Source organism: Aythya ferina (genome assembly GCF_964211825.1).
Source record: "Aythya ferina genome assembly, chromosome: 2".
Classification (NCBI taxonomy): Eukaryota; Metazoa; Chordata; class Aves; order Anseriformes; family Anatidae; genus Aythya; species Aythya ferina.
In genome coordinates, this window is record NC_140297.1 from 142,422,235 (window position 1) to 142,494,323 (window position 72,089).

Consider the following 72,089-nt stretch of genomic DNA (forward strand, 5'->3'; position numbering starts at 1 on the left):
CTCCAGCACTCCCCATCCTTCAGGTACAGACAGTACTTTTCTAACCACCAGCTTCGAGTGTGACAACAATGGGTTGGACCAGTAAAGCACCAACTAACTGGTGGCGTGGAAACTCATAAAGGTTGCCCAAACAGCCTGGTACACGTTGTTAGGAAAATAAGGGGTTGAATGATGAATAACAAGATGTGTGTTGCCACTAAGCTTCTAAGAAGTCAAGGGAGGATAAGATCTGAAACATCTAGAAAAATTAACATTGATGTTTTACACCCCACAAACCTTACCTAATCACTGACCAATGACCTGGCACTGAGCAGCAGCACATAAGACAAACATGCCTCAATACTGAACAGCCTTTACAATGATATGGTTAGAAACAGGGAAAAAGGACCTTCAAATTGGACAATTAGGTGGTTTCTGCACGAATAAGAGATGTGTTCTTCGTTCCACTTATGAGTTTAAGTAAGTTACAGCAGTGTTTTTTATTATTATTTTAATTTTCTCATCTCGGTGTAGCATGCCTTTCCAATGTGTTCTGAAACAGACAGAAAATTATAATTTCTCTTGGAGTGAGGAGATGCCTCTCTCATGGCATGGCATGGATTTCATTTCTGCTTCTGCTGAAGTGAGAAAGGATTAGTTATTGCTGACAGGCTCTCCCCATCATTTTGTCTTGCCAGATATGATAATCAGCCCTTGTTTCCACTCTGGTTTACTTTTTTTTTTTTTTTTTTTTTTTTTAAGGGTAGAAACAGAAACCATTGTATCCATGAATAAAACATGCTGCCCTACAGACAGATTGTTTCCCCTCCAAGGATAAAGATTGCCCTTACAAAAGTATCTTATAAATATAGTGGAAATAATGAGACATAGCTGGATACAAGGAGAGAACTGGAAAAAAAAAAAAAAAAAAAAAAAAAAAAAAAGGAACAAAATTAATAAAAAAGGATTGGGGGAAAGCATGGGAGAATTCCTTGTGAGACAGACAAGGTTCAGAAATGAGAAGATGTTTTAAATGGTCAGGATGTCAGGAGGGTGTTAAAAAAAACATTCAGAGAGCAGACTCATTCCAAGAGCCCAGGGAGAGTGCTGCAATTCCCTTAACTTCAGTACAATTTATTTCAAGTCAGACAAGAAAGACCCCAAACGTCTGTGACACACTATTGCAGCTATGAGGAGATGAGTAACTGGGCTGGGAGCTGGAGAGACGAAGGCAGGAGGGAACATCCGACCCTCCTCAGCCTCAGGCCTACAGGCATACAGCTGCCTGCAGGCCCCACCACCGTGGATGGAGGTCCCTGGGCCCCGCTCAGCTGCAGACCCTGACCCTGAGCCCCCCTTTGGCTCTTTCCCACCTGCTTCTACCACAGCCAGCAGCCCTGGAGCACTGCAGTGTTCCCTGCCCTGGGAGAGGCACTCTCACAAAGCAGACAAGGCATCAGGTTTATACAGGATATCCAGCCTGCTTCCCACATTCCCCACCTCCCCGATGGCATTAGGTTCTCCAGTCACCACAGCACATCCCTCCCTCCCGCACCCAGCACCTTTGGTGGGGAGAACCCCATCGGGCTGGCCCCATTCTTCGTGTTCGTTAGGACCAAAACTAGGGCAGCAGCCTCATGGGGCCCAGGCACCAGCCCTGCCCTCCCGAGAACTCCCGCCGGCGGCCACTCGTTACTGCCGATTTTTTAATTCTAGCCATAGGAGTTAACAGCTCCCAACACTTCCCACCCAATTTAAGCTTCCGCAACTTATTACTATTAATGGATTCTTATACTTAATTAATGCCCACAGGATCTAGTTAAGACTATACAAAAATTCTTAATTAAGCATGCAGAGAGTTGTCTTTGGGACGGCAATTTCAAGCTTGTGTATACTGAGCTAGTAAATTCTAAAAATTAAGCTCATGTTACCTTATCATATGAACTCAGAAACTTGGATCTGCAATGTTCACTGCCAAAGTTAAAACCAGTCTCAGGAGGCTCTCAGGATATAGCTTAGAGAACCATGTTGTGGAGGAAATACTCTTTGACTTGCTTAAGGTTTGCTAGTGTTGTCAATTCATCAAGTTGATTTATATTTCTTGTTTTCCTCAGCTTTCCCAAACTGTCTCCTTTTTGTCTTTTTTCATGGCGTGCTGAATGATGTAATTCTGGGAGTGTTCTCTATTTGTGAGTGTCAATAGCTAGGAAGATTGATCTCTTAAGCATAAAAACCTCCTGTGGTTATGGTCTCTTCTTGCACTTTACTTTGGTAGTCAGAAAGAATAAGGCTGAACTAGAAATTCACAATGTTACAGTTCTTATATATATATTCCAAATATGTAATAATAGTTCATTCTAGTCAAAACAAAGAAAAATAAATAAAATTTTCAAGATGACCTACAACATTTTTATTTGAATTTCTCATTCACGGTGATGCTGCGATAAAACTAAAAAGCATGCTAAAATGTCCTTTTCTCTATATTGCCTTGTATAGTAATCCACTTGCAGAAAGTTTGTTAATTTATTTTCTTACCTATTTTTCTTTCATGCTGGGAAATTTTAAACAAGATGTATGGTACTGTCTAAAGTTCCAAATTTAATAAATAAGTGTCAGGTAGGATCAGGTTCAAAGGCAGCTGTATTAAATACAGAGTCCTTAATTCATACGATCCAAATGGCTTGAATTTCCTATATTATTCATCCAATATTTTCTGGGACTCATCTTTACCATCCCTACACAATTTAATATCTGTAAGTTCTCTCTTTGAGAAGCCTGTCCACACTCTTGAACTACTGTTCAAACAAATGAATCTTTTGGTTGGCATCAAAGACAAAGTAATATATGTACTTTATCAATCCTCAGCTTCCATGGATCCTATACACGTACATTTTTCCATGTGCCACAGATGTCCCAGAGTTGTCTTCTCTTACCTGTCATCTACTTGAAGGATGCCACCATTGTTACAATACAGAATTAACCTTGATATTACTAACTAAAATAGGTTCTAGATCCTTTAGGTACTGAGCCCAAGTATCTCTATATGCCTTGTATCTCATACAGAAGACGGAGACTTCCATGCTTTTCTACATTGGTAAACTCTAAATTCAATTACTATGTTCTTCTTCCTTGGTATGTGTCAACTCTCCAAACTGTAAGTCTGACTGACTCATGATTGATCTGACTGGTAGATTTCAAAATAAAAGAGACTTTTTTTTTTTAATAAGAAGTTTAGAAAAAAAAGGATGCATTTTTGATTTTTAAATTGGTAATATTTAACATTAGCTGTGATTTATACAACAAGCTTATTGTGAGCTTTGCGCAGTTTTTAATCAGTCACTTCAAAACACCTTTAACATTATTATGTGAAATTTGGATCACTGCTTTTCCTGTTGTTTCCTGCAGAAGTGGCACAAGATCAGAACACGTCAGATCCAGAAAACAGATTTCACATGACTATTGCCTTTTTAGAGCATTTTAAGCTTTATTAGCAAAATGCTTTCAACTTTGAATTAAGTGATGGAGCTTATTGGCATTACAAAAGTTTTCAAAACCACTGTTTTCATTTCCAAGAAGAAAAATCTTAATACCAAAAACATTTCTGTTTCCAACTACAACACTATCTGGCATAAATGGATATCATAACCATAATTCCCTGCTCTTAGTGAGTGTGAAAGGTTCTCTCTTCCTCTCTTCCACAGTAAGAAGAGAGGAATGCAGTGGAAGGGTCAGTTTTATACTCAGCAGAACACAAAGTATGTGTTTTTAGGCAAGTTGCTCAAGACTACATCCGAAAAAGGCAGTAGGCAACACTTATAGTGCATAACAACAGGATCCAGTCTCCTCTTACATGTATAATGCAGGTGGAGGGCTTCATGTCCTAGGAGGCAATCCAAAATAAGTGGAGAGCTGTCTAAATCTAGCTAACAGAGAGGTCTGAATTATCGCTGAGAACAGTAACTGGACCAAGCGCTTGTGAGGCACAATTTCCTACGTCCTGCTGAGACAGAAAGCTTTGGGCAGGTGCAGAAGCACAAAGCTCAATGTCCAGGGAAGTGAGTCAGAACCCCTCCCAAACACTTCAAACACACATTTCTCAAATTTCAGTACATTCAGCATCAGGTGGCAGCTGACAAGGCTTTTAAAAGGACCAAAATTTTTGATTTGTATGCTTAAAGGTTTTGTCTGTCTCCCACGTTATGCATTACAGCTAGCTCAGCAATCCTGAAGCACTGCCCTCTACAAGCTAATTTCTCAGTTTACCTCAGTTATGTCTGCGTTACGCTGTAATGTGCAGAGCAGGTGTGTGCTAAATCCTTTATGGACCTGGCACTAAACCTTTCTGTATTCAATTCCTCTATCTGTAAAACAGGAGCAAGATTTATCTACCCTACAGGAATATTATGGGAATAAATACATATATGTTTTCTGACATCTTCACAGACACAGGCATTGTAGAACTAGTTGGAAGGACAGCACTGCTGTACAAGGACTAAACGGTGGTCCTTCCAATTCAGTGATTTATAAGAAAATTAAGAAACACCTCTGAGGGAAGAAAAATAATCAGGTATATGCAGTCTTTCTAGACATCATTTGAATTCCAGTTTAGATCTTTCAGCTGTCAAAGGCATTACACATAATTACGCTGTAGCTGGTATTAAGAATTAGTAGTTTATTGTAGCTCAAAGTAAGCAACATAATAAATACAGAAACACTTTTAACATTTTTTTTTCTTTTTTTTTTTTTTAATTATTTTTCAGATAGTAGGGCACATTTACTGATGGAGCTAGAGGATTGATTTGATCATGGAGTCTGATGCCTTTCCTAGAAGAGCTCTTGTCAGAGCTGAAAGTGAACAAGAAACAAGTAAGTTTCTAGTGATACTTTCTGAAACAAACAAACAAACAAACAAATAAATCCTTTTGACATATCTAAGGTTAAAACATTTTTGAACACCCTTTTACTTTATATTGCTCTGGAAGTGGAGTTCCAATTATTTCTTATGCTGTGCTGAAATCAAGAGCTTACTTTACTGCAAAACCCTCCATCCACATAGTCAGTGGCCTGCACAAGTTACAGAGCCGAAGGATAAAGAGGAGAGAGAGGTGGCCTAATGCAGTATAACACAGCCTGTGGGTCACCAGCAGAGCTCTGCCTGCAACCTATCTCAGGGCTTCTCTGACTCAGCACCTGAGATTTGTCATCTTGGTGGTTTTTAAAACAGCAAGTGGTTTGAGGAATGAACAGAAGTCCACCATTCATTGTCTTCTCCAAAACCAGCCCAGGGAGCATGAAACAAACTAGTAGCTAATAAGCTTAAAGCAAACAAAAGCGGGTGCCTCCTCCTGAGGCGTGTGTTTAAATTGTAAAGCTTTGTGACACCTGAACTGGTTGTTGAAAGCATCTATAGATTAAAAAATAAGGCAAATTTATTTACAGAAAGTAATGGCATCTGATTCAGGATGTCCCAGGCTAACATTTGCTGAGACCAGGGAAGCACTGCTTTACATTTGCCCTGTCCTGTATTTTTCCATAGCATCAGCCTTGGACATTGCAGGAAACAAGACACCGGGCAGAGTGGGCCTTCAATCTAGCTCAGTATGGCTTTGTATTTGAGCTTGTGGGACATTAGGATTGGTAACATCTAGGGCTGACCCATGGATTTTGGTGCCTTGATGAGGAGGCCTCGGTGAGCTGCTCACTGCATTCGCCTGGCGGGCCTGCATGGAAGCCGTGTTAACAGTGGTCAGGGCGAGCAGAGCTGTTCGCTGTGTTTCTGTGAAATACAGCAGCTCTGCTAGACACAGGGGGACACACGGCCCTGGGGGTACACGCGGCCAAATGGCGGAGGGGAAGAAAAAAAAACAACACCAAAACCACAAGAGGCCAAGCGCCAGCTTTTTATTAACTCTCTGCCGAGAGATCCTCTTCGGGGGATCGCCCTACAACCTCCTCCCGACCCTTGGTGCTAGGCTCGGGCACGCAGCAACCCCTCAGCGCCGTCCCTCAGGCGGGGTCCCGCCGGCGGCCGCCCCTTCGCCCCACCCGGCCTCGCCCCGCCGCCGCCATCGCCGCCAATGAGGGCCGGGGCCGTCACGGCGCCGCGTCACGGGGCGGCCGCCAAGATGGCGAAGGTCTCGGAGATGTACGACGTGACCTGGGAAGGTACCGCCGCGGACCGGGAGCCGGGGGCGGGCGGCTCGGGAGGCCGGGGCGGCTCTGGCAGGGGGCCTTGCGGCCGGAGGAGGATCCCGGCAGAACCCGGGGGGGAGCCGCGAGGGGCCGGGTTGTCGCCACGGGACGTGCTGGCCCCGGTGGCCGGGGACGCCTGAGGGGGTCGCGGGTCCCCCCTGTGCTTGAAGGATCCCCCGCTCCCCTGGGGGCATCGCTGCTGCTCCCCCCTTGTGCTCCTGTGAGAAAATAAACAGCAACTGAACCGGGTCAGCAGTTCGTGTCAGCTCGCTTTTTTTTTTTTTTTTTTTTTTTTTTTGAGCTCTAACCAAGTTTAATTACTCGCTCAGGTCTGTGTTTAAGCTCTGCTGGCCCAGGGCGCTGCAGAGCCCAGCAGGATACCGGCCGGGCTGTTGGTGGTGCCAGCAGAGGCACAGGTCGCTGGATCCAGGCCCTGCTGGCTGCTGCCACCATCTCGTCCCAAGATATGTTCCTCACCACTCATGTTATTCAGAAATTATATAAACACCAGCTGAACTTTATGTCCCTACCACATTTTAAGCTATGCGTCATGGCCATTATCAGTTTGGTAAGAGCAGTTCAGGAAAAATTAATTTTCTTGCTGGTAGTCAAGCTACACACGGGCTTTTGATGGTGCTTTGTCCAAAGCCCCTCCACAAGAAGCTGCAGCTCTGAACCACTGCAGCATCAGCTTAGGTTGTTCTTGCAAGGTTCCTGGTGGATGTGGCCACTGTTGGCCAGAAACTGTTTTTTTTTTTTTTTTTTTTTTTTTTTTTTTTTTTTTTTTTCATTTGCTCTGCCCTTGTATGTGCATGTGGAAAGCCCAGGGTTCAGTTTGAAAGAAAAGGCTTCTCTGTTTCTTCCACTGCCCCAAACACGTTGGGATAAAGTATGTCAATACTTGATCAATTTGCTGTTGTACCTATGGTCGACCCTTTTTCTTTTAGTCAAAGCCTCAAAAGTGATAAATTAGTTTAGGTCAAGGTTTAGGATAAAAAAGCAAGTATCTTCCAATCTAAGAAAACCACTATTGGCTTGAATGCCTGAAAATTATCTCATATTTTGCTAGATCTTGAAGACGAACATCAAGGTTTTGAAAAGCCTGCTTTACAGATTTTGATATCCATTTGATCACAATGATTTTTTATAGCAGTAGTTAACTATGGTTTACCTTAAATTGTGAGTGGCTCATCTCATAAGCAGCACATGTTCAAATGCAAGTCCATATAGCACTGGAGCCCATTAGTCTCCCATCAGGAACAAGTTAATCAGTTTTGTCCATAAAGGAATAACCTTTAGCTAAATAGTCCAATGAGTCGCAAATATTCTATGGTAGAGAAGATAACGTGTTGTTAGGGAGAAGCAGTGTGGTCTTTTGTTGTTGTTGTTGATGTTTGTTTATTGTTTATGAAAAAATAATTAAGCAGTTGGGGGAAAAAGTTAACAACGATGCTCAGCATAGATTGTTGGTTTGGTTTTGTAGAATGGGGAAAGAGGAGGAACACTGCATGGGATATATTTTAGCAGATGTCGGTAGCCAGCACCTTTTTCTAAAAGACTACAAAGCAAAACAGAACGGAATTTAAAATGTTTAGTTTTCAGGTCAAATTGCATTAATCTCAGAAAATATTTTGTCTGGTATAGAAAAGAAATGCTTAAGGATGAAAAAGAGGGCTTCCTTTCCACTGTGCATGGTGGTTTGTTTGTAGCTAACTTTCTCTTTGATGCTCACTTGCATTACCTTGATGTCCTTAGGCTAGTTAGCACTTTGGAAAAAGATGGCTTGCCAATGCTTTTATGTGTCCTGTGAGAAGGTAATAACAGTTGTGAAGCTCAACCGAAATAGAGACTCGTGGGGAGGCTGCTGCATGGGAAGGAAAGTTGTGTGGAGTATTACTAGCTTTATTGTTAGGCTTTCCCAAAAGTTGCTCTGAAAACAGCTCGTGAAAATAACTTTTTCCATTTTTCCTTTGCCTGAATATAAACTGTTTCAAATATAAAATCAGATGTTTATATTTTTTCCCCTCATTTCTGAAGTGTCAGTGATTGGGAAGAGAAGTAGGATGTTTTGCGGACCAGTAATGTGCAGTGGCTGTACACATGTTCTCTGTAATTAGCCTTGCCTTGTTTTGGCTGAGAGTATTGCAGAGGCAACGTGGCTTTAATGTAAAGGTCACAGAATGGCCGAGGTAGTCAGGGACCTCTGAAGATCATCTAGTCCAACTCCCCTGCCGAGACTGATCACCTAGAGCACATTGCGCAGGATGGCCTCCAGGCGGGTTTTGGATATCTCCAGAGAAGGAGACTCCAAGTCTCCTTCCAAGTATCACAAGACTGCAAATCGGGGGTGTAGGGTGCTCAAGCCATTTGAGCATCTTGACCTTGAAGACCCGTGTTGGTACAGGGGTCTACATCTGTTTCAGAAGCACATGTTTGAAAAATTGTGGTGTTTTTTTTTCTCTTTCTTACTTGGTCTTGCATCTCTTAACAAGCGAATAAATTCTTGCAACAGGCAGCACAAAGACTCTTCTCAGAGAAGAAGGCTTTTCTTTCTACTCCCTGTGTTTTTCAATGGATCCCCAGTACAAAGAGGCTTTTAATTCATGGGATGATCCAGTAGCATTGTGACCTAGTCCCTAAGAAAGAACCTGAACAGAACGGTTGATTTTGCAACCAGGTTTATGGTTGATATTTATCTGAAAAGTGTCCTTCATGTCTTAAGTCCTTTCTAAACAGGGTGGTTTTTAATTACATGTTGCTCAAAGATGAAACAGGGATTAGGGGGTTAGGGAAGAAGAATGAATGTGAGGTAGATACTGAGGACTTGAAACCTATGGTCCAACTAAAGAATCAAAGTAAGAATCCTTATAGAAGGAGTACTTAGTATCTGCTTGCTCTGGCCAAATTAGCTGACACCTTAACAGAAAGAAAAATAAAATATGGGTTATTTCCTTTGGCCTCCTGTGGACTGCATGCACGTTTTTAGGGAACATCAGATTTCATGGCATGTGTGCGTGTTCCTTCGAACTTAAAATGTTTTGGGACGTATAGGCAGAGAATCTAAACCAGGTTCATTAGTTGCTCAAGACCAACCTGCATACACAACTGAGGAGTAATTGTAATTAAAACTAGACATTTCTTAATCCCAGGGTGCTATTGTCCAACCTTGTGTTACATAACCTTTGTACACTCGCCTCTAAGACTTCAGTTATTAGAGGCTGACTCTTTTGATAGCTTTCATAGTAAAAAAATTGACAACACTGTAAAAAGCCCTGGTAAGTTTTATTACAGTTTTTAGCATTTTCTTCTACCTTTTGTTTAGAATTCAGTGCTTCTGAAACTAATGAGCCTTTTGATGGATTCACATGACTGAGAACATCGAGTTTTACTTTGTTTTTTTCAGTCGTCGTCTGACACGCTGTGCTCTGTTTTTTTCCACTGCGGTAAATTTCAGTAACTGGTTGATGAATGGTAGATGTACGTTCTATTAGTACATAATTTAGAAACTGTTCCATTTGGAATTGGACTGCAAAGGAGGCATTGATAATTTCCCAGTACATTCAGATGACTGATTTGCTTTTATGCGTGTGGCTTGTAAAGTTTTGTGACTGTTCATGTTCTCTCACATTCTTGCTGTCTAACTTTGAATTTCCAGGGACCATCATGTGTCTAGAGCCGTTTAACTTTGCTCATGCGTATGAAACGTAACCCTGTGGTGGTTTTGGTCAAGTTTCAAAACGCAAAATGTAGCACAATAACAGTGTTATGAGTGATCCGAGATGACTTCAGGTGGAGGGAAGAAAAGTCAGTGCTGAATTTTTAGCTGTCAGTTACATTAACTGTGTGTTTTGAAGTGCAAGAAAAGCTGACAGTGTTTAGATCTGTCATTGTGTTTGTTTTTCCAGCTGTTGTAAAGTTAAATAAAATACTGGCAGTGGTTTTCATGGCACCTTCCTAGGAGTAAAACCACTACTTAATAGTAAAACTGTTTTCCTTGAGTACAACCAAAATGTGTTCTTTTGTATGGGACACGTGCATGTATAGTATAGTATAGAAGTGTAAGTATGTGCACAAAGTCATTCTTAGCAATTTTCTAATCCAAAGGATGCATAAAACCTAGGCTGGGTGATGCTGGGTGCATGACCTTGAGTATGCCCGCAGACTCAGAGATACAGTTCCTAGTTAATGTACTCTTGGAACTGGAAGCAAACAAAAATCCTAAAGCTAAAGGAAACTGCCTTTATCTTATCTAGGTGAGCAATGAGAGTTTTCACCTCTGAGCACTTCCCTGACATAGAAACACTTCGTTTCCACGTCTGTCTGTCTTGCAGCTCCCATTGGTATGAGTGTGCAGATTCTTTGGAACAGAATTTTATAACATTTTTCCTACACTGATAAAAATGAGCAGTGAGTGAGTTCTCATTGTTTTTCTAATACTTTCTTTCTTCAAGTGAAAGAGTATTCATATGGAGCAGAAATGCAATTTTGGTTATGGTGTGTAAATGTAAGTGTAATACTACTTGGAAGAAAACTCCTGAAGCTTGTGTTTCCTAACACTGGGTAACGTTCATGAAATTGTATTACTTATTGGGTAACCATGTGTCAGTTTTGAGTGTGTGCTGTTTTGTTGTTTTTTTTTTTTTTTTTTTTTTTAACTGCATATTAACTAAATAGCCTGCAAACTCAGAAGTTGAATTGATTATTTATATTACAGCATAAGCAAGGTTCGAGGTACAATTCCAGAGGTCTACCTCTTCTCTAGTAGTTTTCTTCTATTGATGGAAGTCACCTTTTCAGATCTGTTGCTTTCTAAATCATTCTTCGTATGCATAATTTAAAGAAATAAATTTCAAATCCCATTACTAACTGGAAATCGCAATATTTTAGTCTGATTTCTTTTCCTCTTTACCCTCAGATATGCGTGATAAAATGAGGAAATGGAGGGAAGAAAACTACCGAAACAGTGAACAGATAGTGGATGTTGGAGAAGAGTTAATTAATGAATATGCCTCTAAGCTTGGAGATGACAGTAAGGAAACATTTTTTACGGCATTCATTGCTTTTAGATTTTATGCATTTGTCTGCTTTTGTTTTTCTTTTTTCAAACTCTGTGTTATACCTCTATGTTGCCTTTGTGTATCTGCTGGTGTTGCTAGAATATATATTAACTTTTTATTATATCAGGCTGCCAAAATTCCCAGATTTTGTTTCCCAAATATGGGGTGCAGTGAAAACAGATGGAAAAATTACCTGCTAGAACACTTAGTTTGCTATACTATGAGTTAGATGATTATATGAAGTTGTTAGTCTTTTATGTAGCTGTCATTTGACTGATTTTCTGTTCTTCAACAGCACAGCAAACATCTAAAAGGATAATTTTATAATAGAGAAAGCTGTTCCTTAATCAAATCATACATGCTGCAGAAATTAATATTAAGGCCATTTTTATTATATCATTACATTTGTGATATTACAGATGAAGATTAGCTCTACATCTCCACTATCCATGCAATTATTATTTTTACATTATTTTAACTGCCTTATACTAACTTCATAGACAGGAGGAGACAGAAACTTGGCGTGTGATGTTTCGTACTGCAAAAGAATTGTTTGGAAACATGTCACAACTGTATAATAGCACTCTGTACTGTAAGCATAATAGAAAACAAAGTATAACAAAGTGTCACACAGGCAGGTTTTTTATTTTAATGCTCATTCTTTTTTCTGTATTTTCCATTCTTTATAGTTCAGATAACTTTATATAGACTTCATTTCAATACATTTTTATTTTAGTTCTTGAATTTTTCTTAATTGCTGTTGTGTAGAACCTAGTGGATTTTTGCAGCCACAATAATGCAATGTATTTACTAATATAAGCTATAATATACTAATAACTTTGTTGAGCTTTAGTAAGTTAACTTTAATTTTGAATAGCTAACTGCATCCAGTGTTCCAGAATTCACATAGTTACTTCAGGAAAACATTTTGCTTCATTAATTTATCAGGTGAGGCATTTTTTCGTGCTGGCTTTGTGGTCTACAGGTAGACTTTGTGGTTCTACAAGTAGACCTTGATGTCAGTACTTTGCTCTGGTTCTGCCTTGCAGAACCTCTGGGCAGTAATTCTGTTGTGAAGCTCGCTCACTTCTCAGAAACTTAGTCACCAATGTTATACTTTTTCAGGTATAAACGTGTGGATAATCTACCCAAAGAATTAATCATGTATTCATGTGTTACATGTATCATGTAAAAGACTTCATAGCAGTGAAGCATGAAGTGTTTGGAGATTCAGTACCTGAAGACAATGTTCTGTGCTTGTCTTACACTGTAACTGATGAATGCACTTGCTGGTAGGCTGCAGGATGGGCTTAATACAGTGATACAGTGACCTGCAAAAGAATTGTTATCATGTCCCTCTGCTATAGAAAAAAAAAAAACAGTTTGATTTTACTTTCTCATTACAATGTTGTTAATAATCTATGGGAATTGTAGTTTATTGAGCCATTATTGAAGATCTTGGTATTCCTCTAGGATCGTGGCATTCCTCTCAGATCTTAACAGTGTCCTTCTGAAACACTGTCCTAAGTAACACAAGCAAAGTCAGTACTTGTCATTCCTTTCTTGTCAGTGTCAAATACGACCTTTTCATGATGTATGTATCTTATTGCTTCATAAACCTGACATTCAGAATTTGTTAGATTAAGTAGCTTCATTTTCTAAGTTCCTTAGCAAATGGATAAAAGTATTTAAAATTTATGTACGTAATTGGGTTCCCTTTTTTTAAAAGTACTGTCAGAATGGCAACTTTGTGCAGTTTAAAAAACAAAACAGCAGCAGCAATGAGACCTATAGCTCACATAGAATTCTTTATTGGATAGCTATGAAAGGTAAATGAGTTGTATACAATGGATGTCTTGTTGCTTAATGTATTTTCAAAAAAAAAAAAAACAACTGGATATTACAATGTTTAATTCCAGAATGCGTACAGAAGGCAAAATAGTGAATGCAGTGGGATACATTTATTTGGATATCCATGTAACTTGGGTCCCCAGGCAGAAGGCATCCAATATAATTGGAAAAAAAAAAAAATGAGGATTTTATCATTACTGAAGTTTTAAAAATAAAAATAGCTAACTGAATTTTGAGCCTAAAGGGTGAGGGTATAATTATCCACTTCATAATTTTCATGAAAACTAGGGATTCATTTGGACACTCAGTAGACCAAATTTACAGAATTAGATTTCAAAGTAGAAGAGTAAGACCCTTGGCTTTGTGTTATTTTTTACTAAGCTTAAGTAAGAAAGTTTTAATACAAGTTAGAAAAACTCATACCTACCCCTGAAATGGTTATTTCAGGCTCTTGCTGCAAATGTTCTTTTGTGAAATATCTGACATTGACATGTATTAGGGATAGAGCATCAAAGTAGAGGTTTGTTCTAATGAGGAGAGCTGTGCATAAGCTATAAAATTGATTTTTTTTTTTAACTTACATACAGCATTTAAATTGTGTGTTATGTTATCTGTATTTTGTATGTAAAAAACGTATTTTTACATTCATAAAAAGATCATGTATGTTATATGGTAAAAAGAGAATATATGCCCTACAGATGGTTCCAATGGGGAAGAAGGGTTACGGACAACTTAATGCAGTCAGTACTTGCAGCATTACATGTTTCCTTCTGCCATAGCATGACTTTCTGTCACTTGTGTAGCTGTATTGTTAAGTTCTGTACATTCAAGAACTCGGTAGGCCTAAAACAGAACTATTATAATCTGTCATTGATTTAGAGACATTGTTCAGCTCCAGGAAGAAGACGGTATTTATAGGACTTTTGGCAGTGAAACAGTTAAGGAAAATTTGTTTTCATTCTAGCCCAAATGGCTGTTCTCCAGGTCTGATCAGAGAGCATGTCCTAATGGGGATCTGTTTAAAAGATTGCAGCTATAATGTTAGGAATAGCAGAGGATTAGAGCTTTTTGCCTTTCAAGATGTCAAAAGGTACTTTATGTTACTGAAAGCAATAAAACTGCTTTAATGCGTTTTTAATTAATTCCAGCAGTTTCTTTAAATGTCCCTGTTTCAGTAGTGATCCACAGGAGTAGTAGGGGAAAGATAAACAGACAGAATTCATTAACCTTGTTTACACTGTAGGTGTTTCCCATAATCTTAAAAAACAAAAACAAACAACAAAACACAACAACAATTATCTAAATTTGATGTCTCTTTTATGTCCAGTTTGGATAATATATGAACAGGTGATGATTGCTGCCCTGGACTGCAGTCGAGACGATTTGGCAATGGTAAGTTTTCATGTTGACTTTTCTCTCAAACCTTCGGTTTTCTTCCTGGGTATTTCTTCCAGATAGCTCTTTGGACAGTTATAGGATATTCTGAAGTTCATAGCTTAGACTTATAGAATATCGAGAAAAAGACTGCTGGGAAGAAACCATCTCCACCCACCTTCTCTCATGTGTGACTTTTGTTTAGACAGATCGTGTCTCTTCCAATAGCCCTGAAAATATTTACAGCTACTCTGGTATGGGCTAAATGTCAAGAATAATACTGAAGTTGCCATATTGCACAGAGTGTGTTTGTTTATTAAAAACCTCTCCGATTATATTGTTTCTTGAATGTTTTGAGGTAAAATGCCCTGCCACATACATCATATTACATGTTGTGCTGGCTATTCTTGCTGACAAAGTCACTGCCTTATTGGAGCAATCCCAGCAGATGGCCACCAAGATGAATAAGGAGCTGGACTTCATAATGTATACAGAAAGGCTGAGAGATATGTGTTCAAGTCCTTAGAAAGTGAAGAGGAGATCTTATTGTGATCTTCAAATCTCTGCATATATAATATGTAGTGGGAAGTTACAAAGAAAGTAGAGACAGACTTGTAGAGGTGTATCAGCAGACAGCTGTGATAGACATATGCAGCAACAGAGGAAATTCCAATTTCCAGCATCAGGAAAAAGCTTGTAACAATGAGGATGGTGAACACTTCAGGACACATGGCACAGAGAAGCAGTATTTTTTCCTTCTTTGGAGGTACTCAGAAACATTGTGATGTGGCCTGAACCACCTTCTGTCTCTGTTATGACTGGGGATTTAGCACAGGTGACCTCCAAAGGCCCTTTCTAATTCAAATTATTCAGTGGTTTTAATATAAATATTGGTAATGGGTATTTGGTTTTAGTAATTTTGTATGCAAATTTATTTGAATTATACAAGTAGCAATTCAGATAAAATGAGCTTGTTTAGAAATCTTAACTAATGAAATTTGATGCCACCACCCCTAAAAAAAACTAATACCATGACTTTAGCGGCTCCTCTAAAGGCAGGAACTGAAAAAGGAAAAAAAACTGCTTTGCAGTCAAATTTTAATAACATTTTCATACGTCCTTCACAAATGACTGAGAAAAAATCATGGGCTTGTCTTGTGCCTTGAAAGCCAACAACCTTGAGCTCATTCAAAGTAAAAAGAAAGATCCTTTCAAAAGTTCAGGTCCTTCATGGGAATTACTCTTCCAGTGCCTTATTCTCCGTCAGACAGCAAGACACCACATAAAGTCTTTGAGCTTCATGTGGTGTCATTTGGGTGAAATTTAATGGCCTGTGATATACAAGGGGTCAGACTAGAGGATGTAACTGGGAGAAGGGCAATTTGAAAGTAGGCAGAACTAGACAAGTTTGTCTCATCTTTCATATGTGTATGGTAAAATGGAGTACACTGGAAAACACAGCACAACTCATTGAACTTGTTGTGAACCCACTGAACTTCCCTTTCTTTTGTGTCCCAAAAGAAAACATTTGTAGTATATAACTGTCTGTTTAAACAAAAACAAACAGACTTACTGTTTAAATAAATGTATTTCTGTGTTCTGATTTATATCTAAAACAGTTTTGGTCTTTATTTCCAGGGTCTTTTTAGGAAGACTTTCATGAAATTGTTGAGGCAGACAGTGTTGAAAGATCGGTTTTGAAACACTGTTTGTTTTTACTCACCCTGGAAGGGATTTTGAATTTCAGTTTCTATGCCCTCTAAGGTATATTGCTCAAGATCACGGAGTGCAGCATTTTATATGCAGCTCAGAAAGGAGGTTAAAAGCTTAGAGGGAAACTGAGATACTTTTTTTCTTTGATTGATTTATAATAAGTAGTTAATTCAATCAAGTCAACCTCATATGTGGCTTTCTGCTACAGCTGTAGCCCCACCGTAGACAAGCAGCTTTGGAACTTCTGTTTTTTAGAAAAGCTTTGGACAGCTGTGATGCATTTTGCTTAGGGGAATGGGTCTCATCTGCTCCAAATGAGGAGGCTGAGATGGATTGCACAAAATCACTTATCTGGCTTTTGTTTTGTTTTGTTTTCTTTTTATTATTGTTGTCTTCTTTGTCATGCGTGTGTGCGTGTGATGACAATGTATAATGCATGCAGCTACTGCAATTACCTGCTTCTTTTTCAAGCATGTGCTTTAGGGAAAATTACTTACTGCTGGCAGACACCTGCACTAGCCATGTTTTACATGCTGAAGTTCAGGTTTATATTTCTTTACTTTTGAAATTTATTCAGATAGAGGGCTTTTTTGTTTTGCTTTCAAAAGTATTGCAGCAAGTTCTTTGAGATTGTCTCACAGCTTTTCATGTCATATTATTGCTTTTGATGTCTTTTTTAATCTACACGAGTTTATTTTGGCCTTGTGGCTGCTGTATTTAGTTGAAATAAATACAGCTGAAATAAATACAGTTGTCAGTTCTAATATGAACAGTTCTAGTTTCACAGTACTCCTGTGCTCCACTGCTACTTTATCAGCATTTCTTACGCTGTTGATGTCTTTCTTCTAGATGCTAGTTTATCTGCTGATTGTGGGGCACAATCTGCTAATTTTTACCAATTTGCTTGACTGTCTGTATTTTTTCCTTTAACCAGTGGATGTGATGATGGAACAGATTATGTGGATAGGCCTTAGCCAGAACCTTAGGTCTCAGGAACAGGTTGATAAGCTCAGTTGCATAAATTAAATGCTTTGAAAAGAAGGTTTGTGTGTAAGCTTTTTATGTAATTCAAACCACTGGACTTTTGAAGAGCTTGGGGTCTATTCTGTCTTTTACCAAAGAGTAATGAGTCACCTACAAACTTTGCACTGCTATCTAGCCACATTTCTAATATGGTTATAGTCAGTTTGCTCTGGGGAAGTTGTGACTCAGTCCCTCTACCAAACATCCTTTTATCCTTTTTTTTTTTTTTTTTTTTCTCCCCTAATCAAGAAGAGTCTGCTTGTGATTAATTTTATCTAGCCCGGGTGTCTCATTGATTTCAGGAGTTAGAAGTTATGCCTCCTCTGCCAGTGGGCTCAGTCCAACCCAGTGACAAACATTTTCTTTGGATTTCAAAGTTTTATTTAAAAAATAAACACAGAGCATAGTATTAGCATAGTTTGTTCCATTATGAGGTATTCTTTTATTAAAGAATTATCACATGAGCTCTTACCATTTATCTTTTTTCTTTTTCTTTTTTAATTTCTTGTGGTATTATGAAGCAACTAAGTAGACTGCAGTGTTTAATAGTATCAGAACAGTTTTAGTAGATGAGTTTAATTTTCTGGGCAAATAACTATTTCCATGGAGTCTTGATGATTTAACAAACTATATGGAAAATATTTTTTAGAATTAGCCTTCTTACAGACAAAGTTTCGGTTACTGAACTTCCCTTTATCAATAATTTTTTTAACGTATTTCAAAAATTGGTATTTGCTTTTAATCATTGCAGGCAGTCAAGGACTTTTTTCCTTTCCTGCTTCAGTATAGATAACTATGTTCACAATAGTATTTTTGTTTTTCTTTGTACAGTTTTGTCTTCAGGAACTAAGGAGGCAGTTTCCTGGGAGCCACAGAGTTAAGCGATTAACTGGAATGAGATTTGAAGCTATGGAAAGGTAAAACCTAGACTAAAAAAATATAATTTCTGTATGGAAAGGTGCATGCTATTTCTTAAAAAGGAATTCAGGCATCGTAAGCACATGGCAAAGCAATACTGACCATTTTCTTTAAAGAAAATAATGGTGTGCATGATCATATTATGTTTAGACATTTTTATTGCATTTTTGCCTGTACTATACGATGTTACATTTTTGCAATCTTTCATCAGATTTCATAGATAAAAAGATCTATTACTTGACAGTTTAAGCTATTATACACTTAAACACTAGGCATTTTTTTTGGCAAGGCCTGTGAGGTATACATTTCATTTTACAGGTTTGGAGCAGCATGTGAAAATGAGTGACAGCTCTTTATTTATTTATTTTTGCTTTGTTGTACTCACAATTACTGCAAAATAGGGGTTTTGTTGTTTATTTGTTTTGAGTGTGAATAAATCCAGTGGAATTTAATAAGAATTAAATCTATAGACTTAATTAGAATTCGAAGCAATTCAAAAAACCTCCACCAAACCTGGAATAGAATGGCAGAAACCTAAAGTTAGAGTGACCTTTTTGAAATATCCTATAGAATGGTTATAACATGCAAAATTTAATAGGAATTACTAAAATAATGAACAGCTGAGAAGTTAGTTTTCCGAGATGAATGACCTCAAGGCTTGAGGTTGACCACTTTTGTCTGCCTTTCGCCTTTGATTATTTCCTTAATACCAACATGTTGTTCTCAGGCACTTGTTTTGGGTTTTGCAGAGTGCTGCTAAAAGTATGCGCAGGAGTTTTAGCTTCCTGTGCCTTTGAACTCCAGCAAATCTATTCCATGCCACATTCTGCATACGGAATTAATGAGATTTTGAGCTTTTGGCCCATCTTGGTAAGAGAGAATTAGAATTTAAAAGTAAACTCCTAAATGCTTTATTATAGTTTATTTATTTAGCAGATGTTCCTTACAAAATGAACTTTGAAAATGCAATTTGATATGAACCAGTAGTGAAGGTCCATTGCTTGCAACAAAAAGAGAGGATAACTGGGCTCCACTGCCATAGGAACAGTCATAGTGCAACTAAATGTTCCACATTTCATACTCTACATAACTTCCTGAAGAATGTCCATTAAAACTTAGTTTTCTTTCTGCCTACAAGGGGGATGGCTGGACCAGATGATCTTGGAGGTCTTTACAAACTTATGTTTGAAACAATCTGTTTCTATGAATACAGTGAGAGATTAGCAGCCCATTTCTCCCCATTCCCAAAACCTCTCCAAAAGTGCAAAAGATCGTAATTCTGTTCAGGCTTATGTGATTATGTTGAAGATGTTACTGTGTGGGAGTACGTCTTTGTAAGAGATGGTAACTACAAAACATCGACTGTTGTTTCAGCTGTGAAGTGGGATTGAGCTACAGTTTTCCAAAAATGCCTGTAAAAATTCTTGACAGAATGTTGCTGTCAGTTTAGATCATTGAGACTGGACTATCAGGGCAAAGTATTAACAGAAGTCAAGGTTTCATCTCCATGGGTTTTCTCTAGAACTCAGGGGAGAAAGAGGGGCTTTAGCTCTAGGTTGTCTTGTACAGGTACCCATTTTTAGGTATTCTGAGCTGTGCCTGGGACTGGAAGGGAAGCCTAGGGAGGCCTAAACAGCAGTGACCTTGCACTCTATAGGAGGAGTGCACTTAATTCTCAGTGACTCCAGGTCTGTGTATTTAAACGACTTATTTTTTTGTTTGTTTTTTTGGTTTAAGATCCTGCCTTCCTCAGCAGAAAGAAGAGAAAGTGAGGAGTGTCCTTGTAGGCGTTGATCAAGAGAATACCGTTCTGTATGGAGCTAGCTCAACAAGCAAATTAAAGCTTAGATTTTTAAAATCATAACAGAAAAGACTTGTATGAAGTTTTAAATTATAATAATGAGATGAAAAGTCATTATTTTGGATGGCCTTTGAAGTTTTGGGGTTTCTACTTCTTACGAAATGACAAGTAATAGTTGCAATGTGGTGATTGGACCTATCGGGTACAGAAGAAGAGAACAGACAAGAAAGTAAGACAGCTTTGGTGTAGAGCCTATAAGCTGTTGGTGAAACAGTATTCCATGAATGAATTGCCATTTATTTTGTTTTTAACTCAGTGACATAAAATAATGCAGTTCATATTCAGCATTCACTTAAGAGAAATTCTGCATGATTATAGTTTGCATAAAGATAGGATAGTCAGAAAGTCAAAGAGTTCTGTTCTGTCTTAACAGAAATAAATGTGAATGATTTCTTTGAATAGGTATGATGATGCCATACAGTTATATGATCGAATTTTACAAGAAGATTCAACTAATACAGTAAGTTCAAAAGATTTTTCTGAATTGCAGTGGTTTGTTTGATAACATTTTGATGGTTTCGCTGTGGAGATTAGTTTGTCTGTATTACTGTATTTGTTTCCCTTAGTTTCCTAGTGTAATCACCTGGTATGTTATGTTTGTTAGAACAAATGAGATTCTCTTCAAGAACAGAAGGTATGATTTAATCTTTTCTTTAACACTGAATTTTGAAGACATAGGATTATAACTGTTAACCTTTCCAGAAAGCTTAATAGGTCTTATATTAGGCCTTTTAGCTTTTCCATTTTCCCTGAATATTTAGTATTTAAAGAACCAATATAGTCTACCATGTGTCCTCTGTCTTCCTAAAGCTTAATCTTACTTGAAGATTAAGTATGAATGCACTCAGGTAGTGCTTGAATACTAGAATTACTTTGATTTATTATTTGGAATGCCTCATTAGCTTTTGAAACAAAATGCCATAAAGCTGGCCAGGTATATAAAGCAAAATCTGAGACAGACTATATTTTTTTTAAGGATTTTTTCAGTATTGGTTGTGTAAGCTACCTTGAGTTATTACATGCCATAATGAAAGTCTAACTTGTAGCTGTGTATTTAAACGACTTATTTTTTTGTTTGTTTTTTTGGTTTTCCCAGCAAGGATAAAATTAGAAATATGAAGAAAACACAGAGTTTCATAATTTTTATGTCACATGGTGCAATGTCAGTTAACAACTGTTACTATTCATTGTCCATTTGAGGTATATGTTTGTCGATGTTACATGGTTTTGAGGAACTGGACCTATGTTTGATAGACTTCTATGTAAATATAATAATTTATCTACTGTCGATGCTTTGTCAGTCTCATCTAAACCTTCACTGGTGCTTTTTGCACCTCAGCCTGTCTGCGCTTGGTTTATTTGATGTGGTCGTCCAGATGGGCATTGCTCCTTTGAAGAAATCATTAAGACATGGCAATTTGTGGGAATCTAGGCTAGAATGTGCTCTCACATGGAGCACTGATGCAGGGCAGAAAGCTGAAACAATCATTCTCCATGCTTGTAAGTGAAGGGAGGGAAGAAGCTTTGGAAAAGATTGTATAATCATTTAAGTTGCTACTTCATGGAACTCGAATATAAGGCACTTAAAACACTGTGAGAACAAGGAGTGTTGTGGTCTTGCACCCAATACTCTAGTGTTGATATATAAAATACTTCCCTGACATATCTGAGTTCTCCTTTCAGATGACTTTTGAGGGAGGATTTTGGAACAAATGTTATATCTGATGTTATATGCGTATAATTTCCAGGCTAGCTTATGGCAGGTTTATAAACGCTTGTATTTTTGCTTTCCCTTTAGAGAGTTCTGCAAATGTTTGATAAATCCAGATGACTGGTGCAGGTTTTAGGGAATATGTATTTTGGCAAGGTGCTGGTCACTACCTCTGCTCTTAGAGGAGATGGCAGATTTCCTAAATGCAGCTAGCTAAAATGATGTCTGACAGGCTGTTCTGGGTTGTGTGAAAGGGTCACTCATCTCCTTGGGTTCCTGTAAATCACTGGAGTTCCGGATCAGGGTAAAGTTTTCAAAGTCGACAAAAGTACCTTAAAGCTACTAACTTCTTAATTTTAAAAGTGATTTAGGTAGGGGCTTACACTGTTGAAAACTATAACCATCTTTGCAACGTCTGCCTTCCTTGAAAGAATATAAAGCTATTTATTGAGGAAAAATTGAAAAGGCTAACTTTGGCTATTTCTGATTGCAACCTCACTGAAATGTTATCTATGAGGAGTAAAATTTGGAAGTGAGTTACTGAACTGAGAAGATTGTCAGGGATAGTAATGGGTAAATGTTTTGACCTTCATCATATAAATGATTAAGTTCAAAACAAGTGCTTTTTTCCTCCATGCTTTGTCTTAGGAAAGAAATAATGAAGCCTGAGTTATTTTTACTTCTCCAGAATCCATATCAGGAAGGGGAATTTCCTCAAGCAACTCCATCACAACAGATGATGATTTTCCATTAAATGTTCCCAGGCTGCAACCAGACCTCATTGCTTGTGCCCTTGTTGACAAGGGTTGCCCTCAAAGATTAATTGAAACCCGAAAAGATTTACCCCACTTCTTCCCCTCTTCTGCAACAGAGGGCTCTGTCTGGGCAGCAGGAGGGAGATGTGATCTATGAAACCACAGCAGTTTTATTTTCAAGTTTATGTCGTTTGTTCTCTTCAATGCTTGGGGGTCACACTTTCCATCAGGATGTCTGAAGTGCCCCGATGGCCCCACAAGGATGGTGCTTTGTGCCTGAGAGCGCAGGTACCAAGCATGAGCCAGGCAAGCTGGTGCTCTATACAGACAGACACCGCAGGAGCTTGCAGCAACACAAGGACTGAGCTGCAAGGAAGGGAGCGTGCCTTGTAAGCAAGCTCCTTTCGCCGGAGTAATGAGCGGTGCTGCTGCTCCTCTGACAGCAGCAGTCCCACTAGATGGTGGGACAAAAAGAAATTCAGTCTAAGCACTGTAGAGCCCTGTCAGAGTGTTTTGTGGTCAAAGAAGGAACAAAGTGCTGAAAGAGGGAGCAAACTGGTTTCCAGACCCACTCCTGCAGACTCTGGTCTCAGATTAGGACACTTAATCTCCTTTGAAATTCTCTTCGTGCCAGCACCTGAAGAAGCAGAGGCTGGTGCACTCGCTCCTTGTGCAAAAGGCAGAGCCCCCCGAGGTTTCCCCAAGAAGGACAGAAAAAAGCAGCCGATGAGGTTGTGAATCAGAAGCTTTATTTGAGCAAGGTTTGAGAGACGTGGGGTAGGGTGGGGTGACGCAGAGGTGTGCTGAGCTCTCTTCGTCCACAGCTGCGGGGCCCGTTGGTGTGCTTGTAGGACCATGGCCGGGTAGGGATGGGATCCTTGTGTGCTTCCTGCTCCTTTGGTGGCTGTGGTTGTAGAACGCTGCCCCAGCCTTCAGGTCAGTGGCCGCGGAGGGAGAGGACAGTGGCAAACGTTGGTGTGCTCAGGGCTCTGTGAGAAAGGAAAATGATCAAAAAGAGCAGCCCCAGCCTGTTGCCAGGGTTAGCCCCCGTGTCCCTGGGAGAGGCTCTGTGAGCCTGACAGCAAGGCTGTCCATCCCGGGTCTCCCTCATGGCCAGGAGTCAGCCGTGTTGGGCCAGGCCCGTCACCTTCCTGCAGGCAGTGAGACCGTGGTGGGGAAAGGGCTGGGGCGATCTTATCTGTCCTGGAGAGCAGGGTGAGTTCTCCGTCAGAGTGCTGGAAGAGAGAGCCCAGGGGTGTGCCATGGCTTCATTCCCTCACTGTCAGCGTGTCCAGCTGTAACAGAGGAGGTGACAAACAGAGCAGCCACCCCCCACCAGCACTGGAACCCGTCCCTTCCTCCCTGTGCGAGGCTCTCCCAGCCTCACAACAGTGCTGTCCATCTCACGTCTCTGTGACAGCCAGGAGATGTCCTTCATAGCCCAACCACGTCATCGTCTGGCATGCTGTGAGACTGTGGTGGGGTGTGGGTGGGGGGTCGCTTATCTGTCCTGTAGAGCATTGGCAGCTCTCCCTTCCAGCTGAGTTCTCGAGCTGTGTTTCTGGCTGAAAGAGAAGCACCAAAGGGAGCAGCATCCCCTGTGACCACGGGCAGCCCCTGCCTCTATGCCCAAGAGTCTCTAGCGTCTCACCGAGGCTGGCCATGTCCCGTCGTCCTGATGGAGCGGTCACTGCCGTCCTGGCCCGAGCGTGTCACTGTCCTGCTTACTATGAGACTGTGGTGGGTGTGGGTTGGGGCAATTTTACCTGTCCTGGAGAACGTTGACGCATTTCCAGCTGACATCTCAAAGGGAGAGGCCAGGAGTCTGCCGTGGTCTGGTCCCATCGCCATCTGTGTCTGGCTTTAATAAGAGAAGGAACAAACAGAGCGGCATCCCCCTGTGAACACGGGCTGCCCCTGCCTCTGTGCCCGAGGGTCTCAAGCATCTCACCACGTCCTTCTGTCTCCCGTCATCCTGATGGAGCCGTCACTCCTGTCTTGGCCCAATTCTGTCACCTTCCTGCTTGCTGTTAGAGCCTGGTGGGTGTGGGTTGGGGTGATCTTACCTGTCCTGGAGTGCGTTGGCAACTCTTCCTTCCAGCTGAGTGGTTGAGGGCAGTGAGGCCAGGTTGTGCCGTGGTCTGGTCCCATTGCTGTGTGTGTTTCCAGCTCTAAGAGAGAAAGCCAAAGGGCAGCAGCCTTCCCCTGTGGCCAGGAGCAGCCCCTGTCTCCCATCCTAAGGCTCTTCCAGCCTCACAACAGTACCGTCCATCCAATTTCTCCCTGTGGGCCAAGAATTATCCATGTTTTACCAACTCCACAGGCCTTGTGATCATGGTGGGGAATAGGCTGGGGGTAGCTTATCTGTCCTGTAGAGCGTTGACACATTTTCCAGCTGAGGTCTCAAGGGGAGAGAGGCCAGGAGTGTGCCGTGGTCTGGTCCCATCGCTGTGTGTTTCTGGCTTTAAGAAAAGAAGGAACAAACGGAGCAGCATCCCCCTGTGACCACAGGCAGCACCTGCCTCTGTGCACAAGGGTCTCTAGCGACTCACCGAGTCTGGCCGTGTCCTGTCCTCCTGATGGAGCCGTCGCTCCCATCCTGGCCTGATTCTGTCACCTTCCTGCTTGCTGTGGACTGTGGTGGGGCATGGGTTGGGGCGATCTTACCTGTCCTGTAGGGCATGGAGAAATGCCCAGCACAGTGCTGGAAAGGAGCAGCCAGGAGCGTGCCATGGTTTAGTTCGGTCAGTGTGCTGTAGGGACCTGCGAGCCATTTGAGGTGAGGGCCTGAAGAGAGAGGAGCTGAATTCCTCTGGTGGAGTTTGTGTCCAGAGCTGAGGCTGAAGCAGGAGCTGGCAGCCGAGCAGCCTCCCCGTCAGCACAGGCAGCCATCGCAGGCCTGTGTGCCTGTTGGGGCCAGTGTTCTGGGGCCGTCCCCACCCCTTTGTGACATGGGGCACCCCCTGCCTGCTGTGACATGGGCACTGCACCGGGGGGTGGCAGCAGGTGATGTGGAGCCCAGGCCCAGGCTGGGTGGTGGAAAAGGTGCCCAGGTGTTTGGGCAGGGCTGCGGGGCCGTGCCAGTTGGCTGTGCAAGCGTGCTGGGGTCCAGCTGGGGCTGTGCTGCCTGCCCTGCAGGGCTCTGAGAGCTCCCTGCTGGGGGGGCCAGGAGCGTGCCCCAGTTTGGTCCCATCGCTGCCTGTGTCTGTGGTTGGGAGAGGAGCCCCTAAGCTGCCCTCATGTCTGCGCAGGGTGACGTGTCTGTTCCTGCCCACTGTGGAAGCATGAAGGAAGAACTAAATGAATAATAAACATTGAAAAGCCCAAAGCCACGGGTTGTGATTCTGGGGAGGGGAATCAAGCAGTTGTAGCAGCAATTGCAAGAGCTCTCAGCAAAGGGGATTAAAATGAGCTTTTTTCAGCTAAAGAGTAAAGTTGAGGAAAGACTAGGGAGAGTTCTTTAAAGGAAGCGTTTTGCATAGGTTGGGAAAATATCACTGAAGAGTAGGTCTACTTACATGATTTGAGGCGAGATCAAGTCGTCTTAAAATTGTGCAGTTAGTTCCATTGATTTCATAGCAGAATGTTATTTTTTCCTGGTTGTGAATCTTTAGTTCATTGCTGCTTTTTCTGTTGTTTTTTTTTTTCTTTTTTCTTTTTCTAGTCCCTCTTCCTTTCCTCGAGCAGAAACCAGGAGAGCACCTCTGTGAATACCTCTAGCTGTGCAGAGCTGAGTTTCAGTGCGTGGGGCATTTCTGGATGTGCCTCCTACAAGAGTCGGGAGCATGACTGTGCAAAAGTAGCACCGTCCCCTGGGCTTTTGTTTTTAATCAGTCCCAGTTTGTTTCTGGCAGTCAGGTTTGTAAGCAGGAGGTAGCCAAGCTGACTAGGAAGAAGTTGGCCTAAAGTGAGCTGTGATGGCCAGCCACGGCAAGGCTGGTACGTGTGAGAAATGTGCAGGAAAGCTATGAGAGGCATTTAATCTCCCAGGTAGAAAGCATGGTTCTCTTTGATTTCCAGCGGTGGGGCAGCCCCCACAGCAGCTCCACCTTGGGTCCAGCCCTCAGGTGTTATCCAAAGGCCCGGCTTTTGGGCCTGAGGTGTTTGTAGCAGCCTACGCTCTTCCTGGACAGTGGCAACACTTTTATTTGGCTTTTAAAAAAAGGGGCAGCTTCTGAGTATAGGGAGAGTTTGGCACGTTTCTTTTTCCTGTAAAAAATTCAAAGGGAATTCTCTGGTTTAGAAAGTCGGAAGTTGACTCTCTTGATTGAAGAATGACAACTAATAGCATTGTTGGTGTGCTGTTCATCACAGAACTGAGCGATGTTAAGGCATAAGCTGCCTCTAACAGGTTGCTGGCTGGTCTCGGCCCCAGTTCACTGAGAGTGGAGCACATACTCAAGTATTTTCAAAGAAGGTAGCATTCCTGATCCCCCGTCCAGTATCTTCTTCTTGCGTCCCCCCAGGGGTAAACTGCACCTGCTGCTTCCCTAAAGTGCCTGTCCACCAATGCACGGAGCATGGGAAATAAACAGGATGAGCTTGAGATCTGCTTTCGGTTGCAGGGCCACGATCTCGTTGTGATCATTGAGACATGGTGGGACAGCTCGCATGACTGGAATGCACACCAGAAGGCTGTGCTGCCATTCAGCGAGACCTGGACCGGCTGGAGAGATGGGCAGGAAGAAACCAAATGAGATTTAATGAGAGCAAGTGTAGAGTCCTGCACCTGGGAAGGAACAACCACATGTATCAGCACGGGCTGGGGGATGACCTGCTGGAGAGGAGCTCTGAGGAGAAGGACCTGGGGGTCCTGTTGGACGACAGGTTGGCCATGAGCCGCCACTGTGCCCTTGTGGCCAAGAGGGCCAATGGGATCCTGGCATGCATTAAAAGGAGCGTGGCCAGCAGGTCAAGGGAGGTGATCCTGCCCCTCTACTCTGCCCTGGTCAGGCCTCACCTGGAGTACTGTGTCCAGTTCTGGGCTCCCCGGTACAAGAAAGACAGGGATCTCCTGGAAGGAGTCCAGCGGAGGGCCACAAAGATGATACAGGGCCTGGAGCATCTTCACTGTGAGGAAAGGCTGAGACAGCTGAGCCTGTTCAGCCCAGAGAAAAGAAGACTGAGAGGGGATCTCCTCAGTGTATGTAAATATCTGAGGGGTGGGGGACAGAAGGATGTAGCCAACCTCTTCTTAAGGCTTTATGGGGATAGGACAAGGGGCAATGGCTGCAAGTTAAAGCACAGGAAGTTCCGCACTGACATGCGAAGGAACTTCCTTCGCGGTGAGGGTGACGGAGCACTGGAACAGGCTGCCCAGGGAGGTTGTGGAGTCTCCTTCTCTGGAGATATTCAAGGCCTGTGTGGATGCATACCTGGGCAGCCTGCTCTAAGGAACCTGCTTTGGCAGGGGGTTGGACCCAATGATCTTTCAAGGTCCCTTCCAACCCCTACAGTTCTGTGATTCTGTGATCTGTTACTGAGGAATAGAAATGTGTAACTGGGGTAGCTAAGGTATGCCAGAACCGGATATAAAGTGTCAGCACTTAGATGAAGTAAACTATTTAAAGTAAATAACTAAATAATTTTTAAGAAAACACATCTTGAAATGTTAATACCAAGTTGAACACTCAGACAACAGTAGTAGGTTTTATTATTTTTTTTTTGTCAGTGATTTAGCCATTTTTGGTGTGCAGATGAAATGAACTATTGCAGCTCTTCACTCTTACTTTTTCTTTCCCTAAAGCAGTTTTTCTTGAACTTTGCTTTGGAAGACAAATATAGGTGATCTGCAGTTGTTCTGTGAAAGTCTGTAGTGATTTTGAGTAGAAGTTTGAGCACAAGCAGTGTAGTTGACTGCTGAAAATTTTGACATGTTTTAGAAGTGTATGACCAAAGGCTTTCAGAGACACAAAGTCTTCAAAGTTTTGTTAAAATAAGATGAAAACCATCTACAGCGAAGCCACAAGAATAGGTCACCTACGTGCACATCTTCTGCTGAAGCCAATGGAAAATGGAGCACCATCTTACAATGACATCTGTAGACCACAGAAGGGTGCATTTTTGGCACTTTTCAGCAGACTCGACATGGCTAATGTAATCTGAGTAAGTGGCTTGTAGGATATTTTTATAAAACAAAATAATTTATTTAAAGAAGTAAAATGCCTGATTTGGATTTCCTCCATAAGAAAATCATAAAGACCCATAAAACATAAATATTTAGAAGCATGAGGGGAAAATATTCGAACAGTTGCATCATTTCTTAGATTTCTGAAAATCTTAGACCAGAAGCAAAGAGTGTTAAATTCATTGCAAAAGTTCCTTGCTATATAACTATAGGATATGTTGGCTCAGGCTTGCATGTCAAAAGTGAAAATTAAGTAGAAAATTTTGATAAATTGACATGTGTAGATTTCTCTGTGTCTTTTACCTGTTAATTATTTCCATGCACACATCTGGCTGCTGTAGGAAAATAAGTATTTCAAGATTTTGAAAAAGAAGCTGTTGCTCAGTTTGTCTTGGCAGTCACCTTACTGTATAGAAATTTCTTCTGGTGTGCTGACACATGGAGTTGCTTATATATATTAAACATTCTGGCAAGTGCTGTGAGTGAAACATAGACATTTGTTCACACGAATCATGTAAAAATCATACTTTGCATCAACTGACAATTTCAACTACAGAGAAGAATGGTAGAAGCTTTTTCAGAAAATCTTTTATTTTAAACATTTAGCAGGCTTTTCTGTTACGTTAAGTGAACCTTGAACTTCAATTATATAATAGATGCTTACGCTTTCAGATGAAGTTTTGTTACATGAAACTGTGAAATTAAGAGTAGTTATTCTATTTCATTTCTCAGGATAGAATTGGAAGTAGTCTTTGTTTTTTAAAAGACGGTCAGCTCTCTGTGCTTTACCTCATTCCAGCCTTACTTGCTGAAAAAGATGACTCATTTGACAATGGAGCAATGTTAATGCTGTCATTTCAGAGATCACATTTCATTCATCAAAACTTGTAGGCATTGAGTAACAGTCTGTCCCTTCTAAAGAGGTTAACATTCGTGAATGAAACGTGACTTTGTGAAAACCACAAGTTGCATGCATTTTAATAAAATAGGAATGGCAACCTTTTCCTTTCCTGTCCATTTGCGTTGAAATGCAAGCATATTTAAGCTGTAGCTGTTTTTAAGGCTGCTTAACATTTTCCATTGTAGGTCCATTTTTATTAATTAAAATTTAATTTAGTATCCAATTGAAAATCTTTATACTGATGCCAAACAGTGACTGAGTTGTTTGTAGACAAACATACTTAGGCTGTTTCTCAGAACAAAATAAGGGGTGCATTATTTTTTTAGCAGAAAGGAAGGTCTTCTGTATGTTTGTTTTTGCTGTTCATTTATTTCATTGAGAAGACCTCATCCTGCTTTGGAGTAAAACGTTGGATACCAACAGGAAAAGAGCGCTTGGTAGAATGCGACTTGTACTGTACTATGAGAAAAACACCCAAATTGGCTTAGTTACAGGCATTTGAAAGTCTTCATTTCACGTACTCAGTAGAGACTGATGGAATTTTTATTAAATACATATTCTAAAAATCCCATTTGTATTGAGCGTGATCTATCCCAGGCTATGGAAACTAAGCAGGACTTCTAGCAGTTGTTCCTCGTGGCTGTAGCACTGTGGGAAAGGGGCAGAAAGTAGGGAGAAGTGGGGAGGCTCCTTTCTTTCCTGAGTTGGACCCAAGCAGTGAGTAAAGGAAAAACATTCAGAAGGAACTGAATAAAAAGTGAGGAAAGCAAAATTGTGAGGGCTAAAGAGAGAGGGACAGGCTAGGTGGTTAGTTAAGAAGAGAGGTCATGTGGGATGTAGGGGAACAGATGGTTTGAAGGGTGTGTAGAAGATAAGAACAGAGGGATTTGTATTGGCATTTGTGTCTTGGACCACCCCCCCCCACCCCCCCCCTTTTTTTTTTTTTTTAATAAAAATCACATTTTGCCTCGAGGTACCATATTTTCTGCTGTCAATAAACAGCTTTGAGACCTACTGGTGCAAGTTATCTTTATTCCCTATAGTAACTGGTGTGTATTAGTTCTGTCAGTAACTGTTTTGGCTCTAATCATGAAGCCATATACCATTTGAACATTGCAAGTAACAAAGCTTGCAGTTCTGCAGGATGGAATTTCTGTTATTTCACTAAAGGGAATACAGGTATACTTCATACCTCCTGAAGATAATGCTGAATGGTGAGCATGCTGTTTAAGAAATGACAAAATCTGCACACCCTTGAAATGACCAGTAGTCCTCTGAAGTGAGTAGTGAAGTTGAGCTGTATTGGTTAAGATCATAAAGGCTAAAATTTGACACGATTTAATAATAGGAAATTTAAAGCCAGATTCAATCTCTAGGTGTTTTTAATTTGTAACTTCATTTTCACAATGTTCTCAATATTTTTATTAGTGTTATGGATACTACATTAGCATTTATGTTCTGGATAAATTGCTTTTGTAAAATTTGATAGGAAATTTGCTTGCAATTGATACATCCATATTTTCTAATTGATGCTTAAGTCGTAATTTCTTGGGACGAGGCTCTTACAGAAGAAGTAGTGTCTTGAGTGTTTTTTTCCTCTCATTTGTCCCACAGCATCCATGTGAGATGAAACAGTGCTGTCATTTTACATGTGGAGAGCAGATGAAAGCACAGCTCTGCAAAATTTTTTAGGGCTCAGTTTCAAAGTAGACAGCTCTCCGATTTTGCCATTAATTTCAATTCTGTAATGGATATTAAATGAGTAATTTTTAAACTATGTGTATATGTCTGCATCAGATTAAGTTGAATGCCTTTTTGCATTACTTTACCCTAGCAAAGATTTCTCCTTTTGGGGAGCAATTTAAATGAAGACCCATCTATTTGTAACTAAATAGCTAAATATTTTTGTGAATTGGGCCTTTCTTGTAGTGGCCTGTCCAGGAGCACAAAGAAGGCTGATAATAAGAAACGAAATGGAGTTCATATGTCCAAGCATTGGGTCGGTGCCTAAACCACTCCACTGTCATCCTCGTACAGCTGCAGTTTGTCCCGATTCTTCAACTCACCCATCAAGAAGATTGCAGAGCACTTAGTCAGCAAAAGGGGAAAGTGAGATAAGACACAGTTCTGTTTTCTAATCCACAGAAAATCTGAAGTCTGTATTGATGTCATTCTTCTGCTGTTTCTCTTGACGCTTTTTCAGCTAAGGTTTTAATACAAGAAGACACTGTATATGCTTGCTTAGCTTAGGGCATGTGAATAATCTCATTAACTTCATGGGTCTAGTAATTGCGTCTCACTGAACGAAGAACTAAAAACGGAATTTTCATAACATGATAGTGAAGTACTTTAAGAACCCAGAAAGACCCTGGTTTCACCCAGAACAGCTCTGTTTTTCAGAATGAACAAGAACAAGTTATGTGCATAGAGTTATATGAATTAACACTTTTCTATACTATTTTGAGATTATTTTTCCAGTCAAGCCATCTAGAGATGGGAATCCACACACTAGAAAAAAAAAAAAGTGAAATCTTAGGAATGTGTATCATGTAAATAGGCAAGAATTATGTATCATTAAATCTGAGCTTGTTCTTCCTAGCTTTTTTTTTTTAATCATTGCATATTACTGCTACCTTGACTTGATAGGGAAGGGGGGAATGGCTAAACTAAAAGAAGGGAGAGTTAGATTAGATGTTAGGAAGAAAGAAGATGGTGAGGCAGTGGCACAGGCTGCCCAGAGAAGCTGTGAATGCCCCATCCCTGGAGGTGCTCAAGACCAGGCTGGATGGGGCTTTGGGCAGCCTGGGCTGGTGGGTGCTGTCCCTGCCCATGGCAGGGAGCTGGAACTGGATGGACTTTAAGGTCCCTTCCAACCCAAGCTGTTCTGTGATTCTGTAATATAGGTAAGTTATTTGTTCTCCAGTTCCGTATCTTTATCAAGCAAGATGTGAATAACAAGCACTGTTTGAGCACTATCTATTTATCACCTGAATAGTGGTAATTCTTTTCAACTCCGTCAGTAGCCGTACATTCATTTTGAACAGACAGAGACCTCTCTGAAGCTCTTGCAGATTTGTACATTGATCTACTGGAAGCTTTTTAAGTTTCAAAAAAGCAGAATTGCTTACTAAATGAAATACCTACTAATAGAGGGAATTTTGTGAAGTGATGTGAACGTTTCATTAAATATGTTGCTAGCCCTGCCAGGAAAGATTCCACTAGTCCTACACTTAGGTTTGTATGGTGGTAGGTTTAAGGGGAATTGACAAAGAAAGTTTGGCACTGTGCCTGACACAGGATGGAGTTAGTGAGAGATATGAAGAGCTGCAGCTGCTTCTTCGGATAGTCCCTGAGGAGATCTGGTGATTAAGCTGGGGATGCACTATATGGATCCTAAAAAAATGTGTTCATCTACTGACGCTTCTGACATGCATCATCCACCTTTGTGAGACTTATTTTGCTTCTTGATGAATCATATCAACGAAGTGAGATAGCAGCAAAGTATTTTCTAACATTTTTCCTGTGTTTTGCTTTTGTGGGTGTAGCATTTTTTTTAAATGTTGGTGGGGGATTTTGTCCCTTGAAATTAAGTATTTGACAACAGAAGAAGGGCTATACTGAAATTGTGCCAAATGTGCATTTAGCTTGTCATGTTCTGACAGTGACCAATAGCAGATACTGGAAGAAGTGTATAAGAACAGGGCAGTCATGCAGTGTGCTCTAGTCTGCCCTGCCAGTTTCTATTAATCTTCTTGCTATGGTTTTCCTGTGCCAGAAGTGGTAACTGTATATTTTATAGCTCTTCATTGCATTGATTTATTTTTTTTTGAGATGCTTTGTTGAACTGGTATAAATTTGTAATAAATATAGTGTCTACAGTATCACTCAGTGATGAAGCCTCATCATTTACTTGTGGATTGGGCACATCTTCAATTATTTATTTATTTTTGAACCTTCAACCTAACAATTTCAGTTAATACCCCTAATTTTTCTGTTATGGTAAACACAGTTGTTTAGTTGTTCACTTTATTAATTCTTTATGATTTTATGGATCTTTTGCGTTTTTCTTCCCTCTAAGCTGAGGGAAGAGAAAGTCCTAACCTAACCTGTCTAGCAGTTCTTGTTTCCATTTTGTACCCTGAAACCCTGCTGCTGTTCCCAGCATCCTTTCTGATTTTCTTCTGTATTTAGATGAGGAAGGAGAGCACAGATCTGCAGTGAGTATTCAAAAAACAAGATCATTATGGAATAGTGCAATGACAAAATGATACCACTGATGTGTGCTGCTCTGTAGTCTTTTCTGATAATTCTAGCATTGCTGTTGATGGGGGTTTGGGCAGGTTTATTTAAGACCTTTTCTCAACATTGAACTGACATTTTATAGAGCTGTTCATTGCAATTCCAGCATCTCTTTTCTGACTAGACAAATTCAGGGAACTTTGCTGTGTACATTAAATTAGTATTGTTTTACCCTGTATATATCCCTTTATATGGATTGAGATTCAAGGGCCGTTTTTTCACACTGGCATTCTCTGTTGTGAATGTTATTCTTTGCAGTTGACTTCTATACTTGAATAACTCATTATCGTCAATTAACTTGAGCACATCTCTGTTAATTCCCCTGTTAGATCACTTATGACAATGCTGAGCAATAACTCTTAGTACAGGTGACTCTGGGATTCTCAGTGAAGAGAACTGACTAGTAGGCAATTCTTTTTTTTGTTTTATATATTCTATTTTTAGAATAAATTTATCCACACAAAGACCTTCCCTTCTTACTCCATGGCACTTCAGTTTCCTCCAGAGCTTCCAGTGAGAGATCCTTTTGAAATTCTTGTTGAAGTCAAAGTTGACTTTTAAATGGATCTTTATTCATGCACACTATTAGTAACTCTCTCAAAGAGAGACTCCAGTAGATCTGGGAAGCTTTACTTTCGTTTGTCTAAACTGCTGAGTTTTCCTTGATACATAATATTTTTCGTGTTTTCCAATTCCAGGCATGAGTTTTTAGCCTTTATAGCTTCTACCAATTTTCTGTGTGCTGGTGGTAGACATTATGGGTTTGTTGGATTCCTCTCTGGAACCCTGTAAAAAATTGTGTTGACCATTGCTACTTATGCTTGACGTTACCCATAAAGCAGCAGTTTCAAGTCAGTAGCTCTGTGCCTGCATAGATTCATTTGCAAGATTTGGCCTGATTTAATTGTCTTCCTTGGTTAACTTAAAAATAAATAAATAAATAATAAATAAAAAATCTGGTAACAGTATATTTGTTGTGGTGGTTGTATTCAAATGATGTGGTATTTTTTGACGTCCACATAATTCCTTCCCTTTATCTTTGTTGTAGCTGTTCACGCTTTTAATTTGCATACTCCAATTTGAAGGAAATTATTTTAATGTGTCAAAATCTTAGGCCAAATGACCCTTTTCTAAGTTGTTGTATCCTTAACAAAAAACAAACTATGAATTTATTTTAAGTTACAATATTAACATTGCAGCAGTGAAACAAATAGGAAATTGTTCCTTTCTTAGACATGTCAGTTCTTGACAATTCTCCTCCTAGTACCTTATTTGCAACCATGAAATTAGACAGATCGTAGACTCTCTGTTGGTATATTGTACTAATCGAGTGCAGAAGTTGATAAATGTTCAAATCCTAACTTCACTTTGAGTCTACTTAATGCTAATTAAAAAGAATCATGACAAATGGAGGATTAGTTCTTGTGCCAGATTGGGGATTATTAGTCTTTATAAGAAATAGCTTGGAAAGGTTCACTGTTTAATAAATGTGACATACTAAAGTACCTTAGTCCAGATGATACTGATTACGGTATAAGTGTTTCTTTAAGATGGCATATATCTTTCCATTAAGAATGCTGGATTTACAGAATCAGCCAATAACCATTCCAATATTTTGTTTTAAACCCTGGAAAACTGATAGGGGGAATTCCATGTCATAGGTTCTGCACGGTCAAACACTGCATATCTTGTTGCAGCATAGAAATTTCTTTTTCTTTTTTTTTTCTTTTTCAATTTAAGGTGGAAGGAGACTGAGTTCGTTTTTGTATCAGACTAGTTCCTAAGAGTCTTATTGTTGTGATGTGCAGAACTGAGATGTAAGGTTTGAACGTTATTTTGCTATCTTTTTAAACATAATTGTTACAACTGTTTTAGTACACTACACAGATTTCAAAATAATCTCAAATCTGGTAGTTGAAAATAGGTCTCTTGTGACAATTCTTAGTGGACTTGAAGTTAATGATTGCACAGGTTTGTACTCTGCGTTCTGCAGTCTTTTAGTGTCTTGCAGTAGGTCAAAATGAGCTCAGAAAAGCTCAAAAACGAGCTTATATTTTGAAATGTGAGACTTACACTAAATGAAGTCCTGAAACATTAATAAAACATGAAGTGACTTTTTTTTTTTTTCCAAACCACCTGTTATTAAGGCAGGTAATGAGTGGCATGTATGATAATCTTCTGCAGTACTGCTTTGAGCCTGCCTTTTTTCTTAAAAGTAACTAGTTTTTGTCTGGTGGAATGGTTGTTATCATTGGTAGTGGTTCTGCGCAGTAAAACGCTTGATTTAATTTGATGAAAATAAAGAAGAAAATGATGCTATGTTTGTCATTATGTAGCCTACTCTCAAGATGCTCAGGAAGCATCCTGGACGTGAGGCCCAGCTCACTGAGGAGGAAAGTGATGCACACACGGACCTGGATAGGGTCAGAGACAGCATAAATTTAAAAAAAAAAAAAGAGAGAGAGAGACAGAGAGAGAGAAGTTTACAACACAAAATTGCCCAGGTCTGGTTTTAGTTTTTAGGCCTTTTCATACTTTTTTTTTTTTTTTTTCTTAAAACAGGGAGTACTGGAGTTGTATTGAAATCAGTCTTTATTTTAAAAAATTAACTGATAGTTTTTATGGTCTTTTAAGAAAAGTGAGAAAGTGAGATGAAGGAGTAGTTTGTGAGTACAGGTAAAAGCAATACTATTTTGTTTCTAGGTCTTTATTTTTCAGAAGTCTTATGACTCCTAGGAGTCACAGATCCAAATACTTTCAATCTCTTCTGAGCATCTATGTGAATGTCTCCTGGCAATGTTCTCTGAACATTTTTGTATTAATTTTATTTATGTGATTGAAAAATGCTGTAAATTACTTTTTAAAAGCCAAACCAAAAAAACAACTCTACAGCACCATTGGTTTCTTCCCAGCAATTTTAAATACTTTCAAAAATTCTGTGTCACTCCAAAACACATTGTGCATCTATTTCCCACATTTTTCTTTTGAGTGTCAGCACTGTTTTGAATGTCAGTGTGTCTTAGTTTACAAAGAGTTCTCTTTAAATAAATTAACTTACCACAGGAGTTTTGAAGGTGTGTTTGTGGGTGAAGTGAGTGCAGATTTCAAGCCCAGATGCTGTTTTATTTTTGATAAGGGGAATGAAATGGGAAGTTTTAAATACTGCTTTTCTCAACTGTGAAATAAAAAAGTGTTATTTTGAGGAAATGCTGTGTGCAGTTTAGAAGCAAATGTGCATATAATTAATTTTACTCTCAAGTGCTACCATCAGATCTCAGTAATTATGACTAATCCTGGTATCCTCGGTATTTGATTACATTACATGGCATGCTTTTTATAGGTAAACATCAGTTTAAGTTTGTGACTAGAAATAGTTGTAGCTTTTTGTAAATTAACATCTTGAGGCTGCAGTGATTTACGTTATTTGGGAGTGCTGTGGTCAAGAAGGAAAGCACCCATGGAGAGAATCTGTTTGCAGATGCTTCTGGAGGACTTTGCATGCAATTGAAGGAGTTATGTTAGAAATGAAGAGGACGGATGGCTTACATGTAGTCTGTGCCTGGTTGTCATTGCAAATTAAGTTGTCAGATGTGTTGATTGATTTTAGATATTAAACAGATGATTTCAGTCTCACGCGGGTTATTTTTGATCATTCCAGTCTAATGATTTTTTTTCTTAAAATTTTGCAAATAACAACCGAATTTTCAATTTACAAGCTGCATTTTAAAGTAGCTAGTCTATCACCTGCAAAAGAGACTTGTGTCTTCGTAAGTCGTAATTGCACGCTGTGCTTCTTTGGCTGAGGTTATCCCCGCTCTTCCCTGCTTTCAGGTTTCCTGCTCAGCGAGCAGGTCACCGAGCTGTGTAATCCCAGCCTTGGGCAGGCTCAGCGCTGCACCAGCGTTTCCCCCAGGGCAGGGATAACGACCTGCTTTATGAAATGCTTGGAGACCTCTTCAGAAAACTTGATAGGGAGCAATGAAGTTGTTTTTTTTTTTTTTTTTTTTTTTGTCGTCTTTTTTTTTCGTTTAGTAGTAGTTGCAATTTGATAAACATGTGACATGATTCTTGTAAGATGAAATATATACATATATGCATATATATATATATATATATAATTGTGCTGTTATCATTATTTCAAAAGCTTTCAGGAGAATAAGCAGTGTATATTATTGTTAGAGTGATAGATGTGGTCAGCAGTTAAAATTTCCCGAGCCGGTTATGGATTTTAGCCAACCGTCTCCCAGTAATAGCAGGAAGATGAATGTAGTTTCACAGGTTGCAGTTTGACAAAGCAGCGCTGGATAACGGAGTGACTGTGGGTAAACCCGCCACGCTGCCTGTGTCCTCATTTGTCTCCTGATCCGTCCTACAGATTTTCTCTCTACCTCCGCGTTGTGTTGAAGCAGAAGAGTGATATATTTTTAGCTCGAGTCATTTTCACTGAATTTGCACTGAATATGTGTTCGTGAGGGAGGTGAAGGGGACGAGCTCGGAGGAAAGAATGAGCTGACAGCATTAAAAGCACTTCTGGTTTCTTGTGTTACTAACCAGCCTGAACTAGTTTACGTAAATGATGTGCTCCAGTGCTCTTCCAAGAGAAATTAACATTGTCAAACGATGATTAAAAGATAAATTACATGAAAGAACAGTCATGTTTAAAATACCGTAAAACTACAGAAACCCCTGCAGGGTTAATGTGACTGTTACCATAGGAAGGTACATCGTGAAGAAACCAGTTTCAGAGCTATCTTGATGTCAGAGGTTAAAATCTTTTGAGGTTTTGTGACAGAGTTGTGTGTTCCCGGGCAGTCAAGGCTTCTGTAAGGCTGTACCCAGCTGTGTAACCACTTCATGTGGTACAAAGTGAGCTGAGAGGTACAAGGAATAAGCACTGGCAGTATGTTACAGGAAAAGCATACAATTTTTTCATGAATATTATCTGATGGAGCAATGGCCCAGATGGCGTTCGTTCTTTGGGGCACTTTGTGCTGGAGTTTGTTTTTCCTTCCATTCTGTCAGACCCCAGCTCTGATGACTTTCAGGCTGGTGGAGGTGTAGTGCTGTCAGACTGCTAGCGAGACGGATGGCTGTTGTTTTGAATTACACCTGAAGTGCACCTCGATTTAAAACTCCTAGAGGTTAGGTGTTCTAGAGGGACATTCTGCCTTTCGAGAACTGTAACCAGAAAACTTCAGAAACTGGAATTTTGGACTGAAATCTAGAACAATCAGCTATTAAAACTCTATATTCTTTCTTTTGGTATTCTGTAACAACTTATATGGAGTTTGAAATATGAATAAAGTATAATTCTTAACTCTGTTTTTATATTGTTTATGTTGAAACACATTTTCCACCTACGTATCGGAGTACTCTTTGCTTTTGCCATTGAAATGGCCGCTTTATGTTCCCTTAACATTGAAAAGCCTAATTTTTTTTTTCAGAAGTGGTGTGAAGGTTGCATATGAACTTGATGCATGTTCAACAGGAATTAAAAGATTGCATTCAGCACTTTGACGAGAATCGTTAAAAGTGGCTGAAAGCCATAAAGTGGCAACCAAGGTGCATCTGTGGGATTCTCTAAAATCCAGTCCCCATCTCTCCTCTGTAGTCATAGACCTTGTGAATGGCAAGGTGGGGGTCTTTGGAACGGCTGAAGATTAGCGTCCCCTGCTGTTTTGTAATTATCGGAATCTGGACAGTCATTTATTTGAATGAAATAATGCATACAGTTTGTACTTCCAAAGAAAGGCGTACATAATGTGATTGTAAGAAGAGGTTTTCAGTCTCTCAGTGGGATGTCATAGGGTATGTTTATAAACTCCAACCTAGCAGTTGCTCTGCAGTGGAATTCCACTGGTATTGAGATAATAATTTGCACAGTCAAATTGCTTTCTTTACAAAAACCCAGGGAATTATGAGACCTTAATCCTTTATTAATGTCAACCCATAGGCAGCAAGAAAGCGTAAGATTGCCATTCGAAAAGCCCAGGGGAAAAATCTTGAGGCCATCCGAGAGCTGAATGAGTATCTGGAACAGTGAGTGTCTCACAAGAATACAGATTGTGTTTTGCTATTCTGATAAATCTTTTTAATTAAAATGGAATTTGCATTTGATTTACGCTTTGCTTCCAGGCTGGTCATTTACAGAATCCCTTCACACATTCTTTTTGCTTTTTTTCCTCTCTTGCCTTTTTCTGTACAGATTTGTTGGAGACCAGGAAGCTTGGCATGAACTTGCAGAACTTTACATCAATGAGCATGAGTAAGTTGTTTGCTGAGTCCACATAAAAACTGTTAAATTGAACTACGCTCTGTGCAAATCAAAAACCTTGGTGATTGTTTTGAAGGACTAGTGTTAGAAAGTATACAGTCTCATTTCTAATATCAGCTTTGTCAGGAAATAATTAACACAGAATCAGCCTTATCTGACTACTAGTGCTTTAACAAGGTATTTGATTTTTAAACAGAAACAATTTACTTAATCACCAGTATGTTTCAGTTATTTTTTAAATCCACTATTTTAAAATAAATGTTTTAAGTGTGGCAATGAGCAGTATGCATTTTCTATAATTTTTCACACAAGTGATATTTTTTACTAGTTACAGATTTAAAATTCTTTACATCTAAAAACAATTTATCACATCATTTGTGCATAGCATTCTTACTTTCTCTTAGCTTACCTCTGCAAGAACTTCTAGTAACCTTTTAAAAATAAATAAATAAAACATGGATCCAGAGTTAGAGGAATTTGGTCGCCTGGGTACAAAACCCAGTGCAATCAAGAATGCTGAGTGTTGTAGTAACTTGCTTATTGGATATTTAATGTTTTTGTTAGCTTTTTTTATTGCTGTAGTGACAGGAGGAAATCCCAGTGTGAGAGGATTAGCTCAAAGCCTTAGTGCAAGTTTTCTAATATCACAGCATTAATTCTAACCCCCACCCAAAGGCATATTTCCCCCCCACTTTAGTTCTTCAACCCAGCCTAAATTATATCACATTGTTTCCTTCCTTCCTTTCTAGAGAGTAGTAAAAGAATCAAACTCTCAAGAAATAGCCCTTCTTACTGCAATGAAAAATTTGTTCCCCCATTGTCTCTCCTTCCACCTCATTCTCAAAAATAATTATTAAACTCTTTCAAATGCTGACTTTGGGATTAATCTAGAATTTTGATGTCCCAGATTTACATTTCTTTTGAGAAATTCACCAACTTTTCCAAGAAAATGGAAATTTAATATTATGTATACACATATATTTAGAAATATATTTAAGCTGTCAAATCTGTTGGTGGAGCTGGAATACGGCTGTAATAGAATAAATGGAATACATATTCCTTTATAGCTTTTGTCAGCTTTTTTTTTTTCTGTAATCTTTATTACAAAATCATATAATAAAGCCTGAGAAGGAAATTGGTTTTGCTTGTATTTGCCTTGGTTTTTAAATAAAAAAAAAAAAAGATGAACTTCAATTTATTGAAAAAGTTGACTGTTCTCACTGTAGTTTTATTTTACGAGTATCATTAATTATTACAATTATTTTGATTTGGAGAAAAAATCAGTCAGTTGAAAAAGCAACTAAATATTAATTTTAGAAATAAAGGAAATACTTCATCACTTGTTTTATCAGTCTCACAAATTCTGTCTTGCTTGTGAAATCACCATGCTGTTACTGTTGTTAACAAATACTCCTAGATTTACAAGGTTTATGTAGTCCTCAGTTCTTCATTCTGTTCTGACAGGAGGACTGCAGCTTCTACTTTTGAGAGTTGGTCTACTATCCTTTTATCTCCAAATGAGATGCATCTCATTTGAGATATATATCTGACTATTGCTACGATCATAGCAAAAAAACAGTTTGCTTATTTTAAGAAATAATACTTGACTGATTATTTGGTTTAATATTCTCATTGTTGCTAAATTGGTTCTGCTCTGATACTAAGTATCTACCAACACTGGCATTACGAACTTTGTCTCTCTGTATTTTGGACTCCTGTCATATAAGCTCTGTGTGCTATCACGTATCTGTAGAAGACACAAATTCTGCAGGAAACCCTATTAGTCAAAATACTGTGAAGCTAGGATTTTTATTAACCGGAACAAAGTTGTTATAAGCTTGTCTTGTAATTCTTCCTGAAAGCTTTCATATAAAGAACAAGTCTTCTTTTGCAACGATAAGTTGTTGCCAGTTTGGACTGGTATAATGCTATTTTCTTGCATGCATTTGGACTGTCTGACTTTTAGAACTTTCCGTATGTTTTTTGATCGCATTTCTGTGGTTGACTGTGGGTAGATAGATAACCAACAGTGTAAATGCTCCAATCTATACCATGCTAAATCAATCAACGTGTAGATGAATTTTCTTGTAGAAAAAAAAAAATGAACTATGTTGTAGTTGGTGTTAGGTGTATACATTTTGTATATTTTTCACTGTTTATGATGTAAAAAATACTGATTTGTGGTTTCAAACATCATTGAAAATTAAAACATTTCTTTTGATTGTAAATCATGGAGTTATGAAAAAAAATAAGGCTTCTTGTATTGCACTGTAGAGAAACTGAGGGAGAGAGCTGTGTATTCTTTTGTTTTTATATGCCACTGTTTTTATGTTCCTCAGCTATGCAAAGGCAGCCTTCTGCTTAGAGGAGCTTATGATGACTAATCCACACAACCACTTGTATTGTCAGCAATATGCTGAAGTAAGTATTTTCAGAAAAATCAATTATACTTAAATGTGTTCTGCTTTTATGTTACTGAAGTAGTGAAAACAGAATAAAAATAGTTTCTTTAATTTTCCCTAGGAGATGTAAGAGAGTACACAGAGAATGTTAATTTCTCAAAGAGCTTGAATGTTAAAAAAAATATATTTTGTTGCTCAGTTTGACTAATGTATAAATAAGAGTAAGGATAGGAATTATTGAGGATAAAAATTCCTTTTAAATGAGCAATTCTTGTTGAAATGTTTATGTACTTTTCAAATGAGAAGTGAAATTTTTCAACAGTAATAGAAGACTATACATCATATCTAGGAAGTTATGATGTATTACCTATTATTGTGGAGCCAGGTCGTGGATTCCTTCAAGTAAGAATTATTTTATTGAAAGAGCACTGAGTAGAAAGAGGACACTGAATTTTGAGCTCGACGTTTTTAGTCATTTGTATTCATTTTTCAGATGTGTGATTTTTTTTCCCTAAACTACACTTTAACTGCGTGGAATTAATTGAATTTGTTTTGTTAAAATGGATAAAATTGAATTAACATTGAAAGTTGAATGTCTAAATAACTTTGTGATAGAAAATCTGTGAAGCATGTCTTCTAATAATTATCTTTCTTGTTTTAATAACAGGCAAAACTAGTAGAAAATAGTGGAGTGATCTTTAAATTTTGTACACTATTTTGCAGTTGAATAGCTAATGAAAGACATTTTGGTTTTTTGTTTTTTCTGTACTGGTATGCTACACTGAAGGAGTTTAGAGTTAGTATGGATTTATAGCAGTCAGAATTTAGGTTTAGATTGAGAGTTTGTCATAATTTCGTAAGAGGCTATCCCAATATTGTAGGTATGAATAGGTGCAAAATAATCATTTTTTATTCTTTTAGCAACTGATTAAATTAACACTGACTTTTTTCTCTATAGTTAAATATTTTTGTGTTTATTGAAAAGAGTTAACATTTCTCACAGGCCAGTGTTTTGCCTTTGGTAGAACTTATCTGAAATATTTGTGTGAAACAAATGTGACAAAAAATTTCATAATATCTATGAATCAAGAGCGAATGCTAGAGGCAAGAGTGACATGCAACTTTCAAGAGCCTATCATTTTTACAGGTTAAATACACTCAAGGGGGGCTTGAAAACCTTGAGCTATCAAGAAAGTATTTTGCACAAGCACTGAAGCTTAACAACAGAAATATGAGAGCTTTGTTTGGACTTTATATGGTAAGCACCTTGGTTATATATTTTCCATGTTATCATTTTGAATGTCTTTATGCTTGTATGTTTTCCTTTCCTATTTGCTAGGTTTTCTTCCTTCTGGTTTAACTTAGTGGTTTGGATTGTTAACACTGTTACTAAATATTGAGTATGGACAATTTTATGCCAGTGATCAAAAGTAGTAAAAAGACATTGAAGTTGTCACCCCTATTCCAGTATGTGCATCTTGCTTCCAGTATCCCTGATAGGGTAATGATACTTTAATAAATCAGTTTTCAAAATGTTTTATTAAGAAGTATAAACTGTAATTTTAGCTGCTTTTGAATGTGCTTTCCTATAGAAGCAAGGTCTCTCCTTCATATACTTCCATATGTAAATTCAAACACTTTTTCTTTTCTTTTTTTTAAAATTTTTTCTTTTCCCCATCAATATTCTCACATAGTTTGACTATCAATGTAGACATTTTCCAAGGTTAACTATCTTTAGCTACCAAGCTATCTTTCAGGTCAACTTCATCAAAGATTAATTTATTTTAAAATATTTTTAAGCATTATTGTTTGTTAAAATTTCCTTCACCTCAAGCTGTTTGGGACGTTAGGGCTCCCAGAGACTTCAGTTGCATAATATTGATTAGTGACTTACACTAATGCATCTTCAGACAGTTTGGATGGCTGTAAATCCCCATGTTTAGGAGCTCAGTTGTGTAATGTCATCACAAGATGTGTTATCTATAAAGCGCATTGAGATTGGGTATTTTCTGCAACTTCAAGAAGCTGATCTTTGCAATTGTCTCCTTAGTTGAAGTGCTTTTAAGCTGTAAGTTTTGCCCATGTTTTCCAAATAATTATGATAATTAACACATGAAGGTAACTTCTTGAAAAAGTATTTGAAGTTATACTCTTCTCTGCAGGATGTTGAACTGCTGAAGGGTAGTACCATACTATGACTGATAACTGTTTAAAAACAAACAAACAGAACACCTTTTTTTTTTTTTATCTGTTTGTTTTTCTCAGTCCAATTTCTAAATAGAACTTTCTACAATTTCAAAATGAATCTTTAGCCTGAACAGAACTATTGACAAGAATGTGATTGGCCATTAGTACAGTAATTAGAATCAAAGAATCATCTAGGTTGGAAAATACCTTCAAGATCATGAAGTCCAACTGCTGACCATCTGCATCCCATCACCAAACCATGTCTGTCGGTGCCACATCCATACGTTTCTTAAATACCTCCAGGGGTAGGGACTCCACCACTTCCTGGGCAGCCTGTCTAATGCTCGACTGCCCTTTCTGGGAAGAAATTGTTACTAATGTCCAGTCTAAACCTACCCTGGTGCAACTTGAGGCTGTTGGCTTGCTTCCTATCAGTTGTCACCTGCAGAAAGGGACTGACTCCCTCCTTGCTGCAACTTACCTTCAGGTAGTTGTAGAGGGCAATATGGTTTGCCCTCAGCCTCCTCTTCAGAGTAAACAACCCCAATTCCCTCAGCTGCTTCTCGTAAGACTTGTTTTTAGTCCCTTTGCTAGCTTCAGTTGCTCTGCTCTGTACATGCTCAAACATCTCAATATCCCATGTACAGCAAGGGGCCCCAAACTGAACACAGTATTCAAGGTGAGGTCTCACCGGTGCTGAATTCAGAGGGGCAATCACTTCTCTCGTCCGGCTGGCTGCACTATTTCTAATGTAGGCCAGGATGCCATCAGTTTTCTTGGCCACTTCATGTTCAGCTGGCTTTCAGCCTGCATCCCCACGTCCTTTTCTTCTGGGCAGCTTTCCATCCACTCTTCCCAAAGCCTACACCTCTGCATGGGGTTGTTATGATCCAGGTGCAGGACCTGGCACTATCCCTTGTTGAACGTTATGCACTTGGACTTGTCCTCTGTCAGATCTTAATGTCCTGCCTGTTATTTTCAGTCTATAAGGTAGACTTAGAGCCTGTTATTTCCATAATGATTTGACTGTCCACTTTGAGCTAATATGAGAGTTTGAGAAAAGTGTTTTTGTCACTGCCTGAAAGTTGTACAAACAAACCCTGATTTGCACAATTTAAGTACACTACTGACTGGTCAGTTTCTTCAGGTTTGTGGAGCTGGCTGATAGATTTCACTAGGAGATGCTTGCAAGTTCAGCTTGCCATTGCTATTTCTGTATCTACCCTTTGGCTCCTAGTTTCTTTTTAATGTTGTTTCTAGACTTCAGGATCTGCTTTTACTGTGGCTACTACTTTAGTTCTTGACAGACATGCCCAGCATCTGTAGTCCCTGAAGACAGTCTGTAACCGTGGTAAATTCTCCAAAAGACTTTTGGCTGCATCTGCTGAGGAAACTGGTAATGCTTCCTCAAAGTCAGGAAACTGTAGAGACTTATGCCTTAGCTTAGGGCCATGACTGTATACTAGATTGCAAATTTAAGTCATGGAGTCTTGGCTTCAGAAAGAACGTTCATGAATTTGTAGAGGCTTCTTCTTCCACTCCTTTCACTTCTGGAGGTAGTTGCAGATAAATAGCAATAGGGGAAAACTGTTTGAATTCTGTATGTAGTACTTACGTAGGCATTGGCTTCATGCTCTTTTCTTGAGATCTCTGTAGGTTTTCATTGATGAATGTAAGTTCTTTGCACTCGAGTACTTTTGCACTCAGAATAGCAATGATTCCTTACAAAGTGGATTTATTTGTGTAAGTGGAAATGTCTCCAAGATGAGTTAAGTTCTTAAGTAATTCTTCCAAGTGAAGATGGGCATAGTTTTTGTATAAAACCTGCTTCTAAAACTTTTCTAATGTCACCAGGAAAAAATGGCAGTCTGGACACACAGATGATGCATTTTTAATCTCCTCTGGTAAGAAATCAAATAGGAAAAACTAATTTGTAACTCTTACTTTAGGAAAAGCAAATTGGGTTGGCTGATTATATCCAGGTTCTGTTCTTAACTCAGTACACAACTGAGCTTAAGTCTACTTTAGCCTTAATTAGGACAAACTATAGCTTAAGTAGTTCATGTAATTCTTAATTGGATGCAGTTTACCAGTATACCAGTTTTTCTATTTCTGCTGTTACCGGGGCTCTGTATGCAAAGGTGCTAAGTACTCTCAGTTTATTTCATGTATATATATTTTGTGGTTACACTGCTTTTTTTTTTTTTATGCTTTCATTTCTAGTCTGCAAGCCATATTGCATCCAACCCAAAAGCAAGCGCAAAAATGAAAAAAGATAATATGAAATATGCCAGCTGGGCAGCTAATCAAATAAACAGAGCGTACCAGGTTAGTACATAATTGTTTTCTGATACTCTCGACATACTCTGTAGTTTTGTCTGCACTTTGATCAACTGCCATTCAACAGGTTAGATGCGATGTGTGTAAATCAACGTAACCTGCATGGATTTCTTGCTTTCTTCTTGCATGCTATGTCTCGTTTCCCATAAATTAGCTGGACTTCTTTTGGCTTCAGTATGTCTGACATTCCAGTAAGCACAGTGTCAGTGGAAAACAGTAGTCTTTTGGGATTTATGAGAGAAAACAAACAAAGCAAACCTTGAAGAGCAGAATACACAATAGACTCATTATTGACAGAACAAGACAGGTTTTAAAAGATGTGTGAATTTTGGGTGAAAACTATTATTCCATGTGTTAGGTCTTAATAAAATGATCTGCTTAGATTTGAGGGGCCTTGAACACATGTTTTAAGTGGGGATAATGATTAAGGTTTCCAGTTCAAAGCACCAGTAGAGACCCATTAGTGTTTCTGGGAAATGGCCTCCTTCAGGGTGCATCAGAATGGGAATGTAAAGTCAGTGTTGGCTGTGGGTTGGTGGCATACCATGATTAAGACCTAAAAATATGCATCTCCAGGTTCTAATTACAGTGAAAGTTTAATTATGGAAGTTTGTAGTTACTTGACTCACAGCCAAATAAACTTGCCGTTTCTTTTTTTTCCTCCACATAGCTTTTTCTGTTAGCATCACTATCTCTAATATGACTACTTCTGTTGTTGTTGTTCTGTATTTTTTACTGGAAAGTGCAATGCCATTGTTTCTGTGAAATTATTTAGGAAACCATGTTAAGCATTTTTGGTTGATGCTTACCAGAACAGATCATGTTAACACAACTATATATTTAAAACAAATGTCATAACTTCTTTGTGACTTCATACTTTTGTGATGCATTGCACACTTTAGCAGCTCTTTTTAGCTGTTTGGAACATAAAGTGATGAACACCATATCTGACTGGAATCATAGGGAGAGTTCAGCTATGCAGAAAGTGTATCTGTTCAACCTAGGATTTGGCAAGCAACTGATGTGAACACTCCTTTCATCTTCAGAGGAGTCCCATAAGAAGCTGTAGTGACTACAGCTGGACAGGACTTCCTAAGCCCAACCCTATTGAGCTTGCTACTCTGACATGACTGCAGAAAGGTTTGGCCACTCTAGTGTTTGTCAGAGGCTTACAACATCCAACTGCTACAGCAAATGGTGTTTGGTGATGTAGTAGGTGGCAGTTTCCCCTATGAGTCAGTACTGATTTGTTGCTCCCTTAGTGTGTTGAGTGGTTGGAAATTGTCATCTTTTGGACCTAAGGATGAAACCTCAGTGGCTTGTGCCAGTGGAAGCCCTCACAGCCTTCTCCCATTAGTGGAAGATTGTCTAGCCAGGTTTTAAGCTAGATACCTGTATTATCTCTATAAATCCTCCCCACTTTCCAAGCATTATCCAAAGTTCTTTGCAAAGTGAAATAAGAGCCTTAAGAGCCTGTTGAGTTTGGCATTGACAATGCCAAATGTTTTATTAGTTGGACCTTCTTACACTGTTAAATGCAATTTTTCCTTTAGTCATGTTCTAGAGAATAAGATCCATTTTGAATCCTGACATGGGTGCCAAGTCAAATTATGGGCATTTGTGACTTTAAAATATGAAGCTATTCAGAAAGTTATTTTCGAGCAATTGTCTTGCAATGAGATCTTTCCCCATTTTCAGTCTGGATTTTGAACTTCAAGTACAAACATAATGCTTAGTAATTTTGGAAACCTGCTCTGTTTTTTCAAATTCAACACCGGCTATAGTTGCATTTTTTTATTTTTCATACAGCTTATTTGAAATATTTTTGCCAGTTTTTTTATTCTCTTACAGGTAATTTTATTCAGCTCATGATTTTTGCTTTTCCTGTGCATTCCTGTTTGAAATCAGAGGAACATTTTAGTTTATTGTCATTTTAAAAGAGAGTATTCGAGTGTAAAAAGAAAATACTACTTTCTACCACTTTTCACTACTTTCACCAGTGTCAGACTACAGAGCAGTTTCTTTACAGAAAGATGTGGTCATAAAGAACAGTCCAATTAAGCTTTTGGTTTTGGGTTGGATTTTTTTTTTAAAGCATCAAATATCTGTGCTTTATCTGGTTAATATTATTATTTTGATGTTAAATACGTACCCATTTGTGCTGATTACTACCTCTCATCTATGCCTAATCTGGGAGGGATGTAATTTTATGAACGAAGTCAGGAAGATTTTGTAGCTAGAACTGCTACTTGGAGCTGGAATTCCTGGCTACTAACACATGCTCTTAAAAAATATAAAATAATAATAAAGTCATCATCATTCTCTAGGCCACTTAACTTTGAGTGTGTAAAAAAAGCAAACAAAATTAAACTTTTATTTGAAATGTTACAGAAGTACTGATTATTTGAAGAGTTGTTACAAGTTCAGGCTTAGTTTTGTGTTAGTTTATCACTGGGAAGCTCTGGATTATTCAGGCGGTGCCAATCCTGTGCAGAAACCTTTCACTGTCCTGGCTGAGGACACAAGTCACACGGTTCCTTTAACCTTGACACAAACTAGGGCTACCTCTAGTGCTCTTCAATTAGGTAATTGGTTTAGCATGTCCTCTGGTAGAAGCGTTTCAGCAGAGGCAGGGAAGTTTGATTAATGCTCACAAAAATCTTTAATGTGATCCTACTCACAGTAATTTTCCAGATACATGCTTCTTGGGTATATTGCTAAATTCGTCTGTGTTAGCAATCCACATGTTATTTATGGTTGGAGAGGTGATTTTGTTACAAACCATTTGGGAGACAGAAAATTAAATCATGATTTTAAGAAATGGATTCCGGCTCAATCAGTCAAATTGCTGTGTAATGGCAGAATAGACAAAATAATTGTTCGTCAGGGCAAATTTGAAGTGATTAGATTTCCAAGTATACTTCTGTTTGTTATGACGCAGAGTTTGGTTTTGCTTGTGTAGCTTGAAGCACACGTCAATATCATGAACGCAGCCACTCCTGAAACTAACAAGTAACTTTTTTAAGCTAATGTCTTGTGTCAGTTTTGCTTTCAGTGTCCCTAAAGACAAGGAAAATAAGTGAAATTCTTATTTTCAGGCTTTCCTCTGCCTGCTTTCTGTGTGTTCTGCCAAATGTACTGTTTGACCACAGGCTTCTGTGCTTTTTTATCAAGTCTCTGAAATGCTTTGAATTGGAACAGTTCTTCTATCGAGGATTTTGAGTTCTGTTCTTGCATTTGCTTGTTTGTATGAAGGGGTTTGGACCTCCCCAAATGTCAGCTTAGGACTGTTCTTGTTTAGTGTGAAGAAAAAGAGGACATTGTATTAAGTTCAGATTTCGAGCAAAGGTTTCTTATCTCACCTGAGAGAATGATACGATAGCTTTGATTTTCCCCTGAAGTTGACTGTTGCAGGGCATTATGGAAACTGCAGCCTGGAGAACAGATTTGTACATGTTGCTAGAGTAAAACAGGGAATGTCAGTTCATCTTCTGAAAATAAGAAGTATGAAAATACGGAGTTTTCAGTATGTCCCCTAACTACTGTTGTCCCAATAGCTGCATTTCTTTCTCCTAGTTATTTAATTTGAAATAGATTTTCCTTTACTGTACCAAAGCTGTTTCTTTAAGAACCCAGTACTGATTGGGAATCCCAATGTTAGATTGTAGCCTAGGGGTCAAAAGCAGGTTAACGGGGCCTGCAGCTTGTTGCTGGTGTGATATTACCTGGGTCTGATGACTTAATCTTTCTTAACAGGTCATGAAGAGTTTGCTAAATTAAGTTAATTACAAGAGAGAAGGGACACATTATAAATCAAAGACTAACTATGCAAGACAGCAGTGGTATTTGAAATAAAAAAACATTAAATTGAAAATTTATTGAGTGTTCAGATGTTAAGAATTAGGTAGAGAATTGGCTATTTTACTAACTGCAAGTTATAGTTATGCTTCTGTAATTTCTTTACCACCTTCCCAACACCAAATGCAAAACTTCTTTTTAATGCAGGTGTATTAAAAATGATTGAGAGTTTCATTTGTCAGAAGATCAACTTAGTCAATAAATCCCTTTTGTTAGATGGGGGGCTGATGAGCAACGGGAGCTGTCAGTACAGTTAGAAAGCCCCTTTTGAAGTCAGCATGGAGTAATCAACATCTCCTACCCTTCTTCCCCTTCCTTTCCCAAATTTGGTTGCACGTATCTTAGGGAATGTAAAGCCATAGGATTGGAAAATAGTATCTTTTAAGCTGTATTTTTCTTTGTTATCAAGACAGGCTTTATTTCAAATACTCTCTGAAATAGATGTTACAGCAGTAGGTTACAATCAAACACAAGGTCATTACTTGCAGTTACTTTGAACCATAAAATGCAATTATACGATGACTTCATTGTTCTGTAGTAGATTTTGGTAAGTAGAGCTTTCTCTGTCTTGCTGGAACAAAAATAGAAAATAGATTAGCTCCTTGATTAGCTATCAAATCCAAGTCTTGCTACTGTTTAAATCATGAATATAATCTATATTGAATCACATCAAAAATTCAAGTCAAATAAAATTCATGTTAAAGGTTACAGAGCAAACAAAACAACAGGATGATCTCTGTCATTAGATAAATGTTACTGTTACAAATGGAGTATTTGTTAGTGATTTGCAAATGATTGAAATTAAGGATTTTGGTACATATTTTTCATGACTTACTAGAGGAAGGATAACATAGCTTGTGTTGTAGGAAAAACATTGTTTTAATGAAACATTAAAGAGGCTGTGCTTTTGGGCTTATAGTAAATATAGCTAATAATTTTAGAGCTGTTTTTGTCATACTTAACTTTTAAGAACCATTTCTTGTACAGGATCCATGTGCAGAAATTTATTATATATGAATGTGGTTTTTTTTTCTTTCCAGTTTGCAGGTCGCAGTAAGAAAGAAAGTAAATACTCTTTGAAGGCAGTGGAAGACATGTTGGAGACCCTGCAAATCACTCAGTCTTAGGTTGGCACAAAGACACGTAATATTAAATTCACAGATTCCCTGATCAAACTTTAATGAGCTATGGGTTATGTTACTCAAATGCTGTTAAAAATTAATTTTGTATTGATTAATGTGGCTATCTAAAATAATGTTTTATGAGAAGTAAAAGACTATTTATTGCTGCTATGAGAAATGTGATAAATACCCACTGAAGTGAATAAATTACCAACGAAGACAGCATAAAGAAGTATAATGAGTTGCACATCAGTATCAAGATTTTTGTATGTACAGTACCTGCTTTTAAGCCATAATTTGTAGAAATAAACTTGTTAAATGACTAAAAGATACATAGTGATTTATTGGACTTGCCAATGGAAGTTACAAATTTATATGTGTAGATTAATAACATCTGTTAGAAGTTTTTTATCATATTTGAATATTTAAGAGTTAAATATGTAAAGTAAAGCATGCTACAGATGTAAATTTTTTGGCTATTTACCATATATCAAGAAGAGGTTATCACGCAGGAATACACTTTATTAGACGAATAACTTAATTTTATTAATGAATTGGTATCTTGTATTGTAGAAATGGAGAAAACTTTTTTGTATACTTCAGAGACTGTCTTGAACTGGCTTAAGGCCAAAGACATTGATCTCTGTGGCTTTGCAGGCAAATGGTTCCATGTCCACCTAATTTCTCCAATCAGTATATGCATAGGCACTTTTTTTTTTTTTTACTTCTTCTATGTGTCCTTTGTTGTACGTGTGTTCCACTTACTGAATTTAAAAACCATTTGAATAAAGGGCTGCATGCTGGTCTGTACTGATTTTGTACCTACAGTATGGCTTCCCGCTCACTCTGGTGTAAGCTATGGTATGTGGGCTTCTCTGCAGTAACCAAGTGTTACTGCATTGTAAGGATAAGCCACTTTGTTCTACTGTCTTGTACTTACTGGAGGTTGCAAGTATTTTTACAGACATTAGCATGGAGGATCTAGTGCACCCTAAGTCTGTATTGTGTTTGTTTTTTAGGAGCTTGCTAATTTACTCAGAAAACTAGCTAGCCACCCTAACCCATGGATTTTGCAGTTCTGATCATTCCCGCTGATGTTCATATGTATGCTGTGGCAATTCAGTTGCACAGCTGTCGTTTCATTTATCACTGCTTCAGTCATATTACATGACAGCAACATACCCTTGACAAATTCTAATAAAAATATTGTGGTGTCATTTTCATGATTGTAGTCACCATCCAAGCTGAATGGGTTTCAGATTTTATACTGCCTGCTCTGTGTAGATGGGTAGGTTAAAGTCAGTGCATCGATGACCTTGGACTTGAGGTAATTCTTGCTCAAAAACAAAGCAACAACAAAAGCTTCTGTGGGTTAAAAGCTTGAAAATATTTATAACTGGTTGTTGCATGAATCCATGTCTTTAGGAAACGTACGATCTCGTTCCCATTACCTATGAAATATGTTACTGTGAGCAGTGAATATGATGGTGTGACAGAATGGGTGCTATGCCATGAGTAAATCATATGTAGAATCTCAAATTAACTCAATTTGGTACTGATGAAACATAAAACTGCTAATATTGCATAGTATTTGTATTAAGTTACCCAGTTTGAACTTGGAGAAGTGGTGCAGATGCTTTTATGTCATAAAATTCACTAATTGACTTGAAAACAGTGTTTGCAGATAGATTATGTCTATTTCAGGTGGAAAAGCGAGGAAGTCTCATAGGTGAATCTCTATGTATTTTTGTTCAGATTTATAATCTTTTATTGTATGAGTGTGCCATCTAGAGTTTTAAATCCTCATCAGTCTTGTTTTTATTTTACTTACATCTCTAATAACTTGGTTTCATTCTAAAATTAAAAATGGTGGGCAGATGTACCGTAGACTAAAATTACTTGGACTAAAGAACAGTTCAGCAATCAGAATTCATTCTGTACAGTGGGGTTTTGCCTCATATACCCTTCCTAAATGTAAATCTATGTTTTGTTATGTCTAAATTATGACATTATGTCCAAATGTTTTTTACTGAAAGCAGTACTCTAGATACGATAGCACGAAGAAGCTTGAGTAGGTTGATCTTTTGAGTTTGTAGTACAGTAGAAGATGCGTATTTTAAATCTTCAGCGTGATGGAAATGACCACACTGATTTGTAGAAAGCTATTCTTGCTGTTCAGGTGTGGAATTTGCAATAATGAACAGCTCACCTATATTTAATTAGTTATATGATGAATTTGAATCTTTCTCTGTGAAGTTAGTGTGCTGTTTTCAGAGATTTGATGACAAATCTCATCTCATTGCTTAGAACCTCCTTGTTTTCACTAGTACTTAGCATCCTTTTGAAACGGCTTCTTAGCACTCTGATTTGTGCTTGTATTTTGGCATAATTCCCACATAGTTGAGCTTACAAATTGACCTAGCAAATATTTCTGACAAATCTGTATTTACTTCAAAGATAAAGTAAATTACTCTTATGAAAATCCACGGGCAGCCTTTGATACAACTATTGAATTGCAGCAGTGGGGGATTCATTTTTTTCTGTACTAAAGTGAGAAAAAAAAAAAAAAAGGAATTCCTGTGTCTGCAGGGGAAGTAACTGTGTGAAATGCCCAGCAACTTCAGCAAGCAAAGGGTACAGAGGAGAAGCTCTGACAGAACGTAATCTTTTTAAAATTCATTTTCCACTTCTAGTAAATGATTTTATAATCCGTTGCTGACGCTGTCTTGCGTTAGAGAATGTGTTTTCAAAGAATGGGTTACTTAGTTAACAAATGAACTTGATTAAGTTCTGTATTGTACTTTGACAGCAACAAATGCTGCATAAAAAATTACCAAGCATGCAGTCTCCTCTTTCCAAAATAAAAGGCTGTGCTTTCATATTGTCTCAGTTGACAGAAAAAATGTGAGGCCTTTGCAATGCGGAAAGCGCAGCAATGACTTGTGTCTTTATTTTGTGCGTCTGTGCTTTAATAACAGGCTTGATGCAGAGGGCTTAGTGTTATCTGTTGAAGTAAAGGTCATCGAAGAGCCAGCAAATCCTCTGATTCTGCCTTTGTAATACAAGTTACTGATGACTTTTTAAGAACCTTTTGTCCAAATGTTATACAATGCATATTCTCTAGTCACAGAAAGCACATCTTGTTTAGAATATATCCCTAAATCTCTTCAGTTTGGTGCCCAGAATATCTTGCAGTTGCTATTGGAAACTCTGTTATTAGTCAACGGAGGGCTTCCTCTTGGCAGCGTTGTATTTGTGATGGCATCCATGTTTGCTAGTCACTGCATTTACAGTGGAACTTGTATTTCAGCCAGCTTTAGAAGGGAGGGGAAAAGGAAAGCAAATTAAACTTGACTTACTGGCATGAATTTGTTAGCTTCTTGTTACTTGCACACTCATCTTCCAAGAACACCAACTGTAGCTGTAGGCAGGTTTGCAATAATAATTCTTCTTGTAACTCAAGAGCTTCCATGTATTCAGCTGTAAAACCAACGCTCCATTGAAATCTAAAACATACAGATTTCAGTTAGACAGTGCTGTGCAATGTGCCCTTACCCCGAAGCTCAAGGACAGGACAGTTCTCCCACCCTTACTCACTCTTGATACTGGAGAGGAGAGCATTAGAACAGTTCTTTGATGTTGGGACTTTTTCCTGTAGAAAACTACTACTACTTTAGCAGTGTTTCAAGACCTGTTATTACTCATGTTGTTCAGTGCTTGAATAGAATTGTAGGACTAGCAGTTGTTCAATTACAGATAGTTGAGTGTTTGTGGAGAATAAAATACCTGAAATTAATGCTTGATCTTATCTCTCTGATGCTTAGATATCTGTATCTTCTTGATAAGCACCAGCTGGAAGTTGGATTTAACCCAGAAAATAGTTTTCGGAAATAAGTAGACAGTGATCCACCTGCCTCTTCAAAAACATAACTGGTAAAGAGTTGTTTTTCTGATATTGAATGTGAAATGAAAAACCTTTATCAGTATACTTTGTAGGTAAATTTATTTTGTTGTGTGATGACAAAGTCTTCCCTTCTGTATAAAGTAGGGCAATTCTCTAAATGCCTGTCTAGGATGCGGAAAGACCAGAAAACAGTTCCAAGGCCTGTTCAGCCCGTATGTCACAGTAGGACTTTCTATGGCAAGTCTGTAAGAGAACGCCATTCATCAGCCCTTGGGATCCCACAGGGGAGCATTCCTGGTGTGCAGGCACCAAGCCCACTGAACAGGGCTGAATGAGACTGGACAGCACAGCCCAGAGTAGGTGGCTGGAGACGCAGCTGGTGAATCTCCACCCAGCAGGGTTGAATCAGCGTGAATCTGCCTGCAGGACTCTGCCCCTGCTAGGGACTATTCTTTGTACTTCCCTTTTCTCCCCCTTGACTTCTGCACAGTAGGACTCTTGCAGGATTCATGCCGATGTGCAACCCTGCTATTTTCACTGGTGCTACTAGCAGAATCCTGAGGGTAGAGGTGGGTCAGTTTGCTGGTTTGATCCTGAATCTGTGAAGATTGTGCTTTTTCTTGACTTAGTGCACCTAGAGGTCAAGCACAGCCTTTTGCCATGGACAGAAAGGGCATCAGACAGCAGACCTGTCCTATTAAGTGTCTGCAGTCTGCTCAGTTCCTTGTGGGTGCTTGACAAAGAATGTGTGGATTTTACCATGCTGAACAACGTGCACACGTATAGGATGATCTGTTACTCGTGGTGTCTGTAGTTTAGTTCTTGCGATCACTGGGCTGTCTTTTTTGTGGGAGAAAGTGCATGAAGTGAGAAACTAAGTGAAAACATTGCCAGACAGGAAGCCCTTTATCCAGGGTCACAGGGACGGCTGAAGAGGCACCTTTTCAGATCGTGTGAGTAAGCATAGGTCCAGTAGTTGTCTTCCCTATGGGAAATCACGAAGTATGATGCATTCTTGCATTGCATAAACAATGAGAGGTGTAAGACTGTATTAAGAAAAAAATTAGAAAAAAAAAATATTTCTCCTCAGCTTGATGTATTTTAACCATTTTCAATATGACCTTGTTGATGTTCGGGCTCGTCATGCCATTTGGCTAGCATGGAGTCATCCGCCTCAGGGCTGCCAGTGGAGAAAGACACATTGAGAGTGACTGCTCCCTTGGGAAAGCTATTGATGGGCTTCCATCATAGCAGGTCATGACCTATTTGCATTGGCAACAGAAACACTACTTGCCCATAGACAGTACTTGCTTAAGTAAGACTCCTCTTAGGATTAAGGCCAGTTTTCCCCAAAGAATGAAGGATCTTTTCTCAAATTTATACCTTTTTTTTTTTTTTTTTTTTTCTCCCCTCTGTAGCAAGCTTTTAGGTTTTGGACATGGTGTTTGGAAGTGAAACTTTAAACCAGGCAGATGTAGTCCTCCAGGGAAGAGACTGCAAAAGTCAACACTGAAGCAGTTTCGAAAAAGTGAGCAGCAAGTAAAATTAGCCATTACTCGTGTTTATTTAGGTAATTGAGCTTGACACAGTGGTGTGTCTGACAAGGTGGTTTGTGTTTTTTGTTCCATTAAATACAGATACAACACTCAAAGCTGTCACTGGCCGTCTGAGACGGTTTGTTTCAGTTTAGGCTTTGGAAATCAGTAAATGTGGATAGATCACGATGTGGGCAGCACGTAAGAAAGCTACCCAGTAGAACAGTATCTCCTTCCCTGGACAGCCATTGCAGTTTGTTTTGTTTCTTAGAATCAAGAATGAAAAACATGAAATAATATTAATAGGCCTATTGGAAGTCAGTAGATGCCGTGTCCTTATAATTCTGTAATCCCTGTTCTTATTCCTTTATGGCTTTTTCTTTGAACAGTTATGGGCAGTTTGGGCATTACTTTTTAGCAAGCTTTATTGTAAGCTGGAAATATATTTGAAGGGTTCAGAGAGAGGATGAAAATTCAGAAAAATAAAGTAAACACCTGGGTCTTGCTGACTGAAATTGAGATGAATTGTATATAAAATGAACACAATTTCTGTTCTGAACATACAGAGAACAGTTAGTGAATTGTAACAATATTGTAACTGTAGCCGTGCCAGGCTTTTTGATCAAAACTTCCCAGAAATGTGATGTCTGTATGGAGCCAGAAACTAATAAGCTTTTAAGTAAACTTTGATTTAGTTAAGTGTAGGCACCGCCCAGACTGAGGAAGGAACCTTTGCTAATACGGATATTTCACTCCTCTTGGGAAGCTCTGATATTCGAGTAATTTTGAGCCTGAGTAGCCATGTGAAAGAACAGGCTACATCTATTATCAGAGTAGTTTCAAGGAACATCAGGGCTTTCCTATACACAAAACATCTACTGAGTGAAGCAGAGATGTAGATGGTGTCACCTGAGAGCAAATCAATGCACAATGCCATCACTTTGGGAGAGAATTGGATGAAGTCTAGCAAGAGATTTATGGCTGTTTTTCTTCAGGCCCCGTTTTGTAAAGTCTGGGGGGGAGGGGGCAGGGGGAAGCCCTCTGTGAAGAAAGTTCCTTTAGGTTGGCTGGTATCTGGGTTTCAGCTGTTTAGCTACTGGGTTCCAGGCTGAGAGCACGCAGGCCACCTGCACCAAGGTGGTAGGGCTTGTCACCCTGCTGTAACATCTGCCTCTAGGACAGGAGCAACCTTTTGCATGTTCTTTCAGTGCTCAGTTGTGGTATTCAGTCTTCTGGATGCCTTTATAATATGAACAGTGCTTTTTTAGAAAAATTTCAGCAATTTGCCAGTTCAGAGGGGATCAGTGATCTGAATTATTTTCTCCAGTCCTAGCCAGTATACATACAAATATTTTATTCTATTTTATTATTTTTTAAAATGAGCTCTGAGGCCCTATTTCTGAATTGCTACTTAGACAATGAAGTAAGGGATTGAATTCTTCAAGTCATCAGCTTCCATTTGGCTTTGCTGGCACTTTTTTGATTCCAATTTTTTTTTTTTTCCAAATCAGACCATATACTCAAGTGCTTAAGTGCTTAGACATGAATTTGATTCTTAAATTTAGGCACCAACTTTTTTTTTTTTTTTTTTTTTTTTAATAAATCTTTCATTTGCAAGACTCTTAAATGGAAGCAGAATGGGTAGGTGTCCAAATGTCCCTGTCTGTGTATTTGTAAGCTATTGAAAAATACGTTTTCATGTATGGCCATCGATGTGTCAAAACGTAGGAAGAAAGCACCAGATGTGATTGGTAATTAATGCAGTAAGAATAACATCCTGAACCAAATTAATTCAAGGACAGCTGCAGAGACTGGAAATGATACAAGTTAGGGAGGTAAAAGATCTACTTGAAATACAGAAGATGTAAAAGGGGTTGTGCTGTGCTGTAGAGCTGCCTGGCCGTTTCTTCACGCTCCTTTCATTCCTGCAGCCTCTTTCCTGTTGTATCCCACCAGTTGTATCTTCTGCTGTGGTTCTTTGGAGCAGGGTTTCTGTCCTTACACTGTGGTCATCCATGACATGCACGAGAACTGAGAGATGACATCTACCCGCTCCGGGGTGATTGATGTTTTTTTTCCTGTTGTTTTGTCCTGTTTCCTTTTCGGTGGTGGGTGAGGACTGCGGATGTGTTCTTTGGCAGCGGTCAGAAAATATCAGAAGGCTGCCAGATGTTGGTTATCTTCACCTACTTCTGATCGCTTCAAGTAAACCAAACAGAAGGGCAGGAGGCTTCAGGAGGATCCTGCCTGCCATCAGGTCCCTGGGGAGCTGTAGAAAGTGGTGGGAGCTAGCTCTTCGGTTTCACCACAGGGCTAGGAGAGAGGGAGGGAGGTCCCACTTCGAATTCTGAATACTGAAGGCTATTTAAATGGGAAATGATATTACTGAGGACTGGCCAGAAGGCAAGAATTCTGTTTTACAAAAAAATTGAAGTTTGACGTGTTTTTGTTCCACATGAGAAAAAAAAACAGAAACCTTTTCATTGCTAAAAAAGCTGTACCCACAAGGTTGAAATCCACACTGGATTACCGGTAACCTAATGACTGACTCATTTCCCCAGGCTGCAGGAGATCAAGATTTAAGTTTAGTCGTCTACCTGATTAAGAGAGAATTTGAACTTGATTTTCTCTTATTCCCGGCAAGTTACCCAACCATTGTGTTGCTGAGTCAGTCTCTGGCCCACCGATGGCTGGAAAAATGGAAGAGCTCAATAGGAGAAGAGTGGCCAATTAGTTTTGATAGGTTGGGTTTCTCTCTTGCAAAAATTCTCTAAAATAAACCTAACCCTGAGAAAGCTTCAGTCAACCATTTTATTTTTCATTTATTATTTTGAAATTCATTGAGCTTTTATGGGTTCTAATGACACCACTAATGGTGATATTTCACAACCAGGACATGGACTTCGTGATTTCTTTAATGTACAGTGGCTTGGCAGCACTGAAAACAAGCAATTTACATCTTTTTCTCCTAACAAATCTGGAACTTGACAGAGAAAGGAAAAATGAGAAATCTCTACTTTTTCTCTTTGCTTGCTAATGCGCTTTGTGCAAGGATGTGAATGGGTCTGCTGAGCTTTGAGGCAGCTCAGGACAGCCAGGAAAGCCAGAGGCTGCCTGGGATCAAAAATTCTATGGAGCTTTGCCTGTGTCTGTAAAGGCAGAGGTGAGCTGTTCATCCCGAGCAGCCTGCCTGCCTTCTCTGTGTGCAGCTTTCTGTTCCTGCAGTAGCTGGGAAGAAGGGACAGGGCTTGTGTGTAGCTTGGGCAGCAAAAGGTTCCTATACCAGCCATCATCTTCTCCCTCTCTGGAGGAATAGGCATCTTCTGAGTGTCCCAGGAGAGGAGAATGACAAGAAACTGTACTTCTTTCAGAGCAGACTCAAGGCAGAAGGCTGCCTCAGGAGTGGTGGCTGTTAGGTGCAAGACCCCAAGTGAAAATGTGAGAGATACCAGTACAAGCAAAGCTACCTACAGGGACCAAATTCAGCCTGGGGTCCTCAAGTGCAGACACACCAGGGGAAGAAACTCCTTGCTGTCTCTGCAGAGCCTGGATCCTGGCTTTTATTCGCTGACAGTAACCCAGGAAAGCTGTTATGCATGTAGATGTTAGCAGGGGCAGGCTCCAGCTCAGGTAATGGCTATGGCAAGGGGAGACGCCAGGAAATACTTTGGCTTGGCAGAGATCTCCGTCCTCCCCTTCTTCCCTCCCTTCCTTCATAAGAATGCAAAAAGAAAAAATATCAGGGAGCAGTGCTTCTGGTAACTTTAAATGAAATTCTGTATTATGTAAACAATATATATAAAATGACTTCTGTGGAGTGTAGAGGAAGAGAAAGGTGACTAGAAGTCCTTGCTTCTGTATGAACCAGTAGGAGCTGGAGAGATGGGCCAGCCTCATAAATCATATTTCTCTTGGCAGCTTGAAAGGAGAAGAAACATCACGTAGACGCTTTGCATTTCTTTCATGGAGAGCTTAATACATCAGCAAACTGCTGAAGTGATAGCTTGAATAAACTAAGCAATATATCAGGCATATGGATGCATATTCATATCCTGACAATCAGTTACCTTGGCATGTTGCTTCTACTGTTGTCGCTTGGCTCACAGGGCAAAGGCACGTAGCTGGTGCTGGTAAGGAAGATGCCATTTCAGTAATGACAGGTCTTTTAAAAACAAGTTGGTTTCTCATACCTGTTTAAGGTTCGTGGGTTTTGTTGTGTGTGTGTGTGTGTTTTTGTTTTGTTTTTTGTTTTTTGTTTTTTGTTTTTTTGTCTTTTTTGTGTTTTTTTTCTATATGATTTTAGCTAGGTGAAGTTAATAGATTTCCTTATTATACCCATCTTTCTGTTCTTTCTATAAAAGACACCTCTAAATGCTGGGTTTTGTGGTATCAGGAAGGTGTCTTATCTCCTGAGGCATTCAGCCTGGGAGGGTATGATCCCCCCTGCCGTAAAATCTTTCTGATGAAATCTGTATGCAGGAAAGAGGTAAGTTTGCTGGAAATTATCTTTGATGAATTATTTTTCCCCTTGCAGAGTGGAAGAGGAATTAGTCCATCTGTTATGATGAGAGAAATCTTGCTAATACATGTATGCGGGCAATGGCATCGCTTGTCATTAGCATGCAGACGCCTGCCACTGACTGAGTTATGTTATTGACTTGGCTTTGCAACTGAAAGCAATTCGGTAGCTTGGGCTGCTTCTGCTTCAGGTTTCGCTAATGCAGAATTGGATCAATGGGACCTGTTGTGCACAAAAAGTCACTGCTTGGAGGTGTTGCCACGAAATTAATACAGCACTTACCAGTTTTATCCTGCTTAACATCATAAATATTGTATTACTAGTTGGCTGACCAACCAGCTACATCTGTCTGGGGAAAAAGGTAATTTCTGTGTCCAGCCACTTCTCACAGGTAACAAGAAATTTATGTCATGTGGGTCACCGCAGTCAGGGCTTAAGGTGACAGGGAAGCGTAGGGTAAATTTGGCAGAATTCATGTACATTTTATACAGATTCCAGATGTTTTAACCATTTTGTGCATTTGTTTAAAAAAAAAAAAAGTCAGTGTTTGAGGTGGCTATTTTATAATAGTCGATGGGTATAAATTAGAATGTCTTACTAACCTAAAACTTTCATTACTTATTCATGGTTTATTTTCTATACATATACAGCCTTTGATCCTGTAGTCTTAATTGAGTTTATAAAGGATCATCTGCCATCTAGATTAAGAAAAAAAAAGTCATTAAAATATGTTGTATGCAGAATCTTTTAAATGTTCAACTGCAAAAAGATAGATTATACAGTAAAGGTTTTTTGGAACAAAGTATAAAAAGTGCTTGAAGGAAAAGGGAGAAGTATTTCAGAACACTAAAGGGGTCACAGCTAATCCTCAGATGGATCACTCTGTATATTGGGGGTCAGATATAATGATATAATTTAGCAGGAGGTTTTATTCTGATGTAGACATGAACTTGGTTTTATGACTTAGGGCAATGATTATATTCCCTTAAAATACTAATTTGTATTAGTGTATAAATCCATTTTAGGCCATTTTTTAATTACAAGCATAGTTTTCTATACATTCAAAGTGCTGTATTATCAAGTACCTTGCAATGAATTAGACACACAGCAATTCAAATGTTTAAAGTACATGACAAAATAAGAAACTGATTTAAAATTTTGTCTTATTTTTAAACTATCTTTTCCATCTTAAGTCTGGAAAATAAGCAACTGAATTTTTTAATTATCATTAGGCAGCTCTGGTATAATTTATGTTAAGAGGTTTTGGCCTGTTTATGTGTGCTGGAATTTGCCAAAATTAGTAATGCGATATTCCATCTTTAGCAAGCCTATAGAGCAATAAATAATGACACATGACTGTATGTGAGTGTTGTTAGTTTAATTTTTTTTGTGGTGTTCATGAAATGCAACGATCTTCCAACCCAAATTCTGCAGTATTAGGCAGCAAGTTGTACTCTGAACTAAACCAGATGCTGATCAGCTCTGTTCCTATTATCGACTTGGGGCAGAGATGGTAACCAGACCTTATTTGCAATGTTAACATTTGGAACAGATTAACAGCAGTTAGACTGAAATGAGAAACCTCCACTTTACTGAAAAGGTTCAAAACATGTAATGCTGTAAAAATCAGGACGTCTGTAGTATGCTAGATAGGAATAAATAAGTTAACTGTAGGCCACACTTTCCCCTTGCAGGATGTGTTGTTTCCAGTTTACGAGTGGCTCTTTTAAAGGACATGTTTATGGGGTATAGTGAGGTTTAAGCCCTGATAAACCATCTACTTGATGAGGTATAGTATATCAGAACTTGCTGTGTTTGTTCACGGCGAGGTAGCCTTTCCTCCAGCAGAGCTGTACACTAGTTTTCAGCCCTGGGGACAAATCCCTTGTGAGCTTGTGAAGCTCTAAGACCCAAGATGCTTTTGAATGCCAGCTTTGCGCCACCTTTAGAAGTGAAACCAGTGAGTTAATGTGGCCCAGAGATGCCCAGTGGAGGATGTGGAAGGTGTAGTGGCCCATACGCTGCATGTCTCTCTGTGCCTGCTCATGATACTTCGGAGGATTCACTGGGAGGGGGTTGACCTAAGTGTAGCAGAAAACCTAATTCTTTTTAGGCTGAGAATGGGCTAAGCCTTGTCATCTGCTTGTCAAGGTCATGCAGTTAGGGCTGCAACCACACACTTCAATAATGTGTTATGTCTGGTGCCGTATTACCTTCCTCCTCCCACCCTACGTGTTTTTTAATGGGGAATATTGCTTTAGCATGAATCAAAGAGCAGGATTCAGGCTAAGGAGAATCTTTCTGCAAAAGTCATTCAGAGACATTGCTGTGTCTTCAATGTGTCACCCGCTGCCTGATTTTTCTGTGCAACTGTCAAGAAAATACAGTAATCAGGTTTGCATGGAAAAAAGCTGTTTTAAACCCATACTGAGAGCTTCTATTTGACCATAATTTTATTTACGGTAGTATATATGGATGTTGGGAGAGGTGAAACTATGAAAATAATTATCCGAGTAATCTGGTTAAATTGTTCATGTAGTACCCAGCTCAGCCAAGGAGCTCACCCACCACAGATCACTGCGCTGGGAACAGAGCCAGGCAGCTTTTCTTTAAGATCTTCAAGGAGGAGTTCCAACAGCAACATGCTTTATTCATGGGTAGAGGTTATTGTGGCATTTCTGAACGCTCAACAGTGTAAACTAAATGGGAAATTAAATCTAATCCACTGTAATTACATGGGGTACCCTACTGGATGGATTTCCATTCATTTTACATTGACCTGAAACACATTTTGGTTAAGCAGGTTGTGTGTCTGGAGATAGGTGCTGGACTGATAACTGTGGCTGGGGTATGATTTTAGTTGTCACATATGAGCAAAGTTTTTAGGTATGAAAGTTGCAGTCCTTCCTACAGAGAGCAGCAAAAGCTACTCCTGTCTTTTGGGAAGGAGCAAACTCATAACAACATGAAATCTTACGTCTGTTGTGCTCTCCCTCTTCCCAGCAGTGCAGTTATAGCAGGACTAAAGTCATCATGCCTGAGCACAACAACAGAGCCCTCCATGGGGTGAGGGACCCTTAGTGCTCTGCACGAGTGGTCTCTGCTTAGGGCAGGTGCCAGCCAGGAGGGATGGATTCAGCATCATCCTCTGGGGGAGAGAAGGGGAGCTGTGCCCAGACAGGGCATGGGCAGTACTGGGATGAGTTGCAGTGCCAGGAAGGCAGCCAGAAGAGATACCAAGACTTGGAAATATTTGCTTCATGCAAGCTGGTTAGAGGCATCACAGAATGGCTGAGGTTGGAAGGGCCTTCTGAAGATCACCTAGTCCAACCTCCTGCTGAGCAGGATCACCTAGAGCACGTTGCGCAGGATGGCATCCAGGTGTGTTTGAATATCTCCAGAGGAGGAGACTCCACAACATCTCTGGGCAACTTGTTCCAGAGCTCTGTCACCCTCACAGTAAAGAAGTGCCCCCTGATATTGAGCTGGAACCTCCTGTGCTTCAGTTTGTGCCTGCTGCCTCTCATCCTGTCACTGGACGCAACTGATGGCTTACCCCCATCTCAGCTCATTGTTATGAGTGAGCATCTGTACCCTACTGAGTGAATGCACCTAGAGATGATGTGCTTTTATGTCATTATTTTTATTCCTTTCAAATTTGGTTAAGGCAAGCAAGTTTGTCTTTTTCTTGACCTTCGAGGTATTTGGGCCTTAGGAAAATTGGTCGGTCCTTTCTGGAATTACAGGTCAGTGTAAAGCTGTCCCCGGCTGTGGTATTATGTATTATATGTTGTATATATGGTATTATGTGCCTGGTGACAGGACGAGGGGGAATGGGCTTAAGTTGAGCCAGGGGAGTTTTAGGTTAGATGTTAGGAAGAACTTCTTTACAGAAAGGGTTGTGAGGCATTGGAACAGGCTGCCCAGGGAAGTGGTGGAGTCACCATCCCTGGAAGTCTTCAAAAGACGCTTAGATGTACAGCTTAGGGATATGGTTTAGTGGAGGGCTGTTAGCGTTAGGATGGAGGTTGGACTCGATGACCTTGAGGTCTCTTCCAACCTAGAAAATTCTGTGATTCTGTGATTCTGTGATTATATGGGAGCTGGTGTGTATTTCAGGTTGTAGCTGGACCTTTTCCATGCTCCCTATGTTTCAAATCAGGAAGAATATTTTTCAGATGGGGAAGAAAAGCTGTGAATACTTTTCTAGTAATAATAGTATTTTCCATGTAGAAGTGAAAAAGAAGTGAAAGTAATAAGCTGTTAGTATTGTAAAGCCTGACCTTATAAAAGATGTATGTGGCGAACCTTGAAGGAGGCATGAATTTTTGTCCCCTAGGTCAGATCCTGTTATGGAGGAGGCTTAGAGAGGAGCAGCTTAAGGCACAGACATGGCCAAGCCACGTAGGTGGGCAGCTCTGAGGCACAGTTTCCGTAGCTTTCTGGGTTCAAAGCAGATTTTGATCGGAGACTGAATTTAGAGTATCCTGAGAAAGTGTGCACAAAACTCTGTGTCTTTCACCTTTTCAGTCCTTTGTTATCTCTTCACCTTTTCATCTCCTGCACAGACAGGAGGCATGCAGCAGTGTCAGGCCTGTCACTGAGTCCCATTTCTTAATAGTGAAACTCTTGCTCAACCTTTACCCTGGTCACTGTGAAAGGTTTGCTCAGCAGTGGAGTATTTCCATAGGTAATTTTGTGTTCAGAAGACAAATGATACCATTTCTAGCTCTTGCATTTTAGCTTCTCCCTGCCTAACCTTTGCAGTGAGCATTCCTATTGTAAATAGTTCCTTAACCCTTCTTAAGCTCTTAATGTAAACCACTGCTGGTATAATCAATATAACATACTGGAAATAGTGACTGACTTTTAAGTATGGAGTTGATATGGTGTAAAAAATGAGTCGCAGTTTGCAATAAGTTTAGATTTAAACCCAGCAAAAACATAATTGCGCGTTAAAAATTGGCGATGTTTGCAGCCTAGGAATTTTGTTTCAGACTTTGGAAGGAAAAAGGTTTGGCTTATTTTTTCCCACTTTCAGGAACAATATTATTTGCTGACCTAATGGTTTCAGATGCTGTTAAATGAAAAAAATAAATATATATATTTCTGGAGTGAGCATATCTTGCAGGTGCTTTGTTGGGGTATTTCTCAAAGTTGTCTCAGAGCTTCATAAAGTGGCTTCCAGGCAGCTGGGGCTGGTGCTACATATACTGGTGTGGTGCTGGGGTTTGCATGTCCGGTTCCCTGCCTTGCCTGCCGGGGGCTGCACACAGCAACTTCTTCAGGACCACAACTAAAAAGTGTTATATTTCATGTAATGCAGAAGAAAAAGGATTCTGTGCACAGTCTGAAGGAGAAATGACTCAGCTCATTGCACATATGCAGCCCATCCTTAACTGAGATATTAACTGGACTTAATTAGCATAGCTGGAACTTCACTGTGCACCCAAGCCAGTGTGTAGCTGGGGGGGTTGCTCTTATTAGGAGCCCATGGCCCTTTCAGGTGATGAGTAACAGAGAATGTTTTACGTATCACAGGTTGGCTTTTTTTCTTTTTCTTTTTTTTTTAGTAAGTAGTTACTCTCTCAGACATTTAGGGCATGCATTTAGGTCAGCTGTGAGCTCCATTAAATAGAAAACACATCCATTTCATGGTGATTCTAACTACGAGGAAACTCCTCCTCACCTTACCCTTTCTGTCCAAGTGCTAAAGCTGAGTCCTCACCCTGCACGAGCTGCCCTGCTGTGCCTCCTCGTGAGCCCAGCCTCTGTGCTTTGCTCACTCCTTTTATCCTGGCAATGAAGTGGCTAAACACTGAAATTCAGTGGGGTGACAACTCCCCTGCTAGGAACCTCTGACATTTTTCTCATGATTCCAGAGTCATCAGGTGCAGATAAGGCAAATCAACTTGAATTTGTTTAATAGACATCTCAACTGGCCCTATTAAACAAACAAACAAACAGCCGACTTTGTTTAGTGCTCTGAGATTCCAGCACATGTATTTGCTAGGTGGAAGCTGGCTCAGAAGGCTGAGATGTAGGCTATCCCATCCCACTGTGTGTGTCTTGCAGTGGCCCCCAAGAACAGCCAACTGCTCTTGAGGCATGGTAAAACTGGCCATGCACAAACCTGAAAAGACCCAAATGAATAACTTCTTTTTAAGGCAGCCTATGGTTTTAATGATGTGATTGACTTTAATTTATTTAAGAAAGGTTTTAATTGTTTGTTTGTTTTGCCAAAATCATTTTTCTCAATAGAAAATTCTTTTTTCAATTTTTTCTATATTTCCAGTTTTGACTAGTTTATCAGTTCATTTTTGCTTTTTCAGAGTCATCTCTTTTCTTCCCTCCACCTCTTTCTAACTACAGAAAGAAGTCTCACAGCGAAGTAGGGGCACTACACCACTCAGGGTGCTCAGGGATGTATATCGTGATACCTGTCCCGGAGGCATTTCTATTTAAGGCCACATGCAGCAAGCAAGTGTAGCAAACGTTTGGTAAGTGGATAAAATGAGTAATTACACATTTTGGCACTGGAGTTGGCCAGAAACATATGGGGATAAACTTTGACTTCTGCTATCTTCCTTCCCCCCGTGACAGCCGTCCCTGATGATGGGCAGTGTGCCAGCAGTGGTGAGGTGTGAGGGGACGGCAGGAGACTGCCCTCAGCCTGTCGCAGCATCTCTTTTCCCCTCACTTTGCTCTGTGCACTAGAGGAGAGATGGGAAGGCAATTTTATAGATTCACCAGAGAAAGGAACAGCATGTTTAAACACCGATGTGGAGAAAAGTACAGACCCCATTTATGGGAAAAGTTGCATACACATTATAAAAATCTTATTTGAAAACTAAAAATATATAACTGTTCAAATTCAGTGATTAGATTGATGCATATCAGCACTTCATACCACTGTACCAGTTTCTGAGGTCACCTAGATATTGTCTGTCAGAAACTTCCTGGTGCTGGCCCAAAGTATTAGAACTGTTTTCATTTTTTCTTTTTCTTTTTTTTTTTTTTTTTTTTTCCTTTTTTCTCCACTTGTTAAACATGAAAGAGAGACAGGAGAAATGCTAGTCAAAGATGAAGGTTTTACAAGTATTTCCCATTCGCCCAATGTAAAACAAATTCTTTACAGCATAACTGGAATGTCTTTGTGTATGTCCCGGGGTGGTTGTACCCAGCTTTGAGACCAGAGCAGTGCCTTTCCAAATGTCATACACTTAACTTGCTGCCAGCTTTACATTTAGCCTTTAGTCAGAGATGTATGTCATTGCTATTTTACAGCTGTCAGGACACACTTTTAAAAAATCGAAGCCCTATGCACCAGATGTTACTGAGTCCGGTGTGGTCTACCTTGGACCCCTTCCAAACCTGCCTGCATATAATTTTCAAGTCCCAACAGCCCTGCAGTGCTAGAAGATAAAAAACTGACCATAACTATACCCTTTCGTATTACTCAGAGCTCAGTTTAATTATCTGAAACACTACCAGATAAATAGTTCAATCAGAAGAATTCCACTTAATATTAACTACTACCACATCAATTTTTTTTCTAATTTGAGGCAGGTTTTGGATTACCAGCTCTAAAGTCTGAAAAGTTCCAATCAATGATTAATATAACTATCCAGAGAGCTGTTTTTTTTGTTGTTGTTGTTGTTTTTGTTTTGTTTTGTTTTGTTTTTGTTTTTTCTTAAATTGTGAATAATGGAGTGCATTTATATGGCCTTTTTGGGCAAGGCACTCCATGAATTCATAAAACTGAGTTTTATGTACACATGGGTGGGGTGTGTGTGTGTGACTTGGACCTGATATTTTAAAATTTCATGCCTTTAATTTTAAATAGGGTGACCTCCAGGAATAATATGATTTACAAAGCTGCTAAGCAACCAGTAGTTCTGATGGTACCCTCTCCAGAAAGCACGCTATTTCAGTCAGACTCATTTAAGCATTTGTTTATGGTCAGGTAAATGCTTAGGTACTTCCCTGAAGAAGAATGTTCTCTGAGCTCATGTCACTCACTCAGAGAGGGACATAAACCAGTGCATGCAGTGCCTACAAAGTCTCTTGCAGAGACACAGTTCTGACTGTAGCCTAGCTCTGAAAAGGTATTTAAGTTTCTAGTCCTCAAAGAATAGCTTTGTGGGCCTGAACTCTTACCCTGAAGGCATAAGGATTAGAAGTACTCTAGCATTATGTGAAAAGCCCCTCTTCTAGGTGGTATTTTCAATGTGTCCATTATTATCTCATGTTACAACAGTATTTTAGATAATATAATAATATTAGTAAAGCAGTTTAATAATTTATTTTGTATTCATTGCTGACTTTCTTCTTCTTTCCCTTTATTGATAAACAAGATTTTGAATATATTGTCTGTGTTAAGTTTGTCTCACTTGCGTTTAATAAAGTTTTTTTTTTGTTTTGTTTTGTTTTTTAATAGCTGCTCCTTTAGATTTGGAGCAGAAAAGTGTTCAGAAAAACAACAAACCAAGAAGCAATGGCTGATGCTCAAAATGCACATGGAAGTAGAAGCCACTTGGTTATGGTCATTTTATAAGCACACAGAAGCATGTTCAAGACCCGTGTGACAAACCAGAACTATGAACAAGTTTGATTTTGGTTATTAAGTATTAATCACATTCCTTTCATGGACAATCTACAGGTTAGTTGTTATTTCCCTGAATGATGCATTACAATTCAAACAGTGGTACTGTGGGATGAACCTAAATCAGATCAAAATGTGTAATGGAAGAAATATCTATTTCTGGCTCACTCTGTGCAAAGCTGATTTCCTTTAAGACTTTTTAAAAATAGGAATAACAATACTATTAAGAAATCTTTCCAATGAATATATTCTCTTTTATAGACTTGTTTTAATTGTTTCAGTTAATTAGACCCCTTGTTTCACATGTTCCTTTTATTTATTTATTTATTTGCTTATTCATTTAGATTATCATCCATTTCAGCTCCCTTTTCAACTCTCAGTTTAATGATCTCCTTCATGAATTTGCTCAGAATTACAAAGAGAAGTACAGATTTTTACCCCTTGTGCCTTAAGAATACTTTCATTTGCCAAACTGTCTTCACAACTGTGGATACGGCTCCCTGCTCCGCTTTCTCAGAGCTCCATTTGAGCTCCTCCTAAAACTGAAAGCTTTTGGGGAAATAAATATAAGATGTCAGTGACTTAAAGCCCACTGCTGTAAGTTTAAGATGTTTGGCTAATATCACATCACCGAAATGGAACAGATAAAGATGAAGTGTAAAGTATATGTAACGTGGCTTGCAGTTAAATGCAGTAATTGGAGAATGCAGGCAGCAGATCTGGGAAGGTGATAAGGTAAGCAAAAGCTTCTTGGGAAAGGTAAACTATCTGAAGAGCTGACAGTGATATGCACTGACTGGAAGGAACCCAAAATTGTTTTAGCCTTTAAGCATCCAACAGACATTGGAGTAATTGAGTAATCATACACTCTAGGTCCAGTGTTCCTGTCACTGATACCCCATGCATCTCAGTTATTGGTGTAATTTAAATCTGATAGCTACATAATGGACCAAATTCTCTTCTCTACTTTTCATAAGTTGCCCTATTGGATTCAATATGAAGAATGTTTGCATGAGCACAGTGAGTAGAATTTGTATCATGAGGCTTATTTACTTTCTCAAAAAATGGTATCCTCTGTTATGTGTATTGTACAGTGCCATATAAGACAGAATATTTGTTCTAAAGGAAAATACCCTAAAGCACTGTAGGTTAGTTTAAATTCTCAAAAAGGTGTAAACTTTTCAGTTTCTTCCAGTGTTTAGGCAGTTTTCCTCAATATTTATGCCAAAACTTGTCCCCAAGTCTCTCTTACTTTTGGTGCCAGCGCTTTGAGAATGTGTTAGATTCTGCATCATAAAGGATGACGCCTGTCCATACGCATTTCTCAGAATGACAGCTTCTACCTTTCAAGGGTCATTTGGGTCAGAAATTTTCATTAAAAAATATTTGAGTACATGCCACATACCTTGTCTGTTTATTCAATCTTATTATTCAACAAAACATTTCAATATTGCTAAGCAGCCAGATCAGAATAAGCTCATTGGAGCATGGGAACATCATTTTGTTCTGCTTTTATATATAGCACCTAATACAGCTGAGGCTAGGGGTACACAGGCTGTACTGCACTGCAGATAATAAATACT

The 72,089-nt window shown here is 39.2% G+C and overlaps 1 protein-coding gene and 1 long non-coding RNA gene across 3 annotated transcripts; both read left to right on the plus strand.

Moving 5' to 3' along the window:
• Positions 1 to 6,052: 6,052 nt before the first annotated feature.
• EMC2 (ER membrane protein complex subunit 2) lies at positions 6,053 to 52,271 on the plus strand. 2 transcript variants are annotated; one of them, XM_084509730.1, is made up of 11 exons: positions 6,053 to 6,144; positions 11,087 to 11,200; positions 14,407 to 14,471; positions 18,021 to 18,106; positions 20,371 to 20,428; positions 39,715 to 39,800; positions 39,967 to 40,026; positions 42,375 to 42,456; positions 43,585 to 43,695; positions 46,848 to 46,956; positions 51,870 to 52,271. In XM_084509730.1, the coding sequence occupies exons 1-11, from the start codon at positions 6,057 to 6,059 to the stop codon at positions 51,947 to 51,949; spliced, it is 939 nt and encodes a 312-aa protein (XP_084365856.1). In that variant the 5' UTR covers positions 6,053 to 6,056; the 3' UTR covers positions 51,950 to 52,271. The 2 variants fall into 2 exon arrangements, with proteins under 2 accessions (XP_084365856.1, XP_084365855.1); XM_084509729.1 differs by having other exon boundaries at positions 46,848 to 46,952; positions 51,863 to 52,271.
• Positions 52,272 to 68,181: 15,910 nt separating this feature from the next.
• Positions 68,182 to 71,906, plus strand: LOC311431967. The gene is made up of 2 exons (XR_014689743.1): positions 68,182 to 68,401; positions 70,342 to 71,906. It is a non-coding gene; the product is annotated as an uncharacterized lncRNA (long non-coding RNA).
• Positions 71,907 to 72,089: the final 183 nt, after the last annotated feature.

Excerpts from the sequence above, each read along its gene's own strand:
- EMC2 (XM_084509729.1), top strand. The coding sequence starts at position 6,057 with ATGAGGGCCGGGGCCGTCACGGCGCCGCGTCACGGGGCGGCCGCCAAG. Across the intron at positions 18,107-20,370 it reads AGATTTGAAGCTATGGAAAG|GTATGATGATGCCATACAGT; the intron begins GTAAAACCTAGA and ends TTCTTTGAATAG. Across the intron at positions 40,027-42,374 it reads CTTTACATCAATGAGCATGA|CTATGCAAAGGCAGCCTTCT; the intron begins GTAAGTTGTTTG and ends TATGTTCCTCAG.